Source organism: Mchenga conophoros, linkage group LG3 (assembly GCF_057382185.1).
Source record: "Mchenga conophoros isolate Kocher_MC1m ecotype Shallow Benthic linkage group LG3, M_conophoros_male_GT1.1, whole genome shotgun sequence".
NCBI classification, from domain to species: domain Eukaryota; kingdom Metazoa; phylum Chordata; class Actinopteri; order Cichliformes; family Cichlidae; genus Mchenga; species Mchenga conophoros.
The window spans coordinates 54,476,478-54,548,176 of NC_140528.1; the positions used below are offsets into that span (position 1 = coordinate 54,476,478).

Sequence of the window (71,699 nt, forward strand, 5' to 3'; positions counted from 1 at the left end):
GATAATGTTGGATCAGTGTTTTAGTATTTATATCTTTTATTAGATGTGCATGTGGTTTGGTTATTTGCCTTTTGGTTGAAAGTACACTGAGAGAGGACTTTTCTATTAGTAATTTCAATAGTATTTTTTTCATATTAATTTAATTTTTTCATCTAATACAATTGTGGTGGGGCGTGGTTTGCGGTGCCGTGCGGACGCACCTGCACGGCATCCGCAATCAAGCCCGCCGTGTTAAAACACGGGGATTCAGGGGTTGGTGGGTGTGTGGTGTGACGTGAATTAAAATAAAGTTGGTTCTGAACGTTGCTCCGTGGTCCCGCCGTGCCTTATTCACGCCACATTGGTGCCGAAACCCAGGAGGCGGCACGGCGGGTCCGTATCGGAGCCAGGGAATGGAGGAGCTGGCCCGGAGGGTGGCCGAAATGGCGGCCGCCCAGCGGGAGCAGGCGGCGGAGGTGCGTCGCCAGCAGGAAGAGCTGCAGGACCGGTCCGAGCGCCACCTGGAAAGGATTGGGGAGCTGGTGGCGCTGCTCTGGGCCTGGGCGCCACCCCCACAAGTGTGTCCCGAGGACAGTGAAGCGGTGGAGGAGCCGTGTGGGGCACCTCGGCAGCCGGAGGTGGTGGACGAGTCACGCGGGGGTCCGAGCCTGCTGGAGGAGGAGGAGCAGCCGGGTGAAGGGCTGCTCCTGCCGGGAGCGGTGGAGGAGCCGCTCCAATCGGAGGCGGAGGACGAGGCGGGCGAGGGTCTACACCTGCCGGAGGAAGAGGAGTCGCTCCACCCAGAGGTGGACGAGGGGCTGTGCCTGCTGGAGACGCAGTGCGGGGAGCCGCTCCAAACGGGAGTGGCGGAGGCGGTGGCGGAGCAGCCGTGCGAGGAGACGGAGGTCCCTGCTCCAGAGCAGCCTGCGCAGCCGGAGTTGGAGGCAGAGGAGCGGGCTGGCTAGTCCAGCCTCGCTGCCACCAGTCGATTCTGCGCGCCTGACGTCTGCCCAGCCGCCTGTGTACAGGAGCTCACGGCCATGCCTGTGGGGCCGTGTCCGCTTGCTACGCGGCCGACCTCCGGACCAGCTTCGCCGTTGCCGCTGGATGCGCGGGCGGCCACCAGAATGGACACTTCCCCGTCGCTTGGGCTGGGGCGCCGATGTTTTGGGCCGAGTCTCGCCCCAGTTCGCGGGGGGGGGGAGTAGGTTCGGCCAGATTGCTCCCCGGCCTCAATCGGGCGATGGGGGTATGTGGTGGGGCGTGGTTTGCGGTGCCGTGCGGACGCACCTGCACGGCATCCGCAATCAAGCCCGCCGTGTTAAAACACGGGGATTCAGGGGTTGGTGGGTGTGTGGTGTGACGTGAATTAAAATAAAGTTGGTTCTGAACGTTGCTCCGTGGTCCCGCCGTGCCTTATTCACGCCACAACAATCTATTTGGGTATGATTGTCAGTCCAAAGAAAGAGAGAGGAAAGAGGGGAATGTGAGGAGAAAATACAAGGTCAGGAAGAACCAGGTAAGAAAACAGACAGGGAACAGTGACAGGCACAACAGAAACTGTTAAACTGCTTGAGGGAGTTGACCACCAAACAGTGATAGATTTGCCAACCTCAAGGTGAGTTGACATAGGTTACAATAAAAATCTGCAGAGCCATATTCTGCAGTAAAGATCTTTTCATACATTGTACCATAGGCACAGTTGCCTCCATTTTTATAATTTTTTTAGTTAATAATTTGTACATTTAAAGGACTCTTCTATTTTTGGAGTGTATTTTTATGTATCTGTATTATGTTATACATACACATTAAAAGTGAATCTCTGTCCAAATAATGCACTCAGTTTACTTTTTACTCACTGTGAGAATCATTCATTATTCTCCCCCAGTAATTAAGGTTAGGATATGTATTTTTTTTTTAATTGCAATCCATTCTTCTTTTGCAGCATTTAAATAAACGTTATCAGATTTGATGGTTTTGTTACAGACTTTTCAAAAAAGTGTTTTGCTTTTCTTTCACAAATGTGGGGATTAGAATTTTTTTTTTTAGAATTGAATATTGATTTATTGATTAGCATTCAAATATCTCAGTGAAAACAGAATAAAGATCATAAATAAATAAAGCAAGAAACCACGAGACAAGGCTAATCAAAAGGTATTGGCTGAAGCATATCCTTATTAAATTGTGTTAAAATTTACAAAACAGTGGTGTCATGTTTTGTGACGAGGACCCAGGCACAGAGAGACTTGATGAATTTAAGAATCTTATGATTTAATAAAGCAATTTGCAGACTTGCACAGAGAGGGTAAAATTATGATGACTGATAACGGAGACGAAGACAACAGACAACGAGGACAGGGAGGAACAGGGGTTTAAATGCACCAAGGAGACAGTCAGAGAGAACTTGGGACAACTGGAGGCATTTAGGGATGCAGGGACTAACAGAGACAGGGAAGAAGTCTCATTGTGACAAGTAAAGTTTATCTGGCCTGGCTGGGCAGCTCTCTGGGTGCTCAGCACCCCCAAAGCTCTGATCCTAGAATCGCCCCTGTGCCATATTATAATGTTGCAAACAATCACAAACTACAGTCTCTCTAACTCCAATGTATACCAAGCAATCTACACTCAACAAAAATATAAACGCAACACCTTTGTTACTGCTCCCATTCCCCATGGGATGGATGTAGAGACCTAAAATTCATTCCAGATACACAATATAACCATCCCTCCCAAACAGTGGTCACAAATCAGTCCAAATGTGTGGTAGTGGGCACATCTGCTATATTGAGATAATCCATCCCACCTCACAGGTTTGCCACATCAGGATGCTGATCTGACATCATGAGTAGTGCACAGGTGTACCTCAGACTGCCCACAACAAAAGGCCACCCTGGAATGTGCAGTTTTGTCTCACAGCAAAATGCCACAGATGCCACAAGCAATGAGGGAGCGTGCAATTGGCATGCTGACAGCAGGAATGTCAACCAGATCTGTCGCCCGTGCATTGAATGTTCATTTCTCAACCATAAGCCGTCTCCACAGGCGTTTCAGAGAATATGGCAGCACATCCAACCGGCCTCACAACCGCAGACCTTGTGTAACCACACCAGCCCAGGACCTCCACATCCAGCAGGTTCACCTCCAAGATCGTCTGAGACCAGCCACCCAGACAGCTGCTGGAACAATTGGTTTGCACAACCAAACAATTTCTGCACAAACTGTCAGAAACCGTCTCAGGGATGCTCAACTGCATGCCCGTCGTCCTCATCGGGGTCTTGACCTGACTCCAGCTCGTCACCGTAACAGACTTGTGTGGGCAAATGCTCACATTCGATGGCGTCTGGCACGTTGGAGAGGTGTGCGCTTCACGGATGAATCATGGTTCACATTGTTCAGGGCAGATGGCAGCTGAGAATGTCCCAGTTCTTGCATGGCCAGCATACTCACCGGGCATGTCACCCATTGAGCATGTTCGGGATGTGCTTGACCGGCGTATACGACAGCGTGTACCAGTTCCCACGAATATCCAACAACCTCGCACAGCCATTGAAGTGGAGTGGACCAACATTCCACAGGCCACAATTGACAATCTGATAGACTCCATGCGACGATGTGTTGCACTGCATGAGGCAAATGGTGGTCACACCAGATACTGACCGGTTCTGGGTCCCCAGACCCCCAATAGCGCAAAAAACTGCACATTCCAGGGTGGCCTTTTGTTGTGGGCAGTCTGAGGTACACCTGTGCACTACTCATGATGTCAGATCAGCATCCTGATGTGGCACACCTGTGAGGTGGGATGGATTATCTCAATATAGCAGATGTGCCCACTACCACACATTTGAACTGATTTGTGACCACTGTTTGGGAGGGATGGTTATATTGTGTATCTGGAATGAATTTTAGGTCTCTACATCCATCCCATGGGGAATGGGAGCAGTAACAAAGGTGTTGCGTTTATATTTTTGTTGAGTGTATTATTCTCAACACTACTTAATGACTTCCTAAATGCACGGCATCTTCTGGGTGAAGTCGCGTCTGATTGGGAATAGGGCCTTGTGTAGTTCCAGGATCTCTTTCGGAAATTGGTTGTTCATGTTGAAGTCTCTTCCTTTCAGATACCTGCTACGACACTTCACCTGCTCCTTCTACTTGAAATGGCCAAATTTGGCCACAATTGGATGTGGTCTCCCAGCCCCCGATCTCTTAGCTCCGATAAGAAGGACTCTTTCGTGACTGTTCCTTATGGTGTCCTCGGAAGCTTCAGGTGGGTTTTAATTAAGCTTTTCACTGTTGCTTCTGTGTCCTCTCCAGCAGATTCTGGGATACCAGAAAACACAAGATTGTCTATCGTACTACTGGCATGCAGTGTATTAACAGTCTTTAATTTTTTTTTATTTTCTAAGTTCAACTGGGTCCCATTCTCGGTAAGAGACTTAACTGGCTCCCATAGCGTGGCTTTTTCAGCAGCATTTCCACCTGCTGCTGGTTGAACTCCATGGATTCTCTCACGGATTTAAATGGTGTAAAACCTCCACGGGGACAGCCTTGCATCAAAGCTGGCATTTGCACATCGATTAACTCCAGGACATTAGCAAAGTCAGACGATGTTGTGCCGGGGGAGTCTGCCTGGCGACATCTTTTCAATGATAGCATCCTAATTTTGGCCATGGAGGCTGTGTTCTGGGCTTTCTTCATCACTATATCCTCTTGTTTAGATTCTCTCCAAGATGTAATGTTAATATAACTGAAGCTTAAAAAACATTTGTTAAATTCTAAGCTACCATTTGCTTTCTTTCTGCCAAGAGTCCGGCATCTGACATCACCTACAGCAGCGGTCCCCAACCCCCGGGCCTCGGACCGGTACCGGTCCGTGAGTCGTTTGGTACCGGGCCGCGAGAGTTGAGGCTCAGGTGTGAAATGTATGGTTTTCAGGGTTTTTATCGGTTTTCAGCGTTATTTTGTTATCGTTTTGATCGTTAACTCGTTTTTCCTGTGTCATTTTACGTGTGTTATGAATAAATCTTCTTTTTTCGGTACCGGTACTAGTTTTATTTTGTTGTATTTATCCGCGACACCTTAAAGGCCGGTCCGTGAAAATATTGTCAGACATAAACCGATCCGTGGCGCAAAAAAGGTTGGGGACCGCTGACTTACAGCATTCTCTAGTGTCACTTACCTTTTCCGGCTGTCAATAGAAAATTGTACTGAGTAGTCAGTATAATCTTTTAACTAGAAAGCGAAAATTTCAGAAGAAATTTTAAGTGTGCCTATGCCGCTGCCAATGAGTGTAGTTTGCCATTCATACGGCTACAAAAAAAAAATCCAAATAAAGGCGTACTACTGCTGGCATACCACTAGAGTGAGCCAACACACCACAAATTAAGTGAGTGAGCCAACACACCACAAATTAAGTTTCACTTTCGTTTCAAGTTAAGTTTCACTTTCCTTCCCATTCATTTCAATGGGCAAAAACTTGCATTAAAATATTCATATTTAAAAAACTATAGAAGTAATAAACACCAAAAGTCATAGCACACCATTCCTGATCCAGCCGCACAAAATGATATAACATATATGAAGCTTGTGTCAAAACTGTGGATCCGAGGAATAGTAATAAGTGTGCCTCTTGGCATAGGCACACTTAATAATATAAGTTTGCATATGGTAGAATACTGCATGTTGACCTTTTGATGTCTTAGCCTGTTGTTCACTACAAGACTTTGTGTGCATTCCAGAGTGCTCTGGCATTCACACCCACATCCTGGGAGCATGGGAGAGGTCGTACCTTCTCTTATTGTTTTGTGGTAGGATAAACGTAGCTATGTCAGTTCTAGTCTAAGTGCCTTTTGTTTAGATTAACCTGTGGACTTCCAGACCAGCAGGTTTAGGGAAGTCTTTATGGGGTCACACTCTGACCCCCCCCCCCCCCCCCCCACACACACACACACACACACGTGCATATACATTCCAGTGTAAGGAATAAACACACCTACGGATGTATAAATAAAGACCAGGGCAGTGGCAAAGCGCGAGTCCCTGAACTCTCACTCCCGTGCGAGCACTCTGTGGCTGCCCTTGCTGCAAGTAAGTAAGAGAAGGGAGCTAACAAGCTAACTTCTACGTGTGTCAGCCTGGATTGCTGCCATGTTTTACATGTATTAATTTTTGTTTAACATTTTTAACTATTTCACATGACTAATTCACTGTTAATTCACCAAGTTAGAGTATTTCCAGGGAATGTCATTTTTGGAAGACTTGTAGGAGTAGTGTTTGGTTGACTAGTAGGTGTTGGTTCAAGTGTAGCAGTTTGTGGACTAATAGGAGGCGTTGTTACAGATGATCTGATTAATAACTTGGTAAAATAAATCAAGCTAAACTATCAGAAATAAAATTTACATCAATTCAGTAAATCGCCTGAAACAAATGAGGACAAATTAGTAAAGACTCCAATCAGTGTTTGCAACAGTGACACTTCAAAGATCAGTCATACTTGCACAGCACTCTGAAAATAAATAAATACCATGAGTCCATTTTGGATGTTATGTTATACTTCATTAACAGCTTAAAAATATTATGATGGATTTTGTTTCCAGATAAATATCAGTGTGATAGTGTTATTAGGTCAGCTCTTCACACTATTATTAGTTTTACAACATTTCAAGATTTGTAATTGTTCCATTCCTCGAAAAGCAAGGTTACGAAACCAGTAATTATATTAACAATAATTCCCACTTTACTAGGACAATGATTTACTGGGTGACGAGTACTATGTTTATTTATGTTGAATACAGTAGTACTCCAAATATAAACAAAAAAGATTGTAAAATCAATAAAACCATAGTGAAATAAAAATAAAAAACAGTTCCAAAGCACCGATTAAAAGTACTGATAAATGAAAAGAATGACAGAATCAAATAAATTCAGATATATAACCTTGCACTTAACATTATATTTTTTACTGTACTTATTTAATTTGATTACATTGGTTGGAACAAAACTTAAAGAAACTTGAAAAAAGTTATTTGTGCAGAGTCAGATGACATTCATGTTGTAACAGTAGAGGGCGCTACCGTTGCATCAATCCAGAGTCAGGTACATCTTCAATCTAGAAGGAAATTTGAAACAGCGCGTTCGTAGAATTTTTTTTTTTTTACATTTGAGATAATCCTCAGATTGATATGTTAGATATTTAGTGATTGTATGATGTGACTCATTTCTGGACCATTTCATAGAATAAGTTGTGCTTTGTGTGGTGTTAGCATATTTTGTGAATTATTTGTATGCTCCTACAGAGGTTGCCATAACCATTTTGTGTGTGCTCATAGTTTTCTGTAGCTCAATCACTGGACATCAACACTGCTACTTTTAGCAATACCCGTTGTACTATTAGTACTTAGTGGTAAAGAGCAGTTATTGATGCTATGGTAGAAAATCTGATTATAGAAGAACTTACCTCTGATTTTATCCAGTTTCATCTGAGATAAGAGACAAAAACTCAACATCAGAATGATCATCAAAGGGGTTGATTTAGTTTCATTTTAAAAGTTAATAATAGCAATAATAATTTTATGGGCCTAACATGTTTAAAAAATACACAAAATGTCACATTTCGGCAAAAAAAGATCTAAATATGCAGACACATACTTACATGGAAGGGAAGGCAAGAATAAGAGTTGAAAGGAAAGATCCCATGACCAGGACAACTAAAACAAGTAGAAAATGATTAAAGAACTTCTGACCAACCAAATAGACTTTTCATTTAAAAACACATAAAGATTAACGGGCGACTGTGGCTCAGGGGGTTGGGAATCGCATCTGTAACCGGAAGGTCGCCCGTTTGATCCCTGGGCTCTCTGTCCTGGTCGTTGTGTCCCTGGGCAAGACACTTTACCCTACTTGCCTACTGGTGTTGGCCAGAGGGGCCGATGGCACGATATGGCAGCCTCGCTTCTGTCAGTCTGCCCCAGTCTGTGGCTACAACTGTAGCTGCCTCCACCAGTGTGTGAGAGTGAATGAATAGTGGTGTTGTAAAGCGCTTTGGGTGCCTTGAAAAGCGCTATATAAATCCAATCCATTATTAGTCGACCTGATTGGCTGACAAATGCTGTCACAAATTTTAAGAGCTATATTTATGTCACCTCTGGATTTATGGCAATTAAATATAAAATAAGGTCTGAGCATCATTTCTGCCTCCAAGAAAGGAGATAAATATGAAGAGAAATTCATTGCGGTTAGTTGTTCATTTTTAGCTTTTCATTTCTAATTAATGAATTTTGCAACAATGTCAAAAATTATTTACAAATACACAGGTTTAGCAACTTTATTTATTTGTTAACATTTACTTCCTGTCATTGTTACTTACAAGCTGAAGCACTGGCTGGGACACCATTTCCAACAGTCACGCTGACACATCGAAGGTCTGAGTGATACTTGGTTTCACTACGGAAATAAATCAGAACAGTGATTCCATTATTTCCATGAGATTATATTATATTTTAAGATCGTCTTTTCTGTTAATGACACAAAGTATATGTACAAGTAATATGGGTGTGTTTGATTAACAGTTCTAGATGACAAACCAATAACTTTTTGGTTGGTCATTGGAAGCAGAGGAAGGGGTTTTGGCTCTTTGGGGGGATTTAATTTTCTTGCCATGACTCCTTCTGGGCCTGGGGTCTAAATAATTTTCTAATAAAGTCAGATTTAAACATTCACCAATATAGTTTATGGCTGCAAAATTGCAAATGGACTGATTCTTCTTTAGTGCTTTTCTGCTTTATGCAGCACGCCTCATTCACCCATTCAAACAAGCTCTTTTGTCTATGCTTAAGTGCTTTCTGCCAAATACTCATGCTCTAAGGGATGAATTTGTAAAAAGGTACTGACTTGGAAAGTGCCTGGACAACAAAGCAGAAGGGGAGGGTGTCATTGTCTTGTGATTTAGACGGCGTCCATCTCAGGGTGAAATTTCCTGGTCCAGTTTTATTCTGAATTGCATCATATGGTCCGCTGAACAGTAGCTCAGAGATCCTTCAACGAAGAGAGAAACAAAAAATGAATCAACTTAATTCTCATAGCTTCTTCAACAACATACAAAGCAAAGTGTTTGTCTGTGAATGAGCATCACTTTGAATGGAGACTTCACCTGACTCACTTCTGTTTGGTTTTAAGGGTTTGAGTTAATAAGCCAAATTTTACTTAAACATAATTTCACGAGTTTTTATTTACTCATGTTGCATCAAAGCAAAATAGCCTTAAAACAGATTTGACTTCTCTTTGGGTTAAATATGTGTTGAACCTACTCTTTATATCTCATACAGCCTTGTATACATCTGACTGTGTTACGCTCTTACGTGTCTTGTTAAACCTGTTTTGTGTGCCAGTGCAGGACTGATGCACAGATTAAACAGAACGCAACGGATAAAATCTTGATTTAATCAATGAACAGAAACATGACAGGAATCGACTGATGTGTGAATGTATTTCTTGTCTAACCTGAAAACAGTTCTGTGGGACATAGTTAACCTTACTTTACAATGTCAAGAATGTCAAATGTGTTTTTCTTTGACTTACGTGGAGTTTTGTGCCTCTGCACTGATGTTGATTTCCAGAGTCTTATTAACAGGCGTGTAGAGCCGAGCTCTGTTGTTTGGGGTTGGAGGCAAGAATTTGGGCAAAAAGTCTCCCTCTGTGCAGGATAAGACAGGAGGATCCACTGAAAGATGACAGAAAACCAATGAGTTTCTTTCGGGGTGGAATTCATAGTTCGAAGTTAGAACAGTATTTCTAAGTTTAGATCAGATCTTTACAGGTTCAACTCCATCTATTAAAATATGGACTTGTACCTATCAGAACAAACTGGATCGGTATTTTGCTGAGAGCATCGTTAGGTGTTTGTGTTGTTTTTGTGCCATTGACTCCAGTCATGGTGATGTTCTTCATGGGAAAGTCCTCCATCAGCAGCTGTACTCCATAGTTGCCCACATTACTGTCAGCAGTGGGGGCGAACGACAGAGTACAAGTGGACTGCATGAGGAATAAAAAAGGAAAAGAGATCAAATGAGCAAATGTTTATTATTACAACTATCCTTCTGTCTCATTAAACATTAGATTAACAGTCATGCTCACTGATGAGAGGCTGAGGACAGATGGTGGCTCACAGCCGTTACACTCCGAGAGTGAGGAGTTTCCATATCTGCATTTAACCTGATCCCCATCAGGGTCAAACATCAACAGGCTGAAATCTCTCCGACAGTTTGAAGGAACTCTGAGAAAGAATTACAAATACAATCTTCATTTTCCAGGATTCACTTTAGTGTGAAGTTAATGTGCAGCTCCATGCATTCACTCTTAAAATCTGAAAAATACAGCCACAGCCTGATCACTGGAACTGAAATATTTTTGGTTAAAAACCACACAAGGTAATTTTAAACATAGCAATATTCAGTTCACTGTCTCAAAATAAAACTTTAAATTGTATAGTTTATACATTAAGTGAGATTTAATTTAAAGCATCACTAAACTACTTAAATATTACAGCAAACATGGAGGAACTGTCACGGACCCGGCTCTGGAGGACTGGGGGTCCGTGAGCAGTTTTGACAGTTGTTGTTATTATTATTATTATTATCATTATTATTTTGTGATGTGTGTGTCTTTCTGCACAATGCTGTGTTAGTCTGTGTTCCACTCGTTATATGTATAGGCAGGGTGTGGGTGTGTACATGTGTGGCTGGAGGATGGAGAACAGCCACATGCAGGCCTGATGGGTGTGGCCCGGCAGGAGGACTGGCTACACCTGAAGTTCCTGCCACACACCTGTTGGTGATCAGGGCTCGTCGGGGGAGCTACTTAGGAGAGTGTTGGAGCTCCAGGTGGAAGAGTGGACCAGAACAGCAGCACGCACAGGGTGTGCGAGCACACAACAGCGGGGACCACGAGCACAGACGTCGGAGGGGAGCACACACACACGGGATTTAAGGGAGCAACGGGGAGTTATTGTGTTTACAGCCTTCACTGTAAATAAAGTGCGCTGTTTGCATCGCAGAACCATGCGTTTTGGGTCCTCGTTCCCCCATATTCCCACAGTCTGCCAGCCAGACCGTGACAGAATGATCCCGCCAACAACCATGGACCCAGCAAACTCAGGAGTTGCCACGGAGGAGGGATCGCTCACGCAGCTATGGGATTACTGCCGGAGCGTAATACAGGCTGTAGACCCACCCAAGAGACATATACAGGTAGTGTTCTTTGACAATTATCTCTCATTGACTACCTTCACTGCGAACTTTTTGGACATTAAGAAACTTAAGCAATTGGTCACTAGTTTAAGGGAGAGCTCAAGTTTTGAATTATTTGGCTTGGGTGGTCTGAGCAAGGAAAGTTCGGCTGCTCTCCTAGAGGCTTGGTTTTTCACGAATTGGCAGAGGGCTTTCCCGTCGATGCTTGCGGCACAATTGTTTGACATCCCTTCTCCATTACAGAAGGGAGGTCGCCTTCGCCATCATCACCCCATTACACCTCAACCCACTCCTGCGGTTTCAGCACGGTCAGCTGGCGACGGTCTGACAGCACTCATTACCGCAGTGAGTATACCAGACTCAATTGTTTCAATAAATCCTGTCATCGAAAATCAAAACACAGATGAACAGCAGAGGACGATTTCCATGCACACGACCCCACCTTCACGGAGGAGAAGGCGTCCTCGCAAGCAGCGTTCAGCCACGTCTACACTCACTCCTGTGCTTGTTGAAGACTCAGGACTAGCTGCTCTGGACGCCACAGTGAGTAAAATGGACTCTGCCGGTGTTGTAAATTCCCTCCCTGTGAACATGGAAATAGAGACTATAGCCGCTACGGCAATTAACAATGGAGAAACTGTAGAAGGTCTTTGGACCACTGACAGACGAATGTGGTCTGAGTGCTAATTCTGGGGAAGAATTTTGCATAGACAGCCCTGAAGTCATTAGCTCAGAGTCGGTGGGGTCAGAAACTGTTTGCTTTACCTCCAAAAACTCTGAAAATGTTCACTTTGAGACTGTGAGCCTGGAGCTAGGGAGCTCAGAGCATGCAGACCCAGATGACGTTTTGGCCCAGTCTGGCCACATGGAGACGGAGGTTCTCCCCAGGGCTTCCCCAGAGGCCGAACTGGAGGCCTCAGCTGCCTCTGGACCCCTGGTATTTGTTGAGCCAGCTGTAACATTTTCATCCTCTCCACCCTTCATGATAGCCATATCACCCTCAACTCAGTCTGCTGCCTAGCTAGTCACTCAGCTGTCATCTGTTCCACCTTCCACACCCACTACTCTACCATCATCTCCACCACCTGCAGCCGTTGTACCACCATCTTCGCCTCCGGATCAACCATCTGTTGTTGCGCCGTGGCAGGAGGGGCTCAGCGAGCCGGAGCGGGTGCTCGGCGAGCGGGAGAGCAGCTTGGAGAGCCAGAGGGACCAGCAGCACGTCCGCGACCAGCAGCACGGCCAGCACATCGTAGATTGTGTGTTGTGCTACATTGTCGTCCGCCACAGCTGCCACGCCGCCGCCACCGGACCCGTGGAAGCCCGCTGCAGCTGCCACGCCGCCGCCACCGGACCCATGGCCACCCGCCGGACCCATTTTGCCATGGCTGCCGGACCCATAGCCGCAATGCCGCCGCCACCGGGACCGTTTCGCCGCAGCTGCCAGACCCATAGCCGCCCGCCGGAGCTGCATTGCCGCCACCACTGGACGTGTGGCAGGCCGCCAGAGCTCCAGCGCTGTAACCATTGGACGCTTGGTAGGCCCCCAGAGATGCAGCACCGCCGCCACTGGATTAGTGGCAGGCCCCCGAACCGCTTCGTTGCTGCTGCCGGACCCATGGCCGTCCGCCGGAGATCCAGTGTTCCCGTTGATGGACTAGAGGTAGGTCTCCTGAACTGTTTTCGGCCTCTGCCTACCCACAGCAGGTCTCGCCTGTTTTGCCACCCACCGGGTCGGCCGCCAGAACTATGTTTGCTGCCATTAGGGCGGGAGAGCTCGGCGAGCGGGAGGAGCGCACATCACCAACTGCGGGGCTCAGCGAGCAGGACGTGCCTGCGCCGCAGCTTGGAGAGCCAGAGGGACCAGCAGCACGTCCGCGGTGGCCCTGCAGGAGGACTGGCCACACCTGAAGTTCCTGCCACACACCTGTTGGTGATCAGGGCTCGTCGGGGGAGCTACTTAGGAGAGTGTTGGAGCTCCCACCGGCGCGGGATCATTGAGTTGTCTACCCAAGTTAGTGTCATGGTCGGACGGTCCTTCCCGGAGCGACCTGTCTGTGTGTGTATGTGTGTGCTTCTCTCTCTCTCCTCCTCCACCCAGTGGCTGACACACCTGCACCTAATTTGCCATCCAGCTGTCACTGATCATCCTCGTTGTGGACTGAGGTACTTAACTATGTGTCTGGATGGCAGTCGACGCTGGATTGTACTGGAGGCTCGGTAGTAAAGAGTGTTTTCTTACTTTTAACATAGCCTTAGCCGGCTACCCTTCTCACCTGTAGCTGTCGTCACTTGTTTATAGGAGGAAGTGATACGGAGCAGAAGGTTGGAGAGAAGGAGTCCGCTGGATTAAGCCCTCGGAGGAGAAACACACTCAGATAATCACTTGGGAGACTCACCTGCACACCACTGGGAATTTGGAGATGATCACCGTTGGATTTTTGTACTTCGCTTTGTGACTGTTTTGAGCACTGTAAATAAACGCACGTCTGTATTTCCCCCATTACCCGTGACAGAACAATCCAGCCAGCTATGGATTCAGCGGACTCAACCCCCGTCCAGCGCGAGCTCGCGCTTCAAGCTGAACGGTTGGAGCGGCATGAACAGATGCTGCAGCATGTTGCCAAGGAGCAGTCCGCGCTACTACAGGTGGTATCTGAACTGAAAGGTATGTTGCTTGCTACACCTAGGGCACCCATTCAACCACCAGAGCCCAGTACACCACCACAACCACCAGTGGAGCTTCTAAATATAGCGGCGGCCTGTCCCCTTCCCCCATCTCCGCCTCCGCCTCAGCGAGAACACACGTTCCCTATACCTGAAAAATTCAGTGGAGAGTTGGACAAGAGCCGGGGGTTTTTGGCTCAATGCTCTCTGATTTTTAGGCAGCAGACTCGAGCTTATGCCTCTGATATCGCCAAGATCACCCTCATGGTGGAGCTCATGACTGGACGAGCGCTACTCTGGGCTCAAGCAGTCCTGAGCGCCCAATCCTCCATCTCATATAGTGATTTTTTGAGCAAATTTCGGTGTGTGTTTGATAAAGGCTCTAACCCTGACAGTGCTGCTCATCGCATGTTTACTTTAAAGCAGGGCTGGCGAAGCGTGGCAGACTTCTCCATGGACTTTTGGATCCTGGCCGAGGAGACGGGTTGGGAGGAAAAGGCGCTCCGAGGAGCATTCCTAAACAGCTTAAACGAGAATGTCAAACGTGAGTTGGCCACTAAAGAGCTTCCTAAATCGTTAAGTGCCCTGGTTAACATGTGTATCAGTCTAGACGACCATATGCGGGAGTTTGGCAGGCGGACTGGAGATGGGCGACGGTCAGTAGGGGTCGTAGGAGTTTCGACTGGACTCCCCTCTCTCGAGTGGAGAGAGGAGGGAACGGACTCACCTGCTGACGAGGAGCAACCCATGCAGCTCGGACGGACTAAATTCACCCGGAGCAGAAGACAACTGGTGGGTGAGTGTTTTGTGTGCGGGAAGAAGGGGCATTTCGCGGACTCCTGTCCCTCACGGCTAAAAGACTCAGCCCGTCAGTAAAGGTGGGGATACTGACGGGTGCGCCGGTGAATACATTCCTCCACCTCAGCTGCCCTGCTAAATTATGGTTTCTTTCCCGCACCCATTCTTGTGATGCACTAATAGACTCAGGAGCTGAACAAAGTTTTTTGGATGAGGCTTTGGCCCACAAGATGGGTTTGCCTGTTGTTCCTCTCCCGGAAACACTCCAGGTGTCAGCGCTTAATGGCAGGCCTTTAGCCGCTGTCACTCACCGCACTCAAGAAATCACACTCACTCTCTCCGGCAACCACACTGAACAGATGTTCCTGTTTCTCTTCAAGGCACCTGACACACCCTTAGTTTTGGGATTCCCCTGGCTCCAGCGACACAATCCACAGATTGATTGGGCCAAGGGATGTATCGTAGGGTGGAGCACCCGTTGCCATGAGCAGTGTTTACGCTCTGCTGTGCCGGGTTGCATGTCAGACGATCTTGCGGGGCCGCCCTCTCGCCTCGACTTGTCAACCGTGCCAGCCGAATATCATGATCTAGGTCGAGTCTTTAGCAAAGACGGGGCCCAATCGCTGCCCCCCCATCGTCCGTACGACTGCGGGATTGATTTGCTCTCAGGCGCCCCCTTGCCCACTAGCCGACTCTACAGTATCTCGAAACCTGAGCGCGAGTCTATGGAGTGCTACATCACAGACTCCCTGGCAGCAGGCATCATCCGTCCCTCCACCTCTCCCTTGGGTGCAGGCTTCTTTTTTGTTAAAAAGAAAGATGCGTCCCTACGCCCCTGCATTGACTATCGGGGACTGAACAAGATCACTATCAAAAACAAATATCCTCTACCTCTGCTCACCTCAGCATTTGAACTCCTTCAAGGAGCCACCCATTTCACCAAACTTGATCTCCGCAATGCTTATCACCTGGTCCGCATCCGCGAGGGGGACGAGTGGAAGACTGCCTTCAACACCCATCTGGGCCACTTCGAGTACCTGGTAATGCCGTTCGGACTCACTAACGCCCCTGCCATTTTCCAAGCCCTGGTAAATGACGTCCTACGAGATTTTTTAAACCACTTCGTGTTCGTCTACCTTGATGACATTCTGATTTTCTCCAGGTCCGGAGCTGAGCATGTTAAGCATGTGAGACTGGTGTTGCACCGCCTGCTGGAGAATCGGCTGTTTTGTAAAGCGGAGAAATGTGAGTTTCATGCCTCAACTGTCTCTTTTCTGGGTTTCATCATTGAACAGGGCCGGTTGCGAGCAGACCCGGCTAAGGTCAAAGCTGTGTTGGAGTGGCCTGTGCCCGGCACTCGGAAGAAGTTGCAAAGTTTTCTGGGATTCAGCAACTTCTACAGACGCTTCATCCGGGACTTCGGTAAGGTGGCATTGCCTCTTACCCAACTCACGTCGCCCAAACAGCCGTACCAGTGGTCTCCAGCGGCTCAGCAAGCATTCGACCGTCTCAAGAGCTTGTTTGCCTCGGCCCCCATCCTGGCCCAGGCTGACCTCGCCCTGCCGTTTGTGGTGGAGGTGGACGCTTCTGATTCTGGAGTTGGGGCGGTTCTCTCTCAGCGCAAGGCAGGTAAATTACACCCCTGTGCCTTTTTCTCCCGTCGGCTCACTCAGGCTGAAAGGAATTATGACGTGGGCGACCGGGAGCTTCTTGCCATCAAGTTGGCGCTGGAGGAGTGGCGGCACTGGTTGGAGGGGAGCGAACATCCTGTTATCGTGTGGACGGACCACAAGAACCTCGCCTACCTCCAAGCGGCTAAGCGCCTGAATGCCCGACAGGCCAGGTGGGCACTGTTTTTTGCACGGTTTAACCTAACCATCACCTACAGGCCCGGGTCCCGGAATACGAAGCCAGACGCCTTGTCGCGCCAGTTCGCGCCAGACACGGACCCTGAGGAGAAGGAGAAACCCATTCTGCCAGCCTCATGCATCGTGGGGACCCTCACCTGGGAGATAGAAAGGGTGGTCCAAGATGCTCAGCGACAAGAACCCGACCCCGGCACCGGTCCAGCAGGTAGATTGTACGTTCCCTCAGCGGTCAGGGGTAAGGTCATCCACTGGGCACACACCGCACGGTTTACCTGCCATCCGGGCAGGAACCGAACTGTCACCTTCTTACAAAGGCTGTTTTGGTGGCCCTCTCTCTCTCAGGACGTCCGGGAGTATGTGGCCGCATGTCCTGTGTGCGCCCGAAATAAGACGTCCAACTCCCCTCCATCGGGACTCCTCAGACCACTGCCTGTCCCCAGCCGGCCGTGGTCGCACGTCGCTCTGGACTTCATCACTGGCCTCCCTCCGTCCTCTGGTAAAACTGTTATACTCACCATCGTTGACCGTTTTTCTAAGGCTGCCCATTTTGTTGCCCTTACCAAACTTCCCACCGCTCTAGAGACTGCCCAGCTCTTGACCCAACATGTTTTCCGCCTTCACGGCATTCCTCTGGACATTGTTTCTGACCGTGGGCCCCAGTTCACCTCGCGGGTATGGAAGATGTTTTGTACCGAGCTGGGGGTCCAGGTCAGCCTGTCCTCTGGGTTCCACCCGCAGACTAATGGGCAGACTGAGCGAGCGAACCAGGAGCTGGAGGCCATGCTGCGCTGCGTCGTTTCCTCCAACCAGTCGTCATGGAGTGAGCAGTTGGCATGGGCCGAATACGCCCATAACTCTAGCACGTCGGCCGCTACGGGTGTCTCTCCCTTCGAGGCGTCCCTGGGGTATCAACCCCCGCTCCTCTGCATCACGGAGGGAGAGGTGGCCGTGCCTTCCGTGCAACATCACATGAGGCGCTGTCGACGGATCTGGCGGGCAACTCGAGCGGCACTGCTGCGTACGAGCGCTCAAAACAAGAGACTGGCTGACCGCCGCCGCGTCCCTACACCGGCCTATCAGGTGGGCCAGCAGGTGTGGCTTTCCTCTAAGAACATCACTCTGCGGACTGAGTCCAAGAAGCTGGCTCCCCGGTTCCTTGGACCCTTTTCTGTGCAAGCCATCCTGAATCCAGTGACTGTCCGACTGGCCCTCCCGCGCGACATGAAGGTACACGACGTGTTTCATGTTTCTCAAATTAGGCCGGTCCGGACCAGCCCGTTGTGCCCGCCTCCCGGGCCCCCGCCACCCGCCCTGGATATCGCTGGCGCTCCGGCGTATTCCATTACTCGTAGGGGCTTCCAGTTTTTGGTGGATTGGGCGGGGTACGGTCCGGAAGAGCGTTCCTGGGTGCCGCGGTCTGCGGTTCTCGACCACGCTATGGTGAGAGAGTTCCGCCGTCGGCACCCTGACAAGTTTCGTGGGTCGCCTGGGGGCTCCCGTTAGAGGGGGGGTACTGTCATGGTCGGACGGTCCTTCCCGGAGCGACCTGTCTGTGTGTGTATGTGTGTGCTTCTCTCTCTCTCCTCCTCCACCCAGTGGCTGACACACCTGCACCTAATTTGCCATCCAGCTGTCACTGATCATCCTCGTTGTGGACTGAGGTACTTAACTATGTGTCTGGATGGCAGTCGACGCTGGATTGTACTGGAGGCTCGGTAGTAAAGAGTGTTTTCTTACTTTTAACATAGCCTTAGCCGGCTACCCTTCTCACCTGTAGCTGTCGTCACTTGTTTATAGGAGGAAGTGATACGGAGCAGAAGGTTGGAGAGAAGGAGTCCGCTGGATTAAGCCCTCGGAGGAGAAACACACTCAGATAATCACTTGGGAGACTCACCTGCACACCACTGGGAATTTGGAGATGATCACCGTTGGATTTTTGTACTTCGCTTTGTGACTGTTTTGAGCACTGTAAATAAACGCACTGTTTGCTTCACATCCAGAGCTCCGCGACTGAGTCTGTATTTCCCCCATTACCCGTGACAGTTAGTGTGTGTCAGCGTATGACGGTGTAGTTCATGTATGCCCGCCAGGGTTGGTGTTAATGGCTGTTTTTGTGGTTTCCCCCCCAGGTGGAAGAGTGGACCAGAACAGCAGCATGCACAGGGAGGGGAGCACACACACACAGGATTCAAGGGAGCAATGGGGAGTTATTGTGTTTACAGCCTTCACTGTAAATAAAGTGTGCCGTTTGCATCGCAGAACCATGTGTTTTGGGTCCTCATTCCCCCACGGCACGTCCTGCTCGCTGAGCCCTGCAGTTGGTGATGCGCGCTCCTCCAGCTCACCGAGCTCCCCCACCCTAATGGCAGCAAACATAGTTCTGGCGGCCGACCCGGTGGGTGGCAAAACAGGCGAGACCTGCTGTGGGTAGGCAGAGGCCGAAAACAGAGGAACAGCGCTCTGACTTCGTAGTGTTAAGTGTGCTAAAGCTGTAGCTTACAGGCACTAAAGCACCACCTTCAGTGTTTACAGACTCTAGAGAAATGTGATCAGCTGATGCACCAATAGTCTTAGAGCTACTTTCTTCGGAGCTAACCATGCTTATACTGTCAGAGGAGGGGTTAATAGCCGATGTAAACATAGTTCTGTGCACTGGAGAGGCAGATGAAACAAAGTCTTTTACCTCCGGATCGCTGGAAGCAGCAAACCTAGTGAAAACAGTGGTGGGTGTAGTGCCCCCTGACTCAAGAAAATTTGAATCAGTAAATACGTCAGAATGGACTTTCCCCATGATGGCTCAGAAGTAACGAACTGGGGTCGAGCTATCACAGGAACATTTACAGTCTTGGATTTTACTGCTTTAACATCTAAGGAGGCAGGTTTTAAAGCCCCAGTGGTGAGCGTAACTGCAAACAATCATCATCAGCAGACACACAGGTAAAGGGCACAGAAACAGGTGTCTCTAACTCAGGAAATGATGACTTCAAGTTTTCAGACCTAGGAAACACTAGCGAAGGATAATCTTTCTCAAATATGAGTCCAAACGTAGGAGAAACTGTCTCTGAGTTGACCCTCTGGGCAGTACAACAGTTCATAAGACGTTCGGGTTCGGATTCAACATTTACAGATCGTGAGCCTTTAGAGCATAGGTGTCAAACTCTGGCCCGCGGGCCAAATTTGGCCCGCAGGCTAATTACATTTGGCCCGCGAAGCCATACCAAATTACTATTAGAGCTGGCCTACTGGTATTATACAGCATATATATATTGTTTATTATTAAGCTTTGCTTGTTCCATATTCAGTTTTTCACCAAAACGTGTTTGAGTCCATAAGAAAAGATTCATTCTTATATCTGGAGGAATAAATATATTTCAATAAATATTAATGTTAGCCTGCGACTTTGTTTCAGCAGATCATTCATCCCAACAGCAGTTAGACTCTATAACTCCTCAATCACGATGTCATAAGTCACTGGACACTGTGAACATCCACAGTCACCACTTCATGCATAATGGACCTTCCATGACCTTCCAAGCTATATAGTTTGTCTTCCATATTTCCAACCATATCCATAATCACATACTGTGTATATAGTTATTATCTTACTTTTTTTCATTGATTGTACTTAATTGTACTTTTGTATTTCCTTCATATATCTGTACCTGAGTTGAGGTGACGCAAAAATTTCCCCGTTGTGGGATCAATAAAGTCTTATCTTAAACACAACACAGTACACAGAGATGAGCACAGAGGGAGAGGCAGAGAACAGGGATGAATACACGAGGGATGAGGAGAACACAGAACACAAAGGACGGGAACACGGTACCAGAACAAACACCACAATAAAAGCATGGACACAGGGGGAATCCAAATACCAAACCAAAAATCCAATGAACATAAGGAACAAAATACAAAACCACAGAAAAACTAAGAACACTGGGTCAAAATTATCCAGGACCATGACATCTTCATACTCATACTCATTTTCTGTTTTTCTCTCATTTGGAGCCTGGGGGTACTGTAAGAGAAGCTCTTTAAGGAAAGAGTTATAGGATTACAATTAAAACCTTTAAATGCAAACGTTTTAGTGTGGAAACTATTTTTGGTAAATTATTTTTGTTCATTTAATTAGTTTATTGCCACTTTATTACGGAGGCAGTGGTTGCAATAGCGGTTAAAGTTGACCATGCAGCAAGTTATAGTCTATATTTTTGTCTATATTTTTTGACTTTGCCCTTATACTGTGAACAGTTTTGTCTTCTACGTGGAAACAATATCAGATTTGAAGTTTGCAGTAATGCCACAGTCACTCTTGTCCTGCTACTGCTGTTGCTTTTTTAGCAGAGACACAAACAGTGAGTTGGCTCACCTCACAAATGGGATCACGGTAGACTGGGGTGAGGAGTTTTCTTTGTTGATGTCAGAGCGGTTCCTCAGGTCGAATGTTACTGCAGTTGTCCATGATCCAATGGTATTTTTGATGCCACTCACCCAATTAACACCAGTGACCCTTCAATAGAAAATAGTGTGAGAGTCAGTTTTCAGCGTGTTACACTGTATATAGCAAAACACTACATGGACTAATATATGTGTGTGTGTGTGTGTGTGTGTGTGTGTGTGTGTGTGTGTGTGTGTTTAAGAATGATAACAATATGAATAATAAGTTCATTTTATATATTTTCGAGGTACACTCACCCAAATGAACCAACCACATTAATGGGAGATGGCTGAACAGACCTAAGTTCATTCTGACACCACTCTCCGCTGCCTTCTTGGTCGACCGTGCGTACCAAAGTGCTCACATACCCACAGTTGCTATTTTGGCAATCAAATGAGAAATCGGGAATGCAGTTGAGATTGTTCCCCATTAGGTGAATGGTCAGCTGTGGAGTCACAGTGAATAGGAATTTAGTAAAGAAAACCTACATTTCAAAATATAAACACATTTTAGAAAAAAACCTGTACATACCGAGGAAGAATTATTTACAAACTTCTCTTTTGTATAGAAGTTGATTGCACCAACAAAGCCATTTAAATTGCTAAGCAAGAAATCAATATTCTGCGAGTTGCAGACCGTCAGATGCAGCAGCAGCAACAGCACTGCAGAGAGCGACATGGTCAATCTGTTAGTCTGTCTTCACAAAGACACTTGTACGTCAAATATAGCCTCTCTCTCTGACTCTCCTCCTTTTATCTACTTGCTGTTTCCTGCATCCTGTACAATGTGTAGTAAACTGTTCTGGTATGAGGAAATGTTTCATGCTCATGAGTTTGAGATGGTACCTGATAACTGATAATGAACAGTGAAAGCAAATGTCTCAACCAACTGTCAGTAAATGAGATTAGTTTCTTTTTTTTTTTCTTTTTTCTTTTTTTGTGTCCCGTTTGGATCTTTAGCCATCAGAATTGTTGTCTTAAGGCCAAGAAAGATGCCAAGCGGATTTATTTTACCAAGTGGATCATCATGGTCTTGCCATATTGGTCCATTTGATTGACCTTTATTATAATTATGAATTTATTTTATTTTCAGTTGCTACAAACGGGACAGACATGACTGGGGGATAGGACAGGGAGAGAGAATGAAAGAAAGAGAGGGAGAGAAAGAAAACCAAAGGGGAGAAGAGACGGTGAGAAGGGGGAGAAGAAAGAAAGAAAAACAAACAAAAAAAACAAAACACCTGGGTCACCTGTATGGAGAAAAAAAACAGAAGAGAAAGCAAACAACAAAGAGCAACATAATAAAAAAAACGGCACCATCACAATAAACTAGCTAGCAGTAGATATCAGTAGATACTAAATAATAAACGATATTGTGCAGCACGCAAGATAGACAGCGTACAATGTGCTTTGAGGCAGCAGCCAAGAAAGCTGTAGTCCGCGTCTGTGAATACCCGTGTGTACACCTGTGTGCATACCTGTGTGGATCAGCATGCTTGCATTCCAAAGGTTTCTCCATGTAACGATCTGCTAGGGAGTGTGGGGAGCCACAGCCCCGTCCTCCAGGGTATGAAGCAGGTATGGAGGAGATCAAAACTCCAGACATCCAGAGGCCCCCAGAACACAAGAGACCAAGGAAGACCAACAGAGGGGCAGCCGCGCCACTGTCCCAGTAAGAGCTGAGGAGAGTCCCAGATGAGGGCTCACTCAGCAGCCGCGGAGCACAAGCCAGGGGGAGTTGCAGTGACGCGCCCGTGAGCTCCGCCGGCAGCCAGCCGTGCCTGAGTGACCGAGCCCCAGGCCGAGAGGCCGGGGGCACCCCACCTCCGAAGTGGCCCGAGCGAGCCCCAGGCTCCAGGCCCCGATAAGCGGCCGCCAAGGAGTGAGCCGGTGTGTACCTGGACGCCCACCCCCAGACACAAAGAACCACCAACACACCGACACCTGAGGGAGTCCGCCACTGGCAGGGGAAGTGGTGGGTGGAGATAGGCCTCCAAACCTTGGAGGGCCTGAGATGTCCCCAGAGAGGTGGCGTCTGATACCCAACCTGACATATAGACACAGACATACAGGCACACACAGATACAAACATCCATTCCCACCCTCATGCTCTCATATGCACTTACTCCACACTCAACCAACGTGGAGACAGACATAAAGAGTACACACGATCACACTCCCCAAGCGTACTCTACGAACCGGGTCTAGGTACCCTTGCCCCTGGAGGGGGGAACTGCACCCAGACCCAGGTGGTGTTACCCTTTTCCCAGCGGTGGGGAGAGGCAGACCGCCCCGACTCCGCAGCAGCAGGGAGGCCCCACACTCCAGACCGCAGCTGGACGGCCAACTCCTCCTAGCCCCCCCGCTCCAGCAGGCCGCAGAGAACAGGGGTGAGAGAAGACTCCAAACCTCCCTCCACCCGCTCATTGTAGTGTTGATGCATGTGTGTTCTAAGGTGCAATTAAAACCCAGGAGGGCATGGAGCTACCTGCCAGAGAGCAGCAGGTAAGCGCATAGTCCCTCCTGCTATGAGATTAGTTTCAAAACATAGAAATGTTTTAATTGCTGCTTGAGTCAAATACAATAAAACATTTTAGTTTTTGAATTAATTGTATTTTTTAAACTATTTTATTTTAAAATGATCTTTCACTGTTATTTTATCACTTTTCCAAACAATTTTCTTTTTTTATGCCAGGAAAAAGGGCAAAACACACAACAGCTTTAGCCAAGGCACAGAGGTACTTAAAGAGCCACAGAGGTACTTTATGATGTAGTACTCATCATAAAATATATGGCTCTTGAAGTACCACCCTTAAGACCGACATTAAAGTACAGTAGTATAGGCCTAATTAACACCATATACAGTTTACACGAGAAAATTAAAATTTCTTATATAATAACAACTGTACTGCACTAAAACATTCAGATCATGTGGGAAAGCCAATCTTTAAATGATGAACTGATGAACCCTGTTTCCGGGTTCAAACTAGTCTCTGTTTATCAGGCTTGTTGTGTTTTTAACATTTTTTTAATGCTGTTTATCGTGTTCTATTTAATCTGAAAAAGCCCCTAAAAGCACTTTTTAAAACTTTACCATGTAACTACAGCCCAATATATGCAGCAGTATACTAATGATTAATCTCATATGGATGGATTATCTCAGTTGTTCTCTGGACTGAAGTTTGGTCCGTTTACAGCACATGTGTCAAAGTCAAGGCCCGCGGGCCACATCCGGCCCGACGTACATTTATATCCGGCCCGCGAGATCATTATATATAGATGTACTATTATGGTTATGCATGGCCCGGCGATAGACACTAATAATATACAAACTACAGATCCCATAATGCAGCGCTGCAGCCTCCTTGCTGAACGCTAGGCTAAACTACAGATCCCATAATGCAGCGCTGCAGCCTCCTTGCTGAACGCTAGGCTAAACTACAGATCCCATAATGAAGCGCTGCAGCCTCCTTGCTGAACGCTAGGCTAACTGGGAACATTCCCGCGTCAATCAAGTCAAACTGCTGTTATTGCGAAGCTAGCCGCTGACAATGGTGGAGAGAAAAGTTGATTCTGAAAGCAGAGCCTTTCAGCGCCGGTGGGTGACTGAATATATGTTTACAGACATGCTGGTAAACCTGTGTGTCTTATTAGTGGAGCTAACGTGGCTGTAATTAAGGAATTTAATTTAAGACTAGACAAAACGTCAGGATAAGCTGAAAAACCTAAATGCTGAGCAGAAACTACAGAAAGTAGAAGAGCTAAAGAAGAATCTGACATTTCAGCAGACTTTCGTCACCAGAGCAAAATCACAAAGTGAAGCTGTTGTGAAAGCAAGTTTTATTGTAGCAGAGGAGAAAGCCAAATCAGCTGGTGTTGTGCCAAAAAGTGATTTCTGGTATTTGTCAAAAACTGATTGCTGGTATTTAAACTGCTATAAGTAACTTGTTGGGCTATAATATGTGAAACATGTCAAATGCATCCCTCATGGATGACATAAAGTCATCAAGCCACAAACAACATTTGTGTAACAAGGTAGAAGCCGCAATCAGTTTTTGGCAGTGACTTTTATATAACCTTTATTTATGCAGTTACAAAAATCTCATTGACATTAAAAATGTCTTTTGTAAGAGTAAGTTGGCCAAGAGGACAGCAGACATGGCAGCAAATATTACAATAGTTCTGTAAAAATATTTTAAGTATTGATAAAGAGCCGGATTGGTTATAATTTAAGTACAGTAACAGAGTTATAAAGATACTTGAAAAACAGATAATTTTTTAATTCTATTTATAACCCCTTTGTAAACTCTGTTCACCGAAGTCTATTTACCAACATATGTAAAGATATTACACATAAATAATGTGTCCAGACAAAACGCAGATTTTGGCAAATGTGAGCCTGAGCAGAAACGTATGTCAAAGTGTAACTGACATGAAAGTGCCGTGAGACAAAGTTGTTGGACTTACAACAGATGGAGCGCCGGTGTTGTGCGGTGAAAAAAGCGGACTAGTCAGCAGGATGCGAGTAAAGATGCAGGAGGAGAAATGTACCGGTGAGTTAACAGCATATCACAGCATCACACACCAGGAAACGCAAGGTGGTAAAGTCCTAAAAATGGAGCATGTAATGATCACCGTAACACAGACCGTAAATTTTATCTGAGCTAAAGGTTTAAATCACCGTCAATTTCAGTCTTTTATGTGGGAAATAGATTCAGAGTTTGCTGACATTCCTCATCATACAGAGGTCCGTTGGCTGAGTTGGGATAAAAGTTCTCAATAGAGTTTTTGAGCTCAGCAAGGAAACCTGTCAGTTCATGGACATGTATGATGTGGTGAAGGCATTTCAAGTGATGCTGTCACAAATGCACCAGTGCAACCTGCCTCACTTTCCCTGTTGCCAAGTAATGTTTTTTTTTTTGGGGGTTTTTTGCCTGTCCCGTTTGGCTCTTTTGCCGTCAGAATTGTTGTCTAAAGGCAAAGAAAGATGCCCAACGGATTTACTTTACCAAATGGACCATCCCAGCCTTGCCGTAATGGTCAATTTGATTCACCTTTTATTGTTTATTTTATTTTCACTCACTGAATACGGGACAGACTTGACTGGGGGAAAGAAGGGGAGAAAGAAAGAGGGAAAGAGAAACAGCTGAGAAGAGGGACGGGGGAGAAGGGCAAAAGACAAAAACCAACAGAATGAGCAGAAAAAAAAATGCATATATCAATCACCTGGATCACCTGCTGAGAAAGAAAAAAGAAAACAAGCAGAAGAGAACAAGAGTAATAGAATAAACAACATCACAATGATATATGGGAATATGACAGTAAATACTAAATATTAAACATTATTGTGCAGCACATAAGATCAACAGAACACAGTGTGCTTTGAGGTAGGAGCCAAAAAGGGTGTAGTTTGTGGGTGTGATCACCCGTGTGTACACCTGTGAGCATGGACGCACTTGTTTGTTTGTTTTTTTAAAAGGTTCCTTCATGTAATGATCTGCTAGAGGGTGTGGGGGGGCCACAGCCCCGTCCTCCAGGGCGTGAAGCAGGTGTGGAGGAGATCAAAACTCCAGACATCCAGAGGCCCCCAGAACACAAGAGACCAAGGAAGACCAACAGAGGGGCAGCTGCGCCACTGTCCCAGTAAGAGCTGAGGAGAGTCCCAGATGAGGGCTCACTCAGCAGCCGCGGAGCACAAGCCAGGAGGAGTTGCGGTGACGCGCCCGTGAGCTCCGCCGGCAGCCAGCCGTGCCTGAGTGACCGAGCCCCAGGCCGAGAGGCCGGGGGCACCCCACCTCCGAAGTGGCCCGAGCGAGCCCCAGGCTCCAGGCCCCGATAAGCGGCCGCCAAGGAGTGAGCCGGTGTGTACCTGGACGCCCATCCCCGGACACAAAGAACCACCAAGGCACCGATGTCTGAGGGAGTCTGCCACTGGCAGGGGAAGTGGTGGTAGGGGGAGATAGGCCTCCAAACCTTGGAGGGCCTGAGATGTCCCCAGAGAGGTGGCACCTGACACCCAACCTGACATATAGACACAGAAATACAGAGACACACAGACACAAACATCCATCCCCACCCTCATGCTCTCATATGCACTTACTCCACACTCAACCAACGTGGAGACAGACATAAAGAGACGCTGTACACACGATCACACTCCCCAAGCGTACTCTACGAACCGGGTCTAGGTACCCTTGCCCCTGGAGGGGGGAACTGCACCCAGACCCAGGTGGTGTTACCCTTTTCCCTGCGGTGGGGAGAGGCAGACCGCCCGACTCCGCAGCAGCAGGGAGGCCCCACACTCCAGACCGCAGTCGGACGGCCAACTCCTCCTCCTAGCCCCCCGGCTCCAGCAGGCCGCAGAGAACAGGGGTGAGAGAAGACTCCAAACCTCCCTCCACCCGCTCATTGTAGTGTTGATGCATGTGTGTTCTAAGGTGCATTTAAAACCCAGGAGGGCATGGAGCTACCTGCCAGAGAGCAGCAGGTAAGCGCATGGTCCCTCCTGCTAGCCCTCAATGTCTGTTGCCAAGTAATGTTGAACCAAGTCAGCGCACTTTGCTGAACTGCACCTGTGCAGATTCAGATGGAGCTGCAGTGTAATGATACACTCAAGGCAAAGTACGACACTGAATGGCCCTCGGGTTATTAGTTCCACTCCTGAAGCAGTGCGCAGCTCCGTCTACATGCGGCTCCAACCTTGTATATGCTTTCATTTATTTTTTCTGGGGTTTTGGCAGCATGTTCATATTTCTAACTTGCATAATTTTGACAGGATATATTTTTATGAAGAGCAAAATATTTAAAGTTAAAGTGTATTGTTTTTAAGTTTATTTCATCTGGAATAATATTCCTGTCAGTTTTCATTCATATTTATGTTTAAAAAACATTGTTTTAGTGTTCAATAAATGTTTATCTTGTTTGGCCCGCGACCTAAAGTGTGCCTTGACATTTTGGCCCCCTGTGCAATTGAATTTGACACCCCTGGTTTACAGCATCCTGCCATGCAATTGCATTTGTCCCTAACCTTCGGGAACCCTCATGTGAACTTTTATCGAGTGGAAAACAGTTAGTGCTCATCCTCCAGTATCACTGTGTTTATATTACACTAACATAGCTGTGTAGCTAACCACCATCATTATATACCAGCTAGCCCAACTTCAGTAACCCTACAAACGTCACTGCTGTTTAGTTTTCTGTCTTCATTTATGTTGGAAGTGATAGCAGAGCTGTACGTTTTAACTTTTGCTGTGGCGGTTAAGCTGCTGGATTTCAGCCAACGACACGACATACAATCATGTGGTGGCCTCTCTGGATCCACTGTCCACTCGGGTCTGGGTGATGGTACCACTCTCAAGCTCATGGAAAGTATGCTGTACTTGCTAGGAATGGATGATGGCGGATTCCTCTTCACTCACCTCTGCATCTGACAGTTACCGGCACCAGTGCAGCTGGCCTCAACCACTTCCCGCTACTAGCCTCGAGCGATTACTATTCACTCGCAAAAGAAGCGGATTGCATTCTCTTGGCTACTAGGAGCTTTGGCATCCAGGCCATAGTTGGGACAGCATCTCCCGCGCCCCCACCGATTTTCCCAGGGGCCTCCGACTCATCGATGGTGGCTAGCATCGTGGCACAGCAGAAAAGGGCTGTGGTTTTACCATCAGCATTTTAGTGCCCCAGCACGGTGCTGTCTGCCGCCTTGCAGATTTAAGGCCCAGGGAAACGAGCCTGCCAGCACTCTGTAGCAGCCGCAACCGCTGGTGATAAGGAAAGGCTGCTCTTCACAAAAGACTCACTCAGGGAGACATTTTCTGGTCAATTCATGCTCCCAGAAGAGCCTCAGGATCTCTTGTGTCGTCTTTGCATACCTCCACAATGGTAGATTGTTTATCTTAAAAAATAAATGGAGATTTCCTGTGTACCATCAGAGAGAGCCCACTAGTGGTACAGGTACCACAGTTTGAGAAACACTGAGATAGATGATTAATTTGTTCAATACAATTTGTTAACAAGAATGTCTTCTTTGACTTCCCAGGCTCACCTTTAAAGTTTCTATTATATATTATCATTAAACTGACCTGCGTTATTCACATAGTGAAAATCATGTAAGAAGACAGTAAGCACAAAATAATAAATAGAGTTCTGGCCAGAAGTTCACATCCACTAATCATAGGAATGAATATAATGATAATTTGGAACTTTTAATGATTAATTTGACCTTAAAAATATGGAAGAACTTACTGTGGAAGTTGTAATTTATTGAGGATTTTCCAGTTTCAAAAGCATATGTTTGTGGTGCTCTTAGAAAGAGAATTGTAGAATTACAAGCCATTTGTAAATGGACCTTACATGAGTTTCTCAGACCTGTATCTCATCAACATAATCTATACTTGCCAAAATATCAAAATGTTATGGAGAAAACGTGTTTTTTTTGTCTAGAGTTAACATTGGTGTTAACAAAAAGTTACCAAAAACGCACAATGTATCAAATGCAACAAAAAATTGATATATATTTTTATGATATATTAAATATATATATATATAATATATATATAATCCATTCGATTCCGGTTCTCAAAAGTCCTGATTCGATTCAATTTTGCCTCAGACAGTCAGAAATATTATAATTCTGATCATTTATCAGTACTAATACATGTGAGACTTCATCAGAATTGTGAAAATCACAGCAGATGCCTTTGTGTGAAAGTAACTGAGAATAAAACACAGAAAAACATGAAGGAGATTTTCCTGGTCTGGCTTTTTATAGCAGATAACCTTAAAAATATTCTGCAATATTCTGCAATTTTGTATAATTTAAAGAAGTTTAAATTTCTTCAGTATTGAACAGCAGAAATTAGGCTTTCTTGTCCGAGGTCATTTAAGTGAAAAAAGAAAAAGATAGCGCTGTAAACAACGGTAGACTGGTGGGTAATAAGTGAATAATGCAGAAAACAGAGATTTGAGATGGGAAACTGTTCTTGAAGTACAGAGAGAGATAGAGAGCTGTGCATGAAGTGTGATTTTTATTGTGGTGGAAGCAAAACAGCAAAAGTCAGAGGGAATTCATGACGACATTGATCAAATGTGAAGCGTAGTTTGCTGCTTACTTTGCTGCTGGCTCGGCGAATTTTGGTTGGAGACAGACAAAACCTGCAGCTCAGAATGTAACGCAAAAAAGACATAAACACATATCGGACCCGACACATCAGAATAGCTAAGCTCCGACAGCGTGTCCGTCTACGGGCCGTCGGGTGAGAAAGCCGAGAAAGACAAAGCTGATTCTGATGAGTCGGGTCCGCTCTGTGTGTCTTTGTGTGGAATCCGTTAATGAATTGATATCGCTTTATTCAAGCTACTCACCTCTCTCTTCCACCTGCACTTTCAACTGGACCATGGCCAATCAGAGAGGTCCCGCCCCTGACTATCTCTGATTGGTTTAATCCACGATAGGGGCATAATGTGTGTCTGTTGTTGACCACACGGAGAGTTGCAGAGATTTTTTTTTTCTTTTGTTACCTGTGCGAACAAATATTTTTTTTAGTCGCACCACTGAAAAATTTGGTCGCGTTTGCGACCAAATTGGTCGCACTCTAGAGCCCTGGTCTATTGTTTCCCCCCAGGAGGAGCGTGGGACAACAGAGAACAGCGAGCGTGGGGAGTGTGGAGACACGTGTGCAGACAGGATTAAATATCGACTTTTGGAAAGAAGGCACATCACAGGAGTTGAGGGAACTCACAGGGATTTATTGTTATGTAATATTCGTTTCACTGTAAATAAATGCACTGCTTTCTTTGCACTAAGTCATGCATTTGGGTCCAATTTCCCCACATCCCCATTGTCTGCCACAGAGACCGTGACAGCAATAGTACATTCATGTACAGTGGAACCCCAACTTACGAAATTAATTCGTTCCTGAGAGTCTTTCGTAAATCGAAAATTTTCGTAAGTCGAATCACCCATTGCACGTTTTGAGTGAGGCGATGCTGAACGATAGGCTATAGGCTAATTGCTAACTAGAACAACAATACGTCGTTCAAGTGGAACAGCGAAGTGCAAGTACGGAAGCCAAGTGGTTTTCACATTATTCGGAAGGCATTGTGGGCATCGTAGGCTCAGCCAATCAGAGCCAGCCGATTTCATTACTCAGGCATTTTGCTGTTACACGGGCAGAAATATTGCCGTTCAGTGCCTTTGTAACTTGAATTTTTCGTGAAACAGGGTATTCGTAAGTCAGGGTTCCACTGTAGTTGTAAAAAGCATGACACTATATTAAGTAATTCAAAGTATTCAGAATATGTCAATCACACTGAGTAACTTAACGAAATACGTTACAAACTACATTTGGGACATGTATTCTGTAATCTGTCGTGGAATACATTTTAAAAGTGATCTCCCAACACTGACAAGAAGGCACAAGTAACTACCACAGGAGATGCTCGGGAAATCACATAGGCAAGAGTGAGAAAACGGGTACAGAACTTGCAGACAGGATAGACTAAACAGAAACATGACTGCAGAAAAAAAATTTAACATTGAGACAAGACTGACTTCAAAGAGGGATAATACAAAAGGAAACTAGACACAAGAGGACAGGGAATGAGAACAGAAAACCTAAGGCTAGATATCAAACTGAGACCTAGGGATGCAAACAGAGCTCAAAACTATAACGACCAAAACTAGGACCTTTGCCTCAAAATATTAAATACACGAAAATCAAAAATCCAAAACCGAAAACACTGCGTACAAAACCCAGACTCATGGCAAATTCGTAATTATCAAGATGTCATACAACTGCCTGAAACACCTTTAGTTGATCCAAAATGCAGCAGCAAGAGCAGGGGCTAGAAAAAGAGAGCATATTTATCCTATACTGGCTTCTCTCTTTATTGGCTCTCTGTTAAATCCAATTCAAAATCCTGCCCAAAAACAACAACAACAAAACATCCAATTCAATTCAATTTTACTTATATAGTGCCTACTCACAACGACATTTACCTAAAGTAGCTTTATATCCGGTCTTTAAGTCTGATGTCATTAGCCATTCAATTCGTGAACAAATCGTTCAATCCAATCACTTTACTGACTCGTGAATCATGATTCACCAGCGCAAATGACTCACTGACTCATCCCTGTTGCTGTTATCAAACTAATTCCATTAGTAGAAATATATCTAGTTCATAATTAAAATCGTGGGGAAAAAATAACAGCCAGTTTCTTAACAAAAACATTTCTGCTCTGAACTAGAAGAAAAAACCCTGAGTAGAAGCTCACATCAAGACAATAGCTCCTCGGTTCACAGTAGCAGCGCTCTGCTAACAACACATTTGAGTTACTCACCCTCTCCCTTGCTGTGTTGAATCGTAGTGTAAGCGAATCACTCAGGACTCACTCACCCCCTCCTCCTGGCTCACAGCTTCTTCTTCTTCTTGGTTGTCTGTGACGGTTCTCAGTCATCCAGGTCATCGTAGTCAAAGGAGCTTGCAAAGAAAAGCGTCTGGACTTCTTTAAGTTACTTGAAGACGTTTCACCTCTCATCCGAGAAGCTTCTTCAGTTCTAAGGTCAACTGGTGGAGAGTCCCAGATATAAACCTAGTGGGAGTGTCCCCCCAAAGAGGGACAAAAGGACCACCTGATGATCCTCTAATCGCCTGAGCCATGGTGTGAAACTGGGTGTGGGTCCCAATCAGCCAGAGTTTCGGGTAAGTTCATTGTGAAACCTGGCCAAACCTTATCATGCGAATTCCTGAGGTCAGATGGCCCAGGATGTGAGTGGGCGTTAAGGCGTCTGGGAAGGGATCTCAAAACTGGATTATAGATGGCAGAGGGTTGGTGTCGTAAACCACCGCCTCTGTTCAAAGATGGTCGCTCACAGTGGACATAGATGGCTTCTTTCACTCCTCTTTCAAACCATCTGTCCTCTCTGTCCAAAATGTGAACATTGGCATCCTCGAAAGAGTGTCCTTTATCCTTTAGATGCAGATGGACTGCGAATTATCATGCGAATTCCTGAGGTCAGATGGCCCAGGATGTGAGTGGGCATTAAGGCGTCGGGTCTTGATGGGCCACCAATGTTAAGGCGCATTACCGCCCCCTGGCTCACAGCTCAGTGGACATTTAGATGAGAAAATATATATTTGACACATTTAAGGAAAATACTGATAAAATAAAAATAAACAAAATAAATGTTCCCTTTAGAAGTTTTTTGCTCTTTTTTGCTCTATAAAATACTTGTTTTCTTTTACATTCATTCATCTTAGCAGTAGGATTTACATGAAAAGAGAAACAAATTAAGTTTGAGTGAAAATATACATTTTTGCAATCTCTGGTCAACTGACTCAGTGACTCAAATGACTCAAGAAACCCGATTCACTTTGGTGAGTGACTCATTAAAACTTGATTCAGTAAAAAGAATCGAATTTACCATCACTAGTCTGGGCCCAAACTCCGCTGCTAGTCCCTACGTCAATAGATCACTGCAGCATTACTGAGACTTGAAAAACTGTCTAAATGATTTCATCTGTAATAAAATGATCAGCATTGCTGCTTTACTAGGTGTAACAATTAAGTTTAGCATCCAGGCATCCATGAAAACTGAATTTATGAAATTTAACAGAGTTGGAAGTTAGCAGGGAGTTAGCTCGCTTGCTTCCATCTAAATATAATACACCATGTTCTGCCCGAGAGATTTCTGAAACAAATTAAGGCCTACAGCTCTGCTATTACTTCAGACATAAATGAAGTCAGAGAAGTAAACAGCAGTGACTTTTGTACTGTTACTGAAGTGTCATGGCTACTGAACGGACTCACGCGCAGACAGTTCTTTCAAGGAAACAAAAAGGGGATTTATTTACAATAGGGATCACCTTAGTGCAAAATATATGTACAGTGAGTTGGGAGGGGGTCCAGGGCTCCAGGGAGAGAAGGGGGGGGGGGGGGGGGGGGGGGGGGAATCCACACACACGCTTCCTCTTCCACTCAGTCACCGCCACCGCTCCTCCGCACACACGCACTCCTCTTCAGCCGCACTCGCTCCAACACTCCACACACTGCCCCACTTGGACAGGTCTGGTGATTCGGTCCAGAATCTACAGACAGAAGGTCAAGGTTAGTTCCACAACATAAAACACATGTAAGCGATTCTTCTTTGAATATGCCGCGAGCACGAACTCAGGTGGTTCAACGTTCCAGCGGTGAGCTGCTCTGTGCCACTGCCTTAAATAGCAGCTGGGGAAATCAGCCAGATCAGCCGCAGGTGGACACCATCACACGGGTGCGTGGGCCAAGAGTGAGAGCCCGTAATGAGCTCCACCCAGAGAGGAGGAGGAGAGACAAAAAACCAAAACTAACAACAACAAAACCTGTAGCCAGCGTGGGCCAACCAGAGAGACACGGGGACCGTGACATGAAGTTTGGCTTGCTGGTATATGATGATATGCTACGTGATCGCTAGCAACACAGCTATCTTAGCATAATATAAACAGTGAGGCTGGAGGGCAAACGGAGGACTTTTTTCCACTCGATAAAAGTTAATGCGAGAGTTCCCAATGGTTAGGGGCAAATGCACTTGGATGGCAGGATGCTGTAAACCAGGGATGTCAAAGTCAAATACATCAGAGGGCCAAAAAAACAAATTTGCTACAAGCTGAGGGCCGGACTGGTTCAATGTTAATTAAAACATATTAAAATGATTGCACATAACCTATTGAGCCAAGACCTTACAAGTAACGCGTTACTGCCCATCTCTGTATGTAAATGTTCTGCGATACTCACTTGTCTGAGACTGAGCCTGATACTTGGTGGTGTCTCATCTTTTGTACGAGTTCATCAATGTTCGGGGTCAGGCTCTGAGCTGAGGAAATCCTCAGGATTAAGTCAAGGTGTTTATCAGTAAGACGGCTCCGGTGTGATGTTTTGTTTAGCTTCATCAAAGAGAACAATTGTTCACACAGGTATGTGCTGCCAAACACAGAGAGCGTCTGAGCAGCTTGGATGCGCAGCTGAGGCATTGTGTCGGGGATGAAACGTGCAAACTCAGCGGCACCCACTCTCTCATATTTTTCCCTCAGTGTGTCATTGCACTGGAGCTCAATCAACTCCATTTGGAGGTTTGGTGGTGCGCTTTCCACATCAACTCCAAAAGGATTGGCAAGTAGTTCAAACCTGCTTTTTTGAGCTTCAAAGTCAGCAAATCGACGTCGGAACTCAGCGGCAAGTATGTTGAGTTTATCGGCAAACTGTGCACTTGGGAACACAGCGGTAGAGAGCTTCTCTTTCATGGTCTGACAGCTGGGGAAGTGGCTCAAGTTTTCTTTCTGCATCTGAGTCTCCCACAGACTCAGCTTGGTTTTAAACGCCTTCACCGTACTGTACATATCAGAAATGACACGCCCCCGTCCCTGCAGTTGCAGGCTCATCACATTCAGATTGCTTGTGATGTCGCACAGAAACGCCATTTTACACATAAATGTTTCATCTCGAAGCTCTGTTGTGTCTTTCCCTTTGCTTTCCATGAACAGACAGATCTCCTCACGAAGCTCAAAACATCTTTGCAGCACCTTTCCCTGGCTTAGCCATCGCACATCTGTGTGATAGGGCAAGTCACCATACTCTGTATCTAACTCTCCCAGAAATGCCTTGAACTGGCGGTGATTTAAACCTTTGGCTCTGATGAAGTTAACTGCACGCGTTATGATGGTCATTACATGTTCCATTTTCAAGGCTTTGCCACATAACGACTCCTGGTGTATTATGCAGTGATAAGCTGACAGCTCCTCTGTGACATTTTCATCCCGCATCCTCTCACGTATCCTTGCCACCAATCCACTCCTGTGTCCACACATCGTGGGTGCTCCTTCTGTTGTCAATCCCACGAGTTTTTCCCAAGGCAGTCCCATCTCATTTACACATCTGGGTACCTCTTCATACAGATCTTGTCCTGTAGTCGTGCCATGCATCGGATGTAACGCCAAAAACTCTTCTGTTACGGTCAGGCTGGAGTCCACTCCACGAATGAAAATTGACAACTGGGCAATGTCAGTTGTGTCAGTGCTCTCATCCACAGCAAGGGAATATGCAATGAAATCTTTTCCCTTTTCCACAAGCTGTTCTTTTAGATTGGTGGACAGCTGGTCTACACGTTCAGCAACAGAGTTTCTGCTCAGGCTCACGTTTGAAAATAGTTGCCTTTTGTCTGGGCAGACTGCGTCACAAACTTTAAGCATACAGTTTTTGATAAACTCTCCCTCTCTAAATGGTCGGGCTGATTTTGCAACTTCTTCTGCCACAAGAAAACTCGCCTTGACAGCAGCCTCACTTTGTGATTTTGCTTTTGTGAACAGAGCCTGCCGGGACTTAAGACCTCGTTTTAATTCTTCCACCTTCTGTAGCCTTTGATCTGTGTCCATATTCTTATCTTTGTGTTTCTTAGAGGTTTCATAGTGCTGTCTTAGATTATATTCTTTCATTACAGCCACACTTTCTCCACACAGAAGACAAACAGGTTTGCCTTTTACCTCCATGAACATGTACTCTGCCTCCCACCTGGCTTGAAATACCCTGTGCTCACCGTACACCTTCCGTTTAGCCATTATTGGGGAGGGGAGTTGCTGCAAGTTGACATCTGCTCTGAATGCTAATGAATAATGAATGAATAATGAAGCCGAGCCCCGCTTCTGGCACTGCAGTGAGTTCGCGGGCTTCCATTGTATTGTGGGGAATGGAGTATTGGTGCGTGCAAAACCCCAGCAGGCGGCTATGACCTGCGGGCCGATTCTAATACTAATCAAATATCATCCCAGGGGCCATAATAATTGCCAAATCTGGCCCGCAGGCCTTGACTTTGACACATATGCTGTAAACGGACCAAACGTCAGTCAGGACAACAACTGAGATAATCCATCCACAATAGGAGGTTAGTCATTAATATACTGCTGCATGGGCTGGGCTGTAGTTACATCGTAAGGCTTTAAAAACGGAGCTTTAAAATGATTAGTAGTAGTAAAAACCGAGAGAAGCCAACATTGATCACTGACTGTTTTTAGGAACTTGTTGAAATTAAATAAAACAAGATACAGAGCATTAAAACACATTAAAAACACAACAGCCATATTAAATGCAGTGTACTTTGGCCTGGCTGCAGGATTCATCACGTCATCACTTAAAGGCCGGATTGTAAGGCATAGACCCTACAATCATACAGACAGCCCCAACAATCAGACGGCCTCCTGTGAGCAAGAATTTTGGCTACTGGGGAAGGAAAAACACCCTTTTAACAGGAAGAAACCTTTGGCAGCTTCAGGCTCAGGGAGGGGCAGCAATCTGCCGCAACTGTTTAGAGTTGAGGGAAGGGAGACAGAACAAAGACATACTGTGGAAAAGAGACAGAGATTAATAATAACAAATAATTAAATGCAGAGTTGCACATAAAAACATATGTTAAGAAACAAAAAAGTGAGGGTAAAAGGCAACTGATGAAGAACTACAACTTCTGAAGTCCCCAGCAGCCTAGACCTATCGCAACGTAGGTAAGGCTGGATTCAGGGTCACCTGATCCAGCCCTAGTGTAACTGTATGTTTTATCGAAAAGGAAAGTTTTAAGCCTAATTTTAAAAGAAGAGGGGCCTGAAAGCTGAAGGCTCTGTTTGCCATTGTTTTTTCTTTTCTTTTTTTCCACATCCTGTCCTGTCTTTTGCAATCAGAATTATGATCTGAATGCACTGTTATCAACATGTTTTGCTTTTCCAAGAACAGCTCTATAAATTCTCTGTAGGCACCTCATGTTCATGCATTTATTTTGTGGTTTATGTAATTATTTTTATTAGTATTATTTCTGTTATTATATATAATATAATATGGTATAGTATTACAATATCTAAGTCGATGCTTAAAGAAAGAAAAACAAGAGTGAGCTAGTGAGTGACTGTGTATGTGTCTTTATTATAGTTATTGAACATGTATTAAAATTACTAGAAAAAAATTAATGAACAGAATGAGAAGTGGGTTATTAGATAACATTTGCAATCCAGCAAATACATATTTTACTTATTCAATTTGATTATTCAATGTAATATATCGTGAAGAAAACCTTGGAAAAAAGTTATCTACAGAAATATTTATGCAGAAAAAAACAACTGAATTTCCTGATCAAGGAAATTCATGATGTTACAGTAGAGGGCACTACAGCTTCACCAATCTGCACTTCCCTGCTTCAGAGGGCTACAGTAATATCTCCTGATATCGCCTAAGTCTGGTATATTTTTAATTTAGAAAGGAAAAAGGAACAATAAGATGCAGGAATTTAGAAGCAATGTGTTGTAGAAATCATCCTTACATTAGAGAAGATCCACTGGTTCTCAATGTTATTATTGTGTGTCTTATGTGTAGTTTAAAGGTTGAATGAGGGGACTCAGATATAGGCAATTTTGTTGAATAAACTGTGACAGCATATTTTACAAATTATTTGCATTTTATGCATTTTAAACCTCCCCGGTGGTTTACATGCTTTGCAAGGCCTAACTGTGCCTACAGCTGTTATCAGTTTTCTCTGTAGAGCTAATGTTTGTACAATTCCAATTATATTTATAAGGTTGGAAATTACTGATGGTAGAAGTAATATACCTATTGTAAATATCAAGTACTAAGGCATTTCTTGATGCATATACATTTGCAGTTTGCATTAATGGAGCAATGCTCTATCTGTAGCTAGAGAAACACATAAAATTCAACAAGACAAGACATGGGTTACTATAAGAGACATCAAAGTTCCATCTTCCCATCTTTTTGCACACTAATTGGCTGTTTTCAATCCAGCTGCTATTTTTGGTAGAAGTCCCATTGTGCCTGATTGTCCTAACAACAGCTCTCCTCCTGTGTGTAAAAATGATCAAATATAGGAACGTTCGAAAAAATTATGGGAGGGTAAATCTGCTGCATGGTCCAGGTAGTGAGAATCTTTGGTTTAAAAAAAAATCTTTCAGTTTGGCAGTCTTGTACACACCGTAGTTCACATCTTTCTCTTGTTTTGGTAAATCTCGGGTGTATGATAGCAGCAATATTAATGAGACTGGGACGGCTCTGTCTTAACGTGGTGACTCTGTTTATTCCCAAGCTGCAACAACAAACACACACAGCGCAACCACCAGAGGGTGCTGCATGACCCATTGAATTTTTTCTCTCATACGCCTCATGATTCTATAGTACAGGGTGGGCCATTTATATGGATACACCGTAATAACATGGGAATGGTTGGTGATATTAAAGTCCTGTTTGTGGCACATTAGTATATGTGAGGGGACAAACTCCTCAAGATGGGTGGTGACCATGGTGGCCATTTAGAAGTCGGCCATCTTGGATACAACTTTTGTTTCTTCAATAGGAAGAGGGCCATGTGACACATCAAACTTATTGTTAATGGCACAAGAAAAACAATGGTGTGCTTGGTTTCAACGTAACTTTATTCTTTCATGAGTTATTTACAAGTTTCTCTTTGTTCACAGCCATTGACATGTCAGAGGTTAACTACAGTTACATGATGATGTGTTTCCCTCTTTATGCACTGAAGCTGGCACGTTCCCTGAGTTTTTCCAGCAAGATGGTGCACCACCACATTATGGGCGCCAGGTCCGAGCATTCCTAGATGAACAGTTTCTGACCCCCTTAGACTTTTATCTTTGGGGTCATCTGAAGGATATTGTCTATGGTACGAGATCTGCAGCACCTCAAACTACGGATACTGGATGCCTGTGCTGGCATTTCTCCTGCGGTGTTGCTATCAGTGTGTGAAGAGTGGGAGAAGAGGGTTGCATTGACAATCCAACACCATGGGCAGCACATTGAACACATTTTATAAGTGGTCAGAAACTTGTAAATAACGTACAACTTTTTAAACAGATTTTCGCTATCAGAGCTCTGTTGAGCCAACCAAGGCTTGTTCCTACTTTCTTCTAACAGTGATGAGCAGTAAGATTTTCTAGCTTTAGGGAAGATCTTTTTTTTTCTTTTTTACAGAGTAACACGTGTTAACACATGGCATTGAAGAAGGTAACAAAGGAGGAAGCGCTTGTTTAAATTTTGTTACAGTATTTTGTGAGATTATTATACTATCTTATGCCACCTTAGACTTCTAATTGAAGAATTGTTGAATCATTATACGGCTATAGGCCACATTATACCTTGGATTAAAGATTGTGAAATCATTACACTGTTTTATGATGCATTATACTGCTGAATTATAAGAAATGCTGTTTTCAGAGGATCATGGCCTTAATTGTCTGATTAGAAAGAACAGAACATACTGCACAGGAAGCCAATGTCATAACTTAGGCTCACTGAGAGAGAAAGAATGTGGAAGTTTAGGTTTTATGACTTTGGAGGGGGGCTGAAGCTATAAGAACGTGAGAAATGGTCAGACATTCGAGATCTGGCAGACACCCTGCTGTCCACATCTCCCCTCCAGCCGTTTATGCTCAAAGTGTTGTATGGAATAAAGAGAATTGTATGGAATAAAGAGATTGTTGATTGAGCACTTATACACCAAGTGTTGTTCTTCCTTCAGCCCAAAGATCAAAGAATTGGGATATTTAACAGTTTTCAGAAAGTGAGGTTGTCATTATCAGCATCAATTAATGTTAAAATCTTCCACTATAATTATTTTATCTGAGCTGTTCTTCGTGTTTTCCAGTTGTGGATAATGAGTGTATCAGTTCTAGACTAAGGATAGTCACACCAAAAATAATATTTAATCTAACAATTTCTAAGCACAAATTAATTCATTTTAGATTATAGAACTGGAGAGTCAGGCTAACGTGTTGCTTTTAAAAGCTGCTCTTGAGAAGTGAACTTAATTATTAAAAATGTGTGTTAAATAACAGTGAAGCCAAAACTTCATTCAGCAGCTGAAATGAAAAAGCTCTTGAAGCTGTCAATAGATGCTCATGTTGTGCCAGTAGAGGGCGCTGTAGTTCCACCAATCTGTGGTTTGCTGCTTATGAGTTGGATGATCATGTGTTGGGGCAGCCCTATGGATATAAGAAAATTTTTGATCTACAGAGAGAAAAAAAGAAGAGCGAGAGATATGATCACTGATTTCTTTTATAAATGTAAGAAAGAAGTAGCAAAGGTTTTACAAAACTCTGCTCACAGAAACTATTTTTATGTTGAAATATGTACTTTTGTGGTTGTGCATGTCTATCATGTGTGAACACTGTGGAGTAAATTAGGATGATTATTCAGTTCATAGTATGGCCCCATGCAGTCATTTCTCAGAGTGGGATATTAGACATGCTCACCCAAAGGAATCGCTGTCCAATGAAAAGGCATATTCTTTAAATTATGATAGCAGTTTTGTATGCAACAGTTTTGCAGAGGAATTTGGTTGCGAATTTTTGTTTACTTGCATCCTAGCTTATTGTGGAAATTTTTGAAGTCGGGTATTCCACACACACACACACACACACACACACACACACACACACACACACACACACTAAAATGAGACCCCACTGCTGCAACAAGTCAAACAATTTCATCCCTCCTACATATTCCATGATCAACTGTAAGTGGTATCATTACAGAGTGGAAGTTGTTAAAAATCACAGCAACTCAGTCACAAAGTGTCAGACCACATAACGTTACAGATGAGGGTTGCCAGATTCTGGGGCACATCAGCAGAAAAACTGTGCACCTGGAGCTTCATGTTATGAAGTTGTCATTTCATGGTTTTTTGAGAGATCGGCTCCTGTAGTTTTAACGTGTTAGTGGCCCGGTATTTTTACCATTTAGTGTAATAAGGAGCCTGCCCTCATTCCCTTTATCCTTATGAGTCAGTGGGGATAATGGGTGCATTCCCTGTAATTTGTTGTCGATAAACTTTTTATGGTGCAATTGTTTGACGCTCTGATAGAATTTCTGAATAAATAAAAATATACTTACCTGTGTAAGGAAGGTATCTCTATCAATTTTAGACAAGTCCACCAAAGAGGTCATCTTCATTTGCAAAACTGCAACATCTAAACAGAAGAATGCAACATGTTAGAATTCAATAGAAATCACTTTGCGCTAAAGTTACTGCAAGTAGTTGCATTTATCAACGTTTCAAAGCAACCTCAATTCTGTTGATATTTTTTTAATTCAGACCAAATATTTTTTTCCTATTTTGTGTTAGTAATGAGAGATTGTGTCTTCCATGTTGTCCTCCATGACACATTAAACACAAATGGCTTAATAACTCCAGAATGTGACAATGTAAAATCAATCCGTGTATCTTTGGGTACACACTTTAAAGACTTTTATATCAAACAAATTTGTTTTGTGTTTGTTGTTGAACGAGCCTGTGTTCATCCACCAAGGCTTAGTTGGCTTTACCTAGTAATCGATTTCATTCCTGCTGGCATTTTGATTGTGATTGTATATTTCTTACTTTGCTGATCTTAAGTTTATTCACTAATTGACACTGTTGATTTCAAAGACAATCATTGTGTTTTTCTGGCCAGCTCATGCCTTTATTTTGGAGTTTGGATTTTGTATGCAGTTAGTCAATGCTACAAAATTCACTCAGCATACCTCAAAAGTATTTTGCTGGATTTACAAATTGTGACATGAGGGTATTATGTAGTGATATAAAACTGACGTGAATTTTACTGTTTTGGTGTGACCAGCAATCAATAGACATGAATTAAGGTGAGATTAATAATTGTTACACTGAGACAGAGTAACTATAAAAACATCACCTCATTTTATTCATACTCACAAGATGGTTCACTGGGTGTAGTTGATGTAGGAAGAGTTGTGCTTGGAGTATTAGTAGTAGTTGTTGCAGGTACAATAGTTGGAGTACCGGTAGTAGTTGTTGCAGGTACAATAGTTGGAGTACTGGTAGTAGTTGTTGCAGGGAAAATAGTAGGAGTACTGGTAGTAGTTGTTGCAGGTTCAGTAGTTGGAGTATCGGTAGTAGTTGGAGTATCGGTAGTAGTTGTTGCAGGTTCAGTAGTTGGAGTACTGGTGGTAGTTGTTGTCGTTATTATTGGTCCTATAAACAGTCAGAATTAGATGTTATAACTCAGTTACACTGATTCAGTAAATTCAATTTAAAATGTGGCTGAAATGGTGAAAGGCTCTACTCACCGTTTGCAACAGTCACAGTGACACATCGAAGCTCTGAGTGATACTTGGTTCCACTGTAAAAATAAGTAAGTTTAATATAGGCCTCTGATGCCATGATATCTTCAAGTCACCTAAGCACTGATACTTTCTATCTTAATTGAGCATGCTTTTACGACATGGTGGTTTTCAAACTGGCTGCTTTCTAATACTTGCACCCCTTACTGTACCCCTTACTTATTTCTGGCGCCACTCCGAGCTGGCAGCCAGTATCAGCAGCTCCGACCTGACCGAGTCCTTTTTTCTCTTTTTTTATTGTTATTGTGTTTCTTGTTCTTGTTTTTTTTTTTTTTTTATTGAGGGCTGTACTACTCTGCAACAGAGCTTAGAATTTTATGGACAATTGTTTTTTTTATCACATTTTTTACGGCATCTGTTTCCGGAGAGCGCGTGGATGTCCGACCGCTGCTGTTCCGCCTAGCGCCAAGTGAGCCAGCATCCCCCGCGACGTGAGGAGGATGAGACGCGGCACTTGGGCCGGGATCGGGCGTCGCAGTAAGGTTAGGAGGTACCAGCCTGCGATTCCATCTGTTATTATGGGGAATGTGAGAATGCTCCCCAAAAAAGTGGATGAACTGGCGGCTCTAACCCGACATCAGCGGAGCTACAGGGAGTGCAGCCTGATGTGCTTCACAGAGTCGTGGCTAACCGCGCTAAATCCGGACTCTTGCAAATGGAACACTGAGCAAAAAAAGATCACTTGAACGCAGGCTGTAAGAAACAGTACTCCTCCGTGTGAGCAGATCGCAAATGTAGGTGGGCATTTGTCCAAGCAGGGCCTTATAAATAAAGATGCACCAGTGAACAAACCTCCTGGAGGACAACGAAGGCCATCCCACTCAAGCGTACAGATCACAACAATGGGTCAAGGCCCTACAGTTTGTAATAAACCGTAAAGAGGCATGATATACTGAGTCAATCTTATGAAGACACTGGGCGGAAGCATTCATGTACAGCTGATCACCATAATCTAAAACAGATAAAAATGTGGCATTTACAAGATGCTTTTTTGTCTCAAAAGAAAAGCAAAATTTGTTTCGAAAGAAAAATCCCAGTTTTAGTTTGAGTTTTTTCACAAGATTGTCTATGTGAGATTTAAAGGTCAGAGAATCATCAATTAAAAAGCCAAGATATTTATACGTATGCACCACTTCTATGAGGTTTCCCTCAAGAGTGGACACCAAAGGGACAGTTTGAAAAAATCTCTTTATGTTTGAAAACAACATTAGCTTTGTCTTTTCAGCATTGAGAACCAATTTCAGCTCCAGAAGTGTGTGCTGGACCACGTCGAAAGCTTTCTGCAAAGATTCTATTGCCTTTTCAAGGTTTGAGCCAAAGGAATAAATAACTGTGTCATCAGCATAAAAATGCATACTAGCATTGGACACATTTTGTCCCAAATCATTTATATACATGATGAACAACAGAGGTCCTAAAATTGAATCCCGTGGCACCCCAGTGTGAATATTCAAAAGTTCTGAGCACAGATTTTCACATTTAATGCATTGAGTCCTGTCACTCCAATAGTTAGTGAACCAGGAGACGACATGTCTAGACAGCCCCAAAGAAAGAAGCCTATGCTTTAAGATGGCGTGATCCACAGTGTCGAAAGCTTTTGACAGGTCGATAAAGAGAGAAGCACAGTGCTGTTTTTTATCAAGAGCAACAAGTATGTCATTTATCACTTTTGTGGCAGCAGTAACAGCACTATGCTGTTTTCTGAACCCAGATTGCAGTTTTGAGAGAACTTCATTAGAGTACAAGAACTCTTTTAATTGCTCACTGACGAGAGACTCAAGGACTTTTGCCAAGACACACAAGTTTGATATTGGCCTGTAATTAGTCAGAATGGCCGGGTCGCCTCCTTTTAATATTGGCGTAACAAAAGCAGACTTCCAAACAAGTGGAATTTCTTTATTTTGGATTGAAAGATTAAAAAGGATCGTAAGAGGTTGTGCAATGTAATCAGCTGCTATTTTCAAAAAAATAGGGCTCTATTAAGTCTGGCCCTGGGGGTTTCCTGTGATCTAAGGCTTTAAGAGCTTTATGCACTTCCTGGACAGAAAAAGGAGAAAAATCAAAAAGCTCCCCAAAATATGTTTGGGGTTCTGTGCAGGGAATCATGGGGGCTGCTCCAACAGAGTTAAATAAAAAACCAGTAGCTACGAAGTGCTTGTTAAAGCTATTTAAGACCTCAGTTCTGTCATCAACTGGGACAGAATCTTTTAAAATGAATTTTGGAAGAGCCTGTGATATTTTATTTATAGATAAAGACTTAATTACTTTCCAAAATTTCTGAGGGTTATTCAGGTTTTCTGTAGTAACAGATAAATAATATTCTGACTTAGCCTTCTTGATAAGTGTTGTGCATTTGTTTCTTAATTTCCTGAAATCTAACCAGTCAGTCAGGGAATCGTTTTTCCTAGCTTTTGCCCATGCCACGTTGCGCTGATGGATGGACTCTGATAATTCCGATGAAAACCAAGGGTTCTCCCGTCCCTTGACCCTAAATTTTCTGGCAGGTGCATGCTTATTTAAAATCTTCATAAAAATTTCTTTAAAATAAGCCCAAGCCAGATGGATGTCTGGTATCAGACTCACATTTTCCCAATTTACCATGGACAAGTCATAATGAAACGCTTGCTCATTAAATATTTTAAAATTTCTTTTACAGATGATACGCGGTTTACATTTAGGGATTTTAGTGTTCCTACAAGTAGCAACTACACAATGATCGCTTAAATCATTACAGAACACGCCTAGAGACAGGAACTTATGAGGGACATTTGTTAGAATTAGGTCAATCAAAGTAGATTTGTCAGGACTCTTTATATTTGGCCTTGTAGGTAGGTTGACCAACTGGCTAAGATTAACAGAGTCACAGATTTAAATTCATCAGAAGCTATATTCAGCCAGTCCCAGTTCAAGTCTCCGGCCAATAGAAGTTCATTATAATTTAATTTGGACAGAAGATGCTTTAGAGATAATAAAGTTTCCTTTACAGCAGACGGAGGCCTATAGCACCCAACAACTGTTATAGAGAGAGACTTTACTATTTTAATATTCAAAGCCAAGAATTCCATTTGTTTAGGAATAGATTCAGATAAAACAATGGATACTTCATATCTTGATTTAACATAAATTGCTACGCCTCCACCTTTCCTAGGCCTATCTGTACGATAAAGATTGTATCCCATTATGTTGATGTCATCATCTGTAATAGATTTGGACAACCAAGTTTCGGAGATAATCACAATATACGCGTTTGTCAATTTCGCCCAAATTCTGACCAAGTCCATCTTGTGTAATAAACTGCGTACGTTTAGATGAACACATTTTAACCCTGGCTGAGATTTAAAATCGGCAGGGGTCTGGACACTTTTCAACTCAGGTCCAGGATTTGGTTGCACATCTCCGGATATAAGTAAAAGTAAAACAATCATCATTAACCTTCGTTTCATATTACATTTAAAAGCATTTTCGTACTTTGCAGATGTTAACGACAAATACTGCTTTTTCTTAAGTGAAAATGAAAGATTATACAGAACAAGAGAACCTTGTAATTTGGGTAATACTTCATATCGATTTAAGCTAACAACCAGAGCCAAATGAATCGTTGGTGACTCCAGGTGCACTTCTACAGTTGACCTAGTGCCACTAAAATAAGTTTCACCCATACTCAGCTCATATTCTGCAGTTCTCACCCAAAGAGCACCGCAATGTCCCAAGTCCCAAACCACGAATATACACAATAAAGCTTCGATAAGTGTCCTCGTCTTCATAATGATAGCCCAGGGTCCAAAATGGGGGTGAATACAAAAGGCTCCAACCTATTAGCTCCGAATCCGAGCGGAGGTGGACTAAGCAATCCGGGGATCAGATGGGGGTGCGTCGTAGCAGGCTCCAGCCCGGCCTGTTAGCTGCGTGTCTGGACGGTGTAGCAGTCTCCGGCCTGTTAACTCTGCGTCCAGGCAGTATAGCAGGCTCCGTCCTGTTAGCTCCGCGTCCGGGTGGTGTAGCATACTCCGGCTTCGTTAGCTTCGAAATACGGACAATGTAGCCGGCTCCAGCCTGCCAGCTCTGAGTCCGGGAAATGCAGCGGGCTCCGGCCTGATTTGCTCCGAGTCTGGGGGACGCAACAGTCCGAGCTAGCTCCAAACAGTGCTAGCTCCAAGTCCGAGCGGGGGAGGACAAGGAGGACAGGGCAGGGCCCAGCCTGCCCTCCCAGGAATCTAGTAGACGCAGTAGGCACTGGCAGGCTCCGGCCCATCAATCCAGAGTCCAGATGGAGGCGGACACGGTAGACTCAGGTTTGCCTACCCAGAGTCAGTATTTAGACCGGCCCGCTTTGCCCAAAGCCCTATTTCAGTCCAGAGGGAGACGCTACGGCGAGAGTTTACGTGTCGCCATCTTGGAAAAAATTCAGTGTTGTGACAGTCAGCTGGAAATGGAAGATAAGGCAAGAAAAGGAAAACTACAGGAGGAAGATGGAAGAGCAGCTGCAACAGGACAACATCAGAGGGGTTTGGAACAGCCTGAAGACAATCTCAAGACAAAAACCAACCCCCCAGGCTGCAGGAGACTTGGGGTGGGTGAATAACCTAAATAAATATTTGAATAGGTTTGATCAACCACCCACCCCTCCCCCATCACCGTCCCCCCTGCTGCCATTTCCCTCATCTTCAGGAACTGCCTGTCTTTCATCTCAGGACTTCTGTTCAATCTGTGCCTGTCACTGGGGAAAGTACCACAGCTGTGGAAGACATCCTGTGTGGTACTGGTACCAAAGACGTTCCTCTTCACCCTCTACACTGCAGACTTCTCCATCAACTCCCCATGCTGCCACCGACAGAAGTTCTCTGACGACTCTGTCATAGTCAGCCTCATCACAGGAGTACAGACAGTGAACTCTGGACTTTGTGGACCAATGCCAGCAGAACCACCTGCTGATCAACACTGGAAAAACCAAGGAGTTGGTGGCGGACTTCCGGAGACGCAGACCGACCACATTGACAGCGGTGAACATGCAGGGAGTGGACATTGAGATAGTGGACTTGTATAGGTGCCTGGGTGTTTACCTGAATAATAAGCTAGACTTGAGCCACAACACAGATGCTCTATACAAGAAGGGTCAGAGCAGACTCTACCTGGTGAGGTGGCTGAGGTCATTTGGAGTCCAGGGAGCGCTTTTAAAGACCTATGACTCTGTGGTGGCATCTGTAATTTTTTACAGTGTTGTATGTTGGAGCTGCTGTTTATTGACAGCTGAGAGGAAGAGGTTGGATAAACTCATCAGGAAGGCCAGCTCTGTACTGGGATGCACCCTGGACCCCAGTGCAGGTGGTGGGAGACAGAAGGACTCTGGCCAAAATAACATCTCTGTTGGACAGAGTCTCCCACCCCATGCATGCATGTAAATGTTGCTGAACTGCAGAGCTCCTTCAGTGACAGACTGCTGCATCCTGGATGCACGAAGGAGCATTTCCGCAGGTCCTTCCTCCCTGCAGCTGTCAGACTGTACAATCAGAACTGCTCCCAACAAACATAGATGTTTACATCAGCGCTGTAACTTGGCACTATTTTATCAACCAATTCACACTATAACCAGGGTTTGCCTCTTATCTGTATTTAATTTAATTTAATTTAATAACAGTACAGTACTCTGTTTTTGGTAACCATTGTCCTTGATGTAAATATGTAAAAAATGTGTATGTTTGTTTGTATATGTGTCTTTCTTGCTGCTGTTACACCCAAATTTCCCCTTGTGGGACAATTAAAGGATTATTCTATTCTATTCTATTCTATTCTACTGGTCACTACAGCAGAAGATTTGCCTCCTATGTTTCTAACATCCTTTTCAGTCACACCAACCCTATGTATGTCTTCCTTCACTACATCCATGAATCTTCTTCAATCTTTTTTTCTCTTTTTCTCTTTCTAAAAGCAGTGTTAGGGAGTAACGAAATACATGTACCAGCGTTACGTATTTAAAATACAAAATACAAAATATAATATAATATAACTGTATCCTGTTAACGTTTAAATAGGTGGTAATCGGAATACAGCTACTTTGTTGAAATAAATGGAATACACAGTGGTCATTTCCTGTTTCGTATGTTAGGCTATCCCCTCTCTATGTCTTCTCCAATTTGGTGATTAAACACAGTCAGGCGCAGGTTTAGCTCAGTTGGATCCGCATGTAATTACATATCACATGGCTGAGAGCGGCTGGCCCAGGTTCGAGTAGGATTCGCAGCCTTTTATAAAAAAAATACCCCCCCCCAAAAACAAACAAACAAACAAACAAAAAAAAAAACAACCCAATTTCTATTTGGGATTAATACAGTTTCTCTGATTACTAACATTGTTAGCTGGCGTTAGCTGAGGTTAGCTCATAGACTGCAGACTGTTAGGCCGTTTCTAAATACTCATGTACTTGAGTCCGTACTCGTGTTCTTGCTGGTCTGGACTTCATAAGTTCACACGGGAGTCCGGACTTTCCGAGAACGCAGTGCGATCATTCCACAATTGGAACAGCAGTGTACATGATGATATCACAGCTCCGGAGTTTTTACTGCCGTCCCCTCTTAATTTAACTGTAATTAATATTTGCAATGGAAATGACACATGACATAAAAAAATGACACATGATGTAGTAGATTTCTTTAAAAAAAGATAATTGAAACTAATTTGATTTGAACAAATATTTAAAATATAATCTGATCATTTTTGGAGCAGCCTTTAGGATCTCCAGTATTAACATGCTGTTTTTAGACTTGATGGATAGCATTAACAACCTGCTACCTGCAAATAATCATGTGCAGTTACACATGATTATTGACAGACAAAAAGAAAACATATTACTGATACCGAAATAGTTTTCTATACAAGATCAATGCAAAAAGTGCAGCCTTACCTAATGTCCATCCCACTGTTATTCGTTTTATATTAAGATTCAAAAATTTAGTTGGTATTGGTAAGTGAGTAACCTTCAGTAATGGTAATAAATCACACAGCAATAGTGCATTCATGTAGTTGTAAAAAGCATGATAATATATGTAAGAGCTGTTTTTCTCTTGTTATCAGCTTCCTGGTTTTCATTTTGTCTCCTCACTACAATCGTAATCTCAAAAGATAAAAAAAAATGTTTATTGACTCAAAGGAGAGCTAACTGACTTCTAATGATGGAACAATCCTTAAAACAGGAAACTTTTTCAGCAACAAGTTAAAATGTCCATCCATCCATCCATCTTCATCTGCTTTATCCGAGGCCGGGTCGCGGGGCCAGCAACCTTGAGCAAAGAGGCCCAGACCTCCCTCTCCCCAGCCACCTCCTCCAGCTTATCCGGGGGAACACCAAGGCGTTCCCAGGCCAGCCGAGAGATATAATCTCTCCAGCGTGTCCTGGGTCTGCCCCGGGGCCTCCTCCCGGTGGGACATGCCTGGAACACCTCACCCAGGAGGCGCCCAGGGGGCAGCCTTGTCAGATGCCCGAACCACCTCAGCTGGCTCCTTTCGATGTGGAGCAGCAGCTGCTCTACTCTGAGCCCCTCCCGGATGGCCGAACTTCTCACCCTATCTCTAAGGGAGAGGCCAGCCACCCTTCGGAGGAAGCTCATTTCTGCCGCTTGTATCCGCGATCTCGTTCTTTCGGTCACCCACAGCTCGTGGCCATACTTGAAATCCTCCACTTGGGGCAGGAACTCATCCCCGACCCGGAGTGAGCACTCCACCCTTTTCCGGCTGAGAACCATGGCCTCAGATTTGGAGGTGTGACTTTGAAAATTTTTCATTTCAGGAATTTCAGCTGCTATAACTTTCTACAGAGTCATTTATATGAAATATGAGACTGACCCAGAAACGGCCTGGACAACAAAACAGATGGGGAGGCTTTGTCCGTCTTCGCTCTCAGATGGTGCCCATCTCAGGGTGAACTGTCCAGGTCCTGATGCACTGTTGATTAACTTGTATGGCCCACTGTAGAGCAGTTCAGAGATCCTTCAAAAGACAAAATCAAAAACTCGTCAAATTGTGTTTCTTTTTTTCAATATCTCCGCGACTACAAAAGGAGCATATTTCTTTGGTTTCCCAACTAGAGCACAGCTTTTATTAGGCCATGCTTGTTTTTTGTTTTGATTTTTTGCATATACCAACCAACCTTGGAAGTGTTTCATGTTGCCTTACTTTCAATGTTTACTGTTGTTTTACCTAATCTTTTTGTATTTATGTCCTTAAATCTGTATTGTCTTGGCTGTTTTTCACTTACTGTGTCGTCTAACTTGACGTCTGACTGTAATCTTGTACATCAGCACTGGAGTTTTGTAATAATAAAGATCATCTCACATATGTAACCTGATAAACTAAAAAATAGTTTTGATTTTCACATCACTCATTTCTGATAGATTCAGACTTCTAGGACTATTTCTCATGTCTACCCAGAGGCTGCCCTGAATGAAATATTTAAACTTTTATATATTCAGACAAAGTCTTTAACTGTGTTTTACTTACATGGAGTTAAGTGCCTCTGCAGTGATGTTAATTTCCAGAGTCTGACTGACATTGTTGTAGAGCTGAGCTCCGTTGGCTGGTGTTGGAGGAAGAAACTTGGGCAGAAAGAGTCCTTCTGTGCAGGATGGAACTGCAGGATCAACTGGAAGAATACAGAGAAGTTAAGGTGATTCTCACAGGATGCAAAGATGATCCACAGTAAAATATCTGCTGGACAGATTAATATTTGTTGGTCCAGAGAATCAGTCCCGATGACACTGGTGGTCAAACATCTCTGTACATCAGGCCGAGCACTAAGTTCATCAGCAGCAGCTCTTTAGTGCTTTCATTGTAAGATAATGAAACGTATATAGGTACCTTTCAAAGCAAACTGAATCGGTATTTTGCTGATGGCATCGTTGGTAGTTATTATTGTTTGTGTCCCGCTGGTTTGAGTCAGAGTGATGGTCTGTCTGGGGAAGTCCTCCATCACCAGCTGTACTACATACGAACCTTCATTACTGCTGCTGGTGGGGCTGAATGACAGAGTACAAGACGACTGCAAGAGGACGAAAATGGGCTTGAAGTTAAAATAACCAAAATGTTTTCTGTCATGTAATTAAATTGAGGGCTATAAATAACTGCTACTTCTTTTGGACAAACTTTCACTTCTACCAAATCGATATCAATTGTAATTCAATTAAAAAGCTTTTAGTCTTTGCCTGTCTCATCTGACATGAGAGTAACAATCATTGCTCACCGATGAGAGGCTGAGGACAGAGGGTGGAGTGCAGGGGTTACACTCTGAGAGTGCAGAGTTTCCATATCTGCATTTAACTTCGTCTCCATCAGGGTCAAACATCAACAGGCTGAAATCTCTCTGACAGTTTGAAGGAACTCTGAGAGAGAAACAAAGATTGTAGCTCTATTTGCTGTATTCATTTTAATGTAACGGACGGGTGATAAATACTTTGTTAAATTAATTGAAAATGAAAAGGATAAATGAAAAATATGAAATGTAAAAGAAAACTAGATTTATAACAAAGATACACACATAAAGTGGGCTTACCTCACAGCTGGTAGGATGGTGGTCTGAGGTGATGTGTTGGCTTTGCTGATGTCAGACCGGTTCCTCAGTTCCACCCGAGTCACGGCTGTCCATGATATGATGTTATTGATGTTTGATATCCAGTTACCACTATTCAACCTTGATAGAAAATTCAGTTTTCAAAGTCTGAACATAACATGTTTTAGTAAATTATTAGTTTACCATGTGTCACTCATCAAAAAGACTGTTTAGTGGAGCTGCTGATGTTTTGGGGAAGTTGTTTTGTCGCCCTTCAATGGCAATTAAAAAATGTTGTAACAAATTACCTTTTCCTGTTGTACACTCACCAAAGTTCAAACGGAGCGTTGCTGGAAACCCGTCGAGTCATGATTCCCTCTCTCTGACACCAGTCTCCACTGCTCTCCTGTTTTACCACATATAGTGTGTAGGTTCCAGTCCCACAATCACCACTGAGGCAACTCCATATATCACCATGTGTGCAGTCGTGGAAGTTCAGTTTATACCGAATGGTCACCTGTAGAGTTACAGCCACAAAGTGTTTACCTAACATTTTAAATTTTTCAAGTCCCTAAATTATTTTAGAAAGAAAATGTACGTACTGTGACAGATCCATCTGCAAAAGTGTCCTTTGGGTAGTAGGTCATGACTGTGCCTAAAAAATGTGAAGCCTGAGTGCCGCAAACCATCAGCAGCACCAAAGATGTCTCAGAGAGCAACATGATGAATGTGTGTGTCTTTGCACAAAGGCAGAAATCACTGAGAACACCTGTACATCCAAAGACAGCCTCACTTTCACTCTGTCCTTTTGTCTGATGTTTTTTTCCCACACGGAAGTTGATTCAGTTTGTAAATCAGAAAATTACCTGGAATGAGGAAACGTCTTTCAAAGATTACAGTCAGATGGGTATTGCACCGAATGCAGCTGTCTAAACCACCTGCAAGAAGCACGAGTATATTTTCAACTATATTTAAACAAAGTTGTTTTGAATTTGTCAAAACAACATTTGTTTTTAATTTCATCTTTTGGGGGGCGACCGTGGTTCAGGGGGTTGGGGAGCTCATCTTGTTTGTGGAAGGTTGCCAGTTCAACCCCCTGTCTGTCTCAGTCGTTGTGTCCTTGGGCAAGACACTTCACCTATCGCCTAGTGGTGATGGCCAGAGGGACCGATGGCGTGGTATGGCAGCCTCGCTTCGGTCAGTCTGCCCCAGGGCAGCTGTGGCTACAACTGTAGCTTGCCTCCTCCAGTGTGTGTGGATGTGAGAGTGAATGAATAGTGGAAATGTAAAGCGCTTTGAGGGTCTCGAAAAGCGCTATATAAATGCAATGCAATCCAATCTTTCAGTTGTAATAGTGATTAACACAGTGTCAATTGGTTTTGTGAAACAAAAGTTACTTCTTTTTTTTTTTTTATTGAAAGTTTTGTAATTATGACAGTCATCCACATGAAAAAAACAAAAACAAAAAAAAAACAGTAAAAAAAACCAAACAAACAACTTATGATCATTGCTTCACTCTCATGGTATGTTTAGACCAAACACAAATCCCTCTTTTCCCATAATTACATATAGATATACAAAATTTGAGCCCCAGTCATCTTTATGGACCGCCAGCCCTGTATCATTCAGCTTTGATATGGAGACAGAAAAAATAGGAAGGGAAAATATTGTAAAATCCAAATTCATTCTATATCTCACAAATGATCATTTCTGTGCAGATTGTACCTTCTTATTTTCCTTTGGCTTTGCTAAGAAATAACGTCTTATTGCAGATTATATTCTGCCACTGAGAACCTCATAAGCTTTTTTATAAAAAGGTACTTTAATTTAGCAATACACACAAACAAAAAAACAAAAAAAAAAAAAAAAACAACCCGCCCCCGTCCCCAGAAAAAAAAAAGAGAGAGAAAAAAAAACCCCAACAAACAAAGATACTACGCTCTAACAATAACATAATGGCACAGTGAGACCCGCAGATCTGCTCGGTCCAGTCTCTTTTATAAACTACCTTAAAAAAGAAAAAAAAAAAAACGTCTTTAGCAGACCTTCCTTCTTCCAGTAGTTGCGTGAATATCTCATCCCATGTTACCACCTTCAACAAATCTCTCCCATTTCCTCCAGTTTTTATGAAATTGGTCCATTTTGAGGTTAAAAAAAAAAGTAAGTTTTTCCATTCTATGTATTTCCTCCATTATTCCTATCCAATCTTTCTTTGTTGGGGGCTCTTTCTCCAGCCACCTCCTGGTAAGCGCTTTTTTGCCAGCTCCCAACAGGATGTTTATCAAGTATTTGTCCTTTAAGGAGGCTGCTGATGGGATATCGCCCAAGTACACAGTACAAAAAATCGAAATTTAGTTTGAGACCAGTCACCAAGTAAATTGATTTGACCAATTCACTCCAGTATGACAGGATTATTGGGCATTTCCAAAATATATGGAAATGATCTGCCATGTTTTCCCCACAGTTTCTCCAGCAGTGTCCATCTGTCAGTTGACCTTTTTGTTTGTATTTTATTTTGGGTGTTATAAAAAACCTAATAAAATTTTTCCACGTGAATTCCCTCCAATAACCCGAGCTAGTAGTTTCCATCTGTGTCCTGCATATATTTAACCAACTGTCCTCTGATATGTTGATTTTAGCCTCCGTTTCCCATTTAATTTTGATATAATTGGTTGATTGATCCTTAAGTGATTGTAAGCAACTTTTGTTGTGTTTACAACAAAAGTTACTTCTGTTCACAACAGATCACAGAGAGTGCAAGCTCCATGTTTCATTAGTGTCTCTTGTGCATGGTAAAATGTACTACAGTCAATACTAGTAGTGCAACGGATCAAAAAACTCACAGTTCGGTCCGGATCACGGTTTTGAGTCACGAATCAGCAAAAAAAGAAATAGACAAGAAAAATTTAACTCTCAGTTTTTTTATTTAAATACTTTTTGGCCATTAAAAACATTCAACTCAAAACTCATTCCCCGCAATTATATAAAACAAATTAAGGTGCATAATAGGGTATAATAATCATTTCCTTTAATGTGGGCACAATCAAAAACAACTTAAAATGCAATTTAGGTATCATTCCTTCCTACTTTGAACATGGAGAATGAATAACACTCCACATCAAAAAAGAAGAAACAAAGCAAAGCAGACGTATGCCTATAACTTCAATTTTTTTTTCAAAAGATGAGGATTTCTACATTCTCTGGGGAGAGTGTAGACCTCTGTGCTGTAACTATCTCCCCTGCTGTTGAGAACACTTTCTCGCTAGGCACTGAAGTGCCAGGCACCACAAGCTAGACTCTTGCCAACATGGCAAGGTGAGGGTATTTACAGTCATTGCTTTTCATCCACGTCAGTGGATCACCATTGACTGGAATGCCACTTGCAGCCACATAGGATGCCACCTCCTCTTTGATGGTGTCAGCAAAAGCCTTGCTGCCCATGTCCTTTGGTGCAAATGTCTTGCCAAAAAGCTGCGCCATTGCCGACTTCTTTTGACAAGACATGTGTCTGCTCCTGGTGGTGCTGCTTGACCCTGCAGGGAAAGTTACTTCATAGATTAAAAAAATTTTTAATATATATTTCATAGATGTTAAAATGGGGCAATAACTTAAACATCATCATTATAAATAAATAATACATAGTTTTAAAATATTTATTTTCTTTACCTCTTCACAGTCTACAGTGCGAAGACTGCTCACAATCTCAGTAGTGAGATCACTGTATATCCTCAGGCATAGAGCAAGGTTTAGGTGAGACAGGGACTTGAACCTTTAATCAAGTGCAGTAGATCTGTGAAGGTAGTCCTGTAGGGTTGGTGGGGAAGTGTTTCTGGGCTTCAGGTCCTCTCTAATGGCAGACTTGACGTGATGGCGCTGTCTTCCTCACTTGGGGCCATGGATTGTAGGATCCTTGTTTTCAGAGGCAGGATCATGAACACAGATGGTGCAGTTTCAGTGTTCAACAGAGTTGTAACCGCTTTGAGTGGTTTAAGCAGCTGGAGGACCTCCTCTGCCACTCTAACATTATTATCAGACAAGGTGACAATGTCTCTGACATTTTTCTTCAGGTTTTTATCTGTTGTGACATCATGTACGAGCTTATGAGTAGGCAGCTGTAGCATAACTTGCTTGGTCTTAAGCACATGAGCAGCTCTTGAGCTTTTGTCTAAGTAGGAAACCACCTTCCTTATCCTCCCAAGGAAGCGTCCCATCTTACTCAATATAATTCCTTTTTGGGATGCTAAATTAATTGCATGTGCTAAGCACCCTATCTGTGGGCTCAGTCCTGCCTCATTCACTGCATTTATTTGGTTTATAGTATTATCTGTTGTGACTGGGATGTTATTATTGGGCCTCTATATCCTCCACTCCACCACTGTTCCAGTAAATGCGCCAGATTTGTGTCTTTCTGACTCTCATAGAGGGAGCGTGTCTGCAGTACAGGGCTTTGTATTGTGGGATTGTGGGATTGTGGGATTTGAATCCGTAACAGTTTGGGGGCTCGTCCTGTGGTATTGGGGTGGAAGTTGGAGGTTTGGACGGTCCAAGGTTGTCAAACGGACAGGCACAAGCCAGTGGTCTGACATGAGTGGGCATAAGCCGGCTTATACAAAGGTAAGGCACTACCTGTTGAATCTATTTCCAAAGTGTGCCAAATTGGACATGATAAAATTAAAGTCTACTCGCTGAAATTACTGGTGGATGTCTGTTTTGATTTTGATGAAAAATCTCATGAGTTAAAGCAGTTAGAGTCTGCTAAGAAGACGTTAAAGCAGTTAGAGTCTGCTAAGAAAAGTTTAAATACTGGGTTAGAGTCCCACGAAATTGAGTTAGAGTCTCAAGTAGTTTGGTAGGGAATTGGTCATTTTGTTGGTTAGAGTCCAAATTGGTTATAAGAGTGGACCTGAGTGGTCATTTTGTGAGTTAGAGTCTCCATTGACCTTTGGCACTTGCCTCAGTCAGACTCTTGTTTTGGGGTGCTGACTGTGGCTTCAAAATGTTATAAATTATTATAGGATGGCAGTTAGAGTCTGCTAAGAAGCGCATAGCCCGGAGGTTACGCTCCCTCCTGGCCGTGGACGCGCGACCTTGACCTGTCGGCGAACAGGGTTAGTTCAGTTTGGCTTAACTGTGGGGTACAGGGCATCCTGGAATAAGCTAGGAGTTAGAGTCTCCTTACCTTTTGTAACGGTATCTGCGCTTTTTTGGACACTGTTAAATTGAGTTAGGGACTTTAGAGATTAGGCCAGATACAGTTAGAGTCTGATACTGGTTAATTGATTACAAAAAAGTTGGACTTTCTTCGGTTGGACCCATTAACTTAAATTTGTCAAAATTGTGTAGGCGCTAAAGCTGTCAGGCCTTACAGTGATTGTAAATATAAGACGTCTGTGTAATATAAAATAACAGAGCTTTGTGTGAGACTGTGTGTGACGTGCAGCTGCAGCGCTGCGAGCTATTTTTAGACTGTGTGTGAACATGCAAATGAGGTGGCTGCTGTGAAGCGCACAGAGGACTTTTGCTTCCTGTTTAGCGTGTTTTTGAGTTTTATAATTATGATTTGCAAACAATGATGCATGCCTGTAATTAAAACGCTGATTTTGCTGATTATAATATTACAAATAAAGTTTTGAATGACTAGGGTGAAGAGTATGCAGCACCACCCTGTCAGATGCCAGTCACGGTGGGGCTCAGTGATGAATCAGGTGAGCTGGATTCATGGCTGAATCAAGACAAAGATTCCCCTGCTGTGGTCAGTAAGGGAAAAACAGGGGGAAATAAAATTTAAAAGAGGCATGGATGAACGTTTATGTGTCAAGTTTATAAACGGGATAAAAATGGGGTGTTTTACTGTTATTTTAGCATCAGCATTATTATTGCATCAGAATCATATAACAGGCATTGCGTTAATCATTTATTGAAGCTATTGGCATTATACTAACATTTGTATTACAGTGATTGTTATAACCTCAGGTTAATCTTCTATTCACAGGTGTCAGGATAATCATATAATCTTTCATTGCAGGTGTAATCATGATCATTTTTATACATATTGCAGTTTGTTGCTCATTATAGAGTTGTGCTCAAGTTAATAAGGGTTAAAAGCTACAGTCAGCGCGATGTTTGGCTGATCTATGGACTGGAGTGACTTCGAGCATAGAAGGCCGCACGCGCTTACATAACACTGACATCATGCTTTTCTTTGTGATCTTTTATTCAGTTATATCTTTTGCTAAGTTTTATGTAGTGGCAGTTAATTAAACGACATTCATTTAATATTACATACCTGATTCAGAGCATTACACAGATAAACTTAACAATCTGCAAAACCTTGTAGCTGCAATGTTGTGTCTCCATAAGGGACAGTTGGCTGCAGAAGATAAGTGGGAGTCAGTGCCTGTCCTCGAGAAGGAGAGCATGTTCCTTTGCTGTGTCAAAAGTAGTCAACAAGTTCATATTCAAGTGAAGTTCATATTAATGCAGGTTTTGTTTCTTGGCAATTCTGCGGACGCAGGCTCTGGGCGGAGCCAGGAGTTGAACAGATCTAACATGACAATTAAATTGATTTCATTCCCTGGCACAGGCTGACAGGACTGGAGCAAAGACACTGGATAGGAGGAGGTCTCATACCTTCTAAGATAGGAGGTCACTAACCTTTTCTTTTAATTTTCTAGCTCCGTTGATTTGACACATGGGAATGTGTCAAAAAAGGGGGGGAAGTTGAGTTTTAACATCAAACAAGGATTATATGAACATTTTTATGACTTCATTTGTGTTTTAATAACTTAGGTATGGTAAAGCTTAAGCTAATAGTGACCCAAAAGGTTTCCGGACTTTTTTAGAGAACCAGTGAGAAGCATAAATCATTATTTCCATGTTTATGCATTAATCATTGAAATGAACTGAATAGCATTTAGATGATAAAATGCCTGTGTTCATGAGTACCACACTGGAGAGGAAACCGTGGGACAGTAGGCGAAAGCAAACACATGATTTTTGGGGGGCAAATGTTAGAATTAAAAATGGCTAATTTGTTTTTGAGGTCTTTTGTTAAAATGAGTGGTTTTAATAATTTTCAGACACACCTTGCAAATGTGCTTATAATGAGTTGGCACTCGGTCTTTTGAAGGTCATAAGCTTCGTTCGGCGTGATGGTCCGGACTGATAAAGTGTAGGAAATGCTTTGAGTGCAGAGGGCTAAATGCAAACACGCTTACACACACATAGGATATGATTAGAATAAGTCCCTGGGACATTCTGAATATTCTAAACCAATTCTGAATCACTAGAAGATCAGTAGATAACAACATTAGATTATTAGGGCTAGGAAGAGAGGTGTTTTGGTTTTCTGTCTCTTACAGAGAAAGGAACAGACACCAGACGAGGTCACAGATGTTCGAGGATCCTTCGCAGCAGAGACAGACACGGTGACTGCTGAGACACCAACTGGGTTCAAGTGTCATGGCATTTGGGCTCCGATTAGTCACCTCAAAAGGATGGATCCCATAAACACACAACCATGAAGGGGTTGGCGGAAATCCAGGAAGACCAGACCAACGAGGTTCGAGAGGCTCTTGGGCAAAAGGGGGACACATTCCTGTTCCTTTTTCTGGAGGATACACAGGACACACAGGACCCGAGGATACACAGATCGTTGTTTGAAATCGTGGCAGAATAATCCCCTGATCTGTGTAACGACTGAAGGGTTGTCTAACCCCTGAGGTTGAAGAAAGAAGAGCAGAGGATCACCCAACTGGATGACACTGGTGGCTGCAGCAATAAAATAAAGGCTAAAAGCTCCTTGGACAGAGGTTCTAGTCTGAGTACGTCTGAAGAGTATAAGGTAGCACCAAAATAAAGCTGTGGGAGAACTGGAGAGTGTCATCTGTACCTGCTATTGTTGTAATAATAGTTTTTCTTGCATCTGAACTGCGCAAACTCAGAGGTCATCTCACATATGGTTCACCCAACAGGGGGACAAAGGGCCTCAGGAGTGAGAAGAAATGAACTCGGCCACACTGGATTACAGGGTGTAATCTCTATTCTAAAGAGCTCATCAGGGGGACTGTGGGATTATAATATTATTTTATGCCATGTTAGACTCCTAATTAAAGATTGTGAATTATTATGTAGTTTTAGTTTGCATTATTCTCCTGAATTAGAAGAAGTGAAATGCGTTAGTCAGTGACGGAAGTGACAAGTAAGGTAAGCGACCCATGTTGTAGGTGACGTCAGACGCCGGAGATTTGGCGGGGAAAAAAAGCAAATGGTAGCATAGAGTTTAACAAAGGTTTTTCAAGCTTCAGTATTACCAAATATACTAATCAATTGTCATATAACTAACAACATCTGTCCTATCATCTCTAACACCCTGGAGGACAACGGGGAGAGTTTAAACGCTCTCCAAGATTACATCGATCGCTGTTTTCAAGATTTAGTAATGAAGAAGGCCCAGAGTGCATCCTCCCCGGCCAAAATTGAGACGCTGTCATCGAAGAGATGTCGCCCGGCAGACTCCTCCGGTACAACATCGCCTGCCGGCAAAGACATCGCAGACATCCTGGAGTCAATCGACAAGCGATTGTCCAGTTTTGATGTGAGGCTGTCCCTGGTGGAGATTTTACACCGGGAATTTAAATCTCTGAGAGAATCCCTGGAATTCAGCCAGCAGCAGGTGGAAACGCTTGCCGCTGAAAATACCACGCTACGGGAGTCGGTCAAATCTCTCACCGATAACGTGACCCAGCTAAACATTGAAAATAAAAAAATAAAAGAGTCCGTTATCGATCTACAAGCCCGTAGCATGAGAGATAATCTTGTGTTTTCTGGTATTCCAGAAACTGCCGGAGAGGACGCGGAGGCAACGGTGAAAAGCTTCATCAAAATCCACCTGAAGCTGCCGGAGGACACCGTAAAGAACATCGACTTCGATAGAGTGCATCACTTGGGGGGCATGAGGTCGCGGACCGGGAGACCACGGCCTATTGTGGCCAAATTCGGTCAATTCAAACAGAAGGAACAGGTGAAGAGTCGCGGCAGAGAGCTGAAAGGAACGGACTTCAGCGTGAACGACCAGTTCCACAAAGAGATCCTGGAATGACGCAAGGTCCTGTTCCCAGTTCGACGTAGCTTCATCCAGAAAGGCTCCCGTGCTGTCATCGCCGTGGACCGGCTCTACGTGGACGGACAGCTCTACCGCGACCCCGGCACCACACCGTGGTTATATTGACTGCACTCCAGATAAGAACCCGCTATACTCTTTTCTTATTCATTCACACTTTCTCCTTTAACATGGGTTTAACCTAGTAATATCAATATGATGTCATAGCAGATATAACACCGTCACCCTCCGTCATTACTTTAATTGGAATGTTTCCGTTTCGTTCCTTTTTTTTTTTTTGTTGCTCACAGTTCATGTGGTTTCTTTCTTTCTCTTGTCTTTCACTGCTGTGATCACCTACTTCCCCACTCACCTACAGACAACACCCTCTATTTCTCCATATTTTCACACCACGATCACGCAAACACATCAGCTCAACGGAAGCACATTCACAACAGCCTCACAGCACGCACAGACTTGCAGGACACATAACACAAGCCACGCTTGTTCATATTAGTGAATATTCACACACATAGTCAGACTTATGGAGCCTCTCACCACACTTTTTTTTTCTCTCTCTCTGTCTATTTACAAACAAGGGATGTTTCCACATTCTCTCCACCTGTCTAAACGAAACACCCAGCATACATCATTAGACATACACACACAATTATGGGCATGCTGAGGTTTGTCACATGGAATGTAAATGGAGCTGGCTCCAGAGGAAAGAGGTTAAAGATATTTAACCAGCTTAAAAAACTACAGGCAGATGTTGTTTTATTACAGGAAACTCACAGACCTGTCACAGGTTTAAATGAACTTAAAACACCTGAGTTTCCTAACGTGTTTGCAGCCGGTTATAATTCTAGACAACGGGGAGTAGCAATTTTAATACATAAAAATGTTAATTTTACAGTACTCGATACAGTTATAGATCCAGAGGGTAGATTTCTAATTATTAAACTATCATGCTCCTGTATCTTTAACACTAATGCACAAGAATAATACTACGCCAAGTAAAAACTGGAGATTTTATACATCATTGCTTAAAGATGAAGACTTTATTAAATATTTTAAAAAGGAATGGACTTCATATTTAGACTTTAATGACACTTTAATATCTGCTTCTGTTCTATGGGAAGCAGGGAAAGCTGTGATGAGAGGTAAAATAATATCTTTCTCATCACACAAAAAGAAAGAAGAAAGCAAAAATATTCAGGAATTAGGAAAAAACCATCAAATCACTAGAAGAAGCCTACGCGTGCGACCAAGATCAGGAAACATTGAACAAAATATGCAAGACAAAACTAGAATTAAATGAAACTATTAATAAAAAAACACAATTCCTTATATAAAGACTTCGCTTGCAGAATTTTGAACACAGGAACAAATCAGGTCGATTTCTAGCTAACCAGCTAAAAATAAATAAAGAAAAAACAACTATATGTGCTGCTAAAGATTTATCGGGGAACACAATATATGACCCTGGAAGAATAAACAACATTTTTAGGGATTTCTATGAAACTTTATACTCACCACAAATAAACCCATCTAAAAATGAAATTGATCTGTTTCTTGACAACGTAACTCTTCCAAAATTACTACACAGTCAAGCAATGGAACTGGATTCGCCACTGACGCCAAGTGAACTCCAGGAAGCTCTGATAAGTATGCCCAATAATAAGGCTCCAGGTCCAGACGGCTTCCCTGCAGAATTCTACAAAGAATTCTGGACAATTCTGGCACCAGTATTCCACGGCATGTTGCAGGAAATCGAGGAAAATGGCAGACTACCACCAAATATGAATTCTGCCAACATTAGTCTCCTGCTAAAACCAGGCAAAGACCCTTTATTTCCCTCAAGCTATCGTCCAATTTCTCTTTTAAATGTAGACCTTAAAATAATCTGCAAAGCTCTCTCAAAGAGATTAGAGAAAATAACCCCCCTCTTAATTCATCCTGACCAAACTGGTTTCATAAAAGGTCGGCACTCCTCAACAAACACTCGTAGATTGCTTAATTTAATAGACTACTCATACAATAAAAACATCGAAACCATAATATTATCTCTAGATGCAGAAAAAGCATTTGACAGAGTTAACTGGAAATTTTTATTCGCAACTTTACACAAATTTGGTTTTGGAAACTCTTTCATAAACTGGATAAGAATATTATACAATTCCCCAACAGCTCGTATCAGAACAAATGACCAGACATCCTCCAGCTTCTGTCTCCTGAGGGGCACCAGACAGGGATGCCCACTCTCCCCTTCACTTTTTGCAATTTTTATCGAACCTCTAGCAGCAGCATTTAGACAGGCTACAACAATTAAGGGCATAAAATATAAGAACATAGAACATAAAATCAGTCTCTATGCGGATGATGTGTTGCTTTTTCTGCAAAACACACAAACCAACCTCTCTGAGGTAATTACTTTAATAAACTGGTTTTCAAGAGTTTCAGATTATTCAATTAACTGGCCAAAATCTACAGTTCTCCCCATTAACTGCTCCTTCCATAATTCTTCCTCTGCCCCACTGCAATCCGGAAATATTAAATATTTAGGTATTAATGTTTCTCCTAAGCTTTCAGACTTAACTAAATTAAACCACATCCCACTTCTAAAGAAAGTAGAAGGCGATCTGACTAGATGGAAATCTTTACCCATATCACTCATGGGAAGGGTCGCCACTATAAAAATGATGATCTTACCAAAAATAAATTACTTATTTTTGATGATCCCTAACAAACCATCACAAGATTGGTTCAGATCTCTGGATTCATATATTTCCAAATTCCTTTGGAAAGATAAACCCCCGCATATCAGCTTAAAAACGCTACAAAGAACCAAGGATAGAGGAGGATTAGATCTGCCTAATTTTCACCAATACTTCTTAGCCAACAGGCTTCAGTTCATCTCAGAATGGTTAAAACATACCTTCTTAGATGAGCCCTGGCTAGATGTTGAACAGGCACTATGCAAGGATCTAGAGATTTCAGACCTACCATTTATTAGCTCAAACATCAAAAGACATGAATGCTTTAAAAGTATCAACATCAGCTTTTCTCTGACAGCATGGTGGGAGTTTCTAAAAATAACGGAGTCTTCATTAATCCCATGCAAACGTACACCTATCTGGAATAACCCTGACATATTACAAAACAATAATATGATTAATTTCCCAGAATGGAGTTGTAAAGGAATTAAATACTTAGAACATATATTAGAGGGAACAGAATTTATTCCATTTGACAGACTAGTTGCACAATATGGGATCAACAAGAAAATATTTTTGCAATATCAACAAATTAAATCCATAGTAAAAAAGAAATTTAACCTCAGTCAAGTTGAATTACAAACACCACCAAGTGCGGCACATTTCCTTACTCTTAAATCCCCCAAATTATTATCTAAAATATACAGAAGACTTTCTAAATTAGATGAATCAATATCCCTTCCTATTGCAAAGTGGGAAGCAGATTTATCAGTCAGCTTAGACCAAAACTTCTGGTCTCAGGTATGCTTAAAAACCTTTAAATTGATTAAAAATCCCAGTCTGCAATTAATACAATACAAAATACTACATAGAGTGCACTATACAGGTCATTGGATGTTCAAGATGGGCTTTACATCTTCCAACAACTGCTCACACTGCCAAGGCAATACACCAGACAATTACATTCACGCTCTTTGGTTCTGTCCACCAGTGCAGAAGTTTTGGCGTGAGATATGTGAAGACTTATCAAAGTGTCTGAAATGTAACATTCCAACTTCCCCCTTAGTGTGTTTGTTGGGCAGCTTAGATAATGTCACTTCAGAAAAGAATATAGCCCATATGGTTTTCACTGCCCTATGCATAGCCAAGAAAACTGTCCTCATGAACTGGAAAAATGAAAACAATCTTAATTCTAACCAATATAGAAATTATCTATTAGATTACATTAGTCTTGATACAGCCTCTGCCACCACATCAGATCAATTTCTCTGGGCTCCTTTGATCAGCTCCATCACCTAGTGGGGGTGGGGGGGTCATAGTTTGGTCCCGCCTTCACTGTTGTGACTGGTGTGGGGGTAGGGACAGGCTTAGGGCGTCGGGGGGTTCCCCGGAGGCATCTTCCTTGGGGGGCTCAACCCGGGGTAGCGGTCATGTCCGGTTGGGGGCTCTTTTGGCTCTCGGGTGACTGTTTCCTCATGGCTGCGTGCAGCGGGGCTAGGGGAGGGTCTGTGCTGACGGACGTGGGTTACTGACCTGGTAGCCTGGCTGCCCCTGGGTGGGTCCGGGATGGTCGTGAGGTTCTGGGGGCGCTCCGTCTCTGGGCTGGGGCCCTGGCCGGGCCTCGGGGCCTTGGGTCCTGGTTGGTGTGTTGCCGGGGTTGTGGGCGGGTGGGTGCATGGGGGCCCATCCCTGGCGCAGGGTGCCGCCTGTGCGTCGAGCCACCTGGGGGGCTCTTCAACTGGTGGGGGAGATTGTCACACCTTGCAGGAGCTTTCCTCTCCTCAGGAACTCTCTCTGCAGGAGGGGTAGATACAGGAGAGGTGGAGGAAGATCTCAGCCTGGGCGTCTATTGTCTCATGTAGTCTGGAAGATGAGTGGATGGTGGGGTGGGTGCAGTTTTCTCTGTGGTGGGGTTGGGTGGACTGTCCCGGGCTCTGTGGGGCCGGGGGGCGCTGCTGCACTGGGCCCTGGTCTGGATGGGCCTGGGCCCCCTTTCCCAGGCGGGTTGTGGAGTATGGGAGTGCCTACTGGGGTCAGCGGGGGAGCTGGCCCCAGGGAGGGGTCACCTGCCCCTCCCTTCCTTCCCTCCCCATCTCCAGCTGCCTCCCTCTTCCCGCTCCACCACAACCACCCACACATGCAGGGCCTTGGAGTAGGGGTATTTCACCAGGGTGCAGAGGAGGCTACCCCCCCCCCCCCCCCCCCCCTGTCCCCTTCTGGCTGCCTCTGCCTCAATTTTATCCCACAACTTAGACATTCACATTACTCACACTCTCATTACATACATATAGTATCTTGGGGGTGGGCACGATACACGGAGTCCAAAGTACCATCAGGGTGTACACCCCACCCCTGGCGTCGTTGCCCACCTCTCAATTTTAAATACACGTAGACATTGAGGGCCAGCAGGAGGGACTATGCGCTTACCTGCTGCTCTCTGGCAGGTAGCTCCATGCCCTCCTGGGTTTTAATTGCACCTTAGAACACACATGCATCAACACTACAATGAGCGGGTGGAGGGCGGTTTGGAGTCTTCTCTCACCCCCATTGTCTGCGGCCTGCTGGAGCGGAGGGGGGTGGGAGGAGGAGTTGGCCATCCGACTGCGGTCTGGAGTGTGGGGCCTCCCTGCTGCTACGGAGTCGGGGCCGTCTGCCTCTCCCCACCGCAGGGAAAAGGGTAACACCACCTAGGTCTGGGTGCAGTTCCCACCTCCAGGGGCAAGGGTACCTAGACCCGGTTTGTAGAGTACGCTTGGGGAGTGTGATCGTGTGTACAGCGTCTCTTTATGTCTGTCTCCACGTTGGTTGAGTGTGGAGTAAGTGCATATGAGAGCATGAGGGTGGGAATGGATGTTTGTGTCTGTGTGTGCATGTATGTCTGTGTCTATATGTCAGGTTGGGTATCAGACACCACCTCTCTGGGGACATCTCAGGCCCTCCAAGGTTTGGAGGCCTATCTCCACCCACCACCACTTCCCCTGCCAGTGGCGGACTCCCTCAGGTATCGGTGCGTTGGTGGTTCTTTGTGTCTGGGGATGGGCGTCCGGGTACACACCAGCTCACTCCTTGGCGGCCGCTTATCGGGGCCTGGAGCCTGGGGCTCGCTCGGGCCACTTCGGAGGTGGGGTGCCCCTGGCCTCTCGGCCTGGGGCTCGGTCACTCAGGCACAGCTGGCTGCCGGCGGAGCTCACGGGCGCGTCACTGCAACTCCCCCTGGCTTCTGCTCGGTGGCTGCTGAGTGAGCCCTCATCTGGGACTCTCCTCAGCTCTTACTGGGACAGTGGCGCGGCTGCCCCTCTGTTGGTCTTCCTTGGTCTCTTGTGTTCTGGGGGCCTCTGGATGTCTCCCCACACTCCCTAGCAGATCATTACATGGAGAAACCTTTGGAATCCAAGCATGCTGATCCACACAGGTTTGCACACAGGTGTACACATGGGTATTCACAGACGCGGACTACAGCTTTCTTGGCTGCTGCCTCAAAGCACATTGTGCGCTGTCTATCTTGCGTGCTGCACAATATCGTTTATTATTTAGTATCTACTGATATCTACTGCTAGCTAGTTTATTGTGATGGTGCTGTTTTTTTTATTATGTTGCTCTTTGTTGTTTGCTTTCTCTTCTGTTTTTTTTTCTCCACACGGGTGACCCAGGTGTTTTGTTTGTTTTTTTGTTTTTTTCTTTCTTCCCCCCCTTCTCACCGTCTCTTCTCCCCTTTGGTTTTCTTTCTTTCTTTCTCTCCCTCTCTTTCTTTCATTCTTTCTCCCTGTCCTGTCCCGTTTGTAGCAACTGAAAATAAAATAAATTCATAATCATAATAAAGGTCAATCAAATGGACCAATATGGCAAGGCCATGATGATCGACTTGGTAAAATAAATCCGCTTGGCATCTTTCTTGGCCTTAAGACAACAATTCTGATGGCTAAAGATCCAAACGGGACACAAAAAAAAAAAAAAAAAAAAGAATTAGAAGAAGTGATAACTATTGCATTTGTTAAACTGATTTGCATTACATTAGACTGCTGATTTATTGTGAATGAATGATATTGTTTTATGATGCAATATACTGCTGAGTTATAAGAAATACTGTTCGCAGAAAGTCATCGCCTTATTTGTCTGATTAGAAGAGAACAGAACATACTGGAGTTTTCTGCCCCATCTCAGCAGGAGCAGATAAACAGGGAGCCACTGTCGTAGCTTAGGCGCTGTGTGAGAGAAAGAATGTGAATGTTTAGGCTTTTATGATTAGGTGAGGGCCACTAGAGGCTATAAGAGGTTGATCAATGCTCCACCATTTTGAGATCTGATGCTATCTGCGTACGGTGTCCATCTCCCACGCATGTGATCATTAAAATCATCGTTTGACTCAACCCGGCCGGACCAGTGTTGTTCTTTTGGCTTTTCCTCTTGTATCCATCCCCAATATTTGAATCCGTAACAGTATCTACCACTCCGCTGTGACATAATGAGCGTTCACTCTCCGTTTCCCTGGAGGTCCACCCGTCTGTAGTTAGGGTGACAGAAGATGCCTGGGACAGCTCAGCCATAATGTCAGACTTTTCCTGCTCATACATGCCTGAAATGATCTTGTCACTGAAGTGGACAATGGGATAATATAGCGTGGCTCAAGCACATTCATCATACCTTTAAACCCCTTGTTTTGCAAAAGGGAATATGGCCTCTTGCCTGCAGCTATAAACACTCTAACAGCTTTTGTAATAGCTTTAGCCTGGTTGGATTGGACAGCAAAGGGCTGCTTAAATGCTGCAGATATCAGCAGTTGTTGTATAGTATAGTGTAGTATTCTTATATTGGTTAAGCTGTTCAACCTATTGTGCTGTGTGGCCTTCGTTTTAGCTCCCATCACACCAGGGTGATGCTATTTCAAATGAGCGGCCATGCCCCACGTGTCGCCAGTGTCATAAGGCTTCCTCGTACCACACTGTCGACAAACTTTTCCCATCAATATATTTAACGGGAAAGCCAAAATACTACCACACATGAGATTTAAGTGATGCGGGAGGTTTCTTGAGCTCCTCTGCTCCTCCACTCCTCCACTTGGACTGTTAGCGCAGGCCATGAATATCACTTGACAGACTGACCACACTACACTTTTTTTTTCTTTTTCGAATCTTCAGATCACGTGTGTGCCAAACCATGGAGAGGGATCGTTTTGGATCATGAATCAAGAGTATAGTGTAGTGTTCTTAAATTGGTTAACCCATTCAACCTATTGTACTGCGTGGCTAGTGGTAGGTTATAGCAAGAGGCAATGGAAGCTTGGGACACTTGAATAGTGTAGCTGGACAGTGTAGTGGCAAAATTACCATCTTTGGAACAATAGGTCAGGGTCTGATTCACAACCAGAGCATGAATCCATTAAGCGCTCTCATGCTACCCAAGCTTACCTCAGAATTTAAGAATCAGATAACTGATGGATACCAACTCAGACCTTACCTTCACTAACTAGGTCCCAGGCTGGTGTTGAGGAACTAGGACAGAGGCTACTGATGAGAACAAAGCATACATGGAGTGGGGTCATATGCCACACATGTGGGAACTATTAATGGATGATTTCAGTACTGAACAGATCTTTGCAGTTGCCTATCTGACCATTTTTTTCTGCTGATCCTCTTTAGGGTCGTGGGGGTCAATGGAACCTATCCCAGAGGTGAAAGGCAGGGTACACTCTTAATAGTCTGCCGCAGGGCTTGAAGTAGCCTACACATTTAAATTTACATGCAGCTGTAGAAGTATTTAGGTGCTTTATTAGCAGTAGGTGACATCAATGTAACTTCTTTTTAGGGGGAAAAAGAAGTTGGTGCTACGCAATGCCTTGCAAGATGGATTTCACTAACAGAAAAAAAGGATCAGTGATGCAGAGGCAAGCGATGTTTCTCTGACCTCTGGTTCATGATACAGCTGCATTAACGCTCTCGCCCTTACTCTCTCTTTGTGTGAGTCCTACAGAGAGAGTTGGAAGAAGAGGCAAACCAGCACAAAGCAAGGTAGAAACGGCTCTGCCATGGTCCTGGGTCATTTTGACCCAGCGTTCTCAGTTTACTTGTGTTTTTGTATCATGTTAAGTTCATTTGTTGTTCTAAGGATTTATTCTATGCTTCCTAGGTTGTTCTGTTCAGTTTAGTTTATTAGATTCCCCCTTGTGTCTTTGCCATCTGTCTTGCACACTTTGTCTGTTTATTTAATTGTGAGTTCTTGTGCCTCATTTCATCATGTTTCCCCAGCCTGTCATGTCTGTGCTCTCCCTCTTGCTCCTCCGTGTTCTCTCTCCCTCCAGTCTGCGTACTTCCTGTTTTACTTTGATAGTCTCCCATCAGTGTAGCTCATGTTGTGTTTGCTCCTGCCCTGTCTTGTTATGATTATCAGTGTCAGCTGTGTTCCCCGTGTGCACCCACATCCCTCGTTATCCTGTGTATTTATGTCCGCATCTCCCTCAGTTTTGTGTCGTGTCCTCCCTATTGGCTGTGTTCCCTTGTGTGCCTCCTCGTGTTGTTAGGTTATGATTTTCCCAGTTTAGTTTTGCATTGTTTTGTATTACCTTCATCCAGCAATAAAGCTGTATTTTGAGTTAAGCCCTTTTTTCGGTGAGTTTGCGTTTGGGTCCTCTCCTGCCTGCATACAGCTGGTTCATGACAGGCTCCTTATACACTGCTGTAATTTTACACCATTCATGTTAATGATACTTTGTTTTTTGTTTTTTAACCAAGTACTGAGCTGCTCTGCCAGGAGTTTTTTTTTTTGTGTGTCACATTCAACATTAAACATCATTATTATACAGTTTTCAGTTAAATTTAGGTTTCATAAATGATATGCAAGTCTCTGCAATCAATCTTTATGTACATTTGACACAACAGCCGGTAACTGTAAAAGAAAATTTGTTTGTCATTTTGGGCATTTAGATTAGAGATCTAAAGAGATAGCTGAAAATTTATTTGTTTCAGTATTTTTTTAGTAGGTGAACAAACTGCATTTGGTGCTTTGACATTGAATGCTGAGAGACAAACTTACCAAGCAGGAAATAAAGTCACAGGAACACATCTTTTGGAAAGAAACTGTGACTGGTATTGTTAGTGTTTAAAGTGGAGCAATTCTGAACAATGATCAGCTGTGCAACACTGGCACAATGGTTGTGACATGGACATCTTTGTCTTCAGAGCTGC

The 71,699-nt window shown here is 44.0% G+C and overlaps 3 protein-coding genes across 4 annotated transcripts; all 3 read right to left on the reverse strand.

Moving 5' to 3' along the window:
* Positions 1-6,538: 6,538 nt before the first annotated feature.
* On the reverse strand, positions 6,539-21,696 carry LOC146579542 (uncharacterized). Of its 2 annotated transcripts, XM_085263309.1 has the most exons (11): positions 21,525-21,696; positions 21,251-21,438; positions 20,925-21,065; positions 10,111-10,249; positions 9,828-10,008; positions 9,556-9,697; positions 8,869-9,012; positions 8,345-8,421; positions 7,631-7,685; positions 7,436-7,457; positions 6,539-7,087 (listed from the first exon to the last, which is right to left on the reverse strand). In XM_085263309.1, exons 1-10 carry the CDS (start codon positions 21,669-21,671, stop codon positions 7,454-7,456), a joined length of 1,218 nt encoding a protein of 405 aa, XP_085119435.1. In that variant the 5' UTR covers positions 21,672-21,696; the 3' UTR covers positions 6,539-7,087; positions 7,436-7,453. The 2 variants fall into 2 exon arrangements, with proteins under 2 accessions (XP_085119435.1, XP_085119440.1); XM_085263314.1 differs by lacking the exons at positions 6,539-7,087; positions 7,436-7,457 and having other exon boundaries at positions 7,627-7,685.
* Positions 21,697-34,762: 13,066 nt separating this feature from the next.
* LOC146579543 (general transcription factor II-I repeat domain-containing protein 2) lies at positions 34,763-36,583 on the reverse strand. Its single transcript, XM_085269510.1, has one exon. The coding sequence runs from the start codon at positions 36,581-36,583 to the stop codon at positions 34,763-34,765; it is 1,821 nt and encodes a 606-aa protein (XP_085125636.1).
* A 4,342-nt stretch (positions 36,584-40,925) lies between these two features.
* LOC146579544 (uncharacterized) lies at positions 40,926-59,319 on the reverse strand. Its single transcript, XM_085263327.1, has 12 exons — positions 59,299-59,319; positions 53,307-53,441; positions 53,034-53,221; positions 52,708-52,845; positions 52,399-52,537; positions 52,017-52,197; positions 51,660-51,801; positions 51,006-51,149; positions 43,112-43,168; positions 42,742-42,782; positions 41,925-42,001; positions 40,926-41,036 (listed from the first exon to the last, which is right to left on the reverse strand). Exons 2-12 carry the CDS (start codon positions 53,424-53,426, stop codon positions 40,926-40,928), a joined length of 1,338 nt encoding a protein of 445 aa, XP_085119453.1. The 5' UTR covers positions 53,427-53,441; positions 59,299-59,319.
* Positions 59,320-71,699: the final 12,380 nt, after the last annotated feature.

What these genes read in the sequence shown, in the direction of transcription:
- LOC146579543 (XM_085269510.1), bottom strand. Translation starts at nt 36,583, where the DNA reads ATGGCTAAACGGAAGGTGTACGGTGAGCACAGGGTATTTCAAGCCAGG.
- LOC146579544 (XM_085263327.1), bottom strand. Translation starts at nt 53,426, where the DNA reads ATGTTGCTCTCTGAGACATCTTTGGTGCTGCTGATGGTTTGCGGCACT. An exon ending in CTGTCCTCAGCCTCTCATCG is followed by an intron (nt 52,198 to 52,398) that starts GTGAGCAATGAT and finishes GTCCTCTTGCAG; the next exon opens with TCGTCTTGTACTCTGTCATT. An exon ending in GAGATACCTTCCTTACACAG is followed by an intron (nt 41,037 to 41,924) that starts GTAAGTATATTT and finishes TTCTCTCTGTAG; the next exon opens with ATCAAAAATTTTCTTATATC.
- LOC146579542 (XM_085263309.1), bottom strand. Translation starts at nt 21,671, where the DNA reads ATGTCGCTCTCTGCAGTGCTGTTGCTGCTGCTGCATCTGACGGTCTGC. An exon ending in GATCCAGTTTGTTCTGATAG is followed by an intron (nt 9,698 to 9,827) that starts GTACAAGTCCAT and finishes GTCATCTTTCAG; the next exon opens with TGGATCCTCCTGTCTTATCC. An exon ending in CCCAGCCAGTGCTTCAGCTT is followed by an intron (nt 7,686 to 8,344) that starts GTAAGTAACAAT and finishes TACTTGTTTTAG; the next exon opens with TTGTCCTGGTCATGGGATCT.